General features: G+C 41.7%; 3 protein-coding genes across 3 annotated transcripts; 1 reads left to right on the plus strand and 2 right to left on the minus strand.

The window, feature by feature from the left end:
* The first annotated feature begins 36,466 nt into the window (after window positions 1-36,466).
* LOC107786132 (uncharacterized) lies at window positions 36,467-39,272 on the plus strand. Its single transcript, XM_016607570.2, has 4 exons — window positions 36,467-36,905; window positions 37,245-37,303; window positions 38,549-38,666; window positions 38,959-39,272. Exons 1-4 carry the CDS (start codon window positions 36,676-36,678, stop codon window positions 39,035-39,037), a joined length of 486 nt encoding a protein of 161 aa, XP_016463056.1. The 5' UTR covers window positions 36,467-36,675; the 3' UTR covers window positions 39,038-39,272.
* Window positions 39,273-39,874: 602 nt separating this feature from the next.
* On the minus strand, window positions 39,875-41,559 carry LOC107786131 (uncharacterized protein At4g14100). Its single transcript, XM_016607569.2, has 2 exons — window positions 40,928-41,559; window positions 39,875-40,160 (listed from the first exon to the last, which is right to left on the minus strand). Exons 1-2 carry the CDS (start codon window positions 41,412-41,414, stop codon window positions 39,982-39,984), a joined length of 666 nt encoding a protein of 221 aa, XP_016463055.1. The 5' UTR covers window positions 41,415-41,559; the 3' UTR covers window positions 39,875-39,981.
* Window positions 41,560-42,169: 610 nt separating this feature from the next.
* LOC107786130 (succinate dehydrogenase assembly factor 2, mitochondrial-like) lies at window positions 42,170-46,197 on the minus strand. Its single transcript, XM_075256553.1, has 5 exons — window positions 45,966-46,197; window positions 45,791-45,892; window positions 45,568-45,694; window positions 42,620-42,688; window positions 42,170-42,531 (listed from the first exon to the last, which is right to left on the minus strand). Exons 1-5 carry the CDS (start codon window positions 46,070-46,072, stop codon window positions 42,385-42,387), a joined length of 552 nt encoding a protein of 183 aa, XP_075112654.1. The 5' UTR covers window positions 46,073-46,197; the 3' UTR covers window positions 42,170-42,384.
* Between the last annotated feature and the right edge of the window lie 25,892 nt (window positions 46,198-72,089).

A 72,089-nucleotide genomic window follows, 5' to 3' on the forward strand; every position in this document is an offset into this window, starting at 1 on the left:
GTCCAAACGGCGTCGCTCTGTCCCGTCTAAGCTGGGCCGTTGATCTCGAGTGAATCGACGGCCAGCATTACACCCCCAGATCCATTTAACATAACCCGACCCAATAACCGGTTCAGCCCAGCCCCTCACTTAAACCAAACGACCCCGTTTAAATATCAAACAACCCCGTCTCATTTCTCACCATCAAATCCAAGCCGTTGAGATCATTTGATCTAACGGCTCAGATCCAATCCCCTACTCCGTATATAAGCTTTCCCTCACACCCCACGCCCCCTATCCGAACCCCACCCTTCACTCGTCTCCTTCCCCAAGCCTTGAAACCCCCAAACCCTAACGCCGCCCTAGTTTCCTTTTCACCAGAACCCGGCGGCATGAATGTCGGTGACCACCCCCTTCACACCCTTGAAGCATCCAACCACCCTGAACACGAATCCACTAGCCATGTACCTCGAATCACCTCCTATCGTCTCGAATCTGGATTTGAAGATTTGAGACAAAACTCGATCTATACCAAACCTCTCCATCTTCATACCAAACACTCCCCGGACCCTCCTCGTGACCAAACCAAACTTGGTTTGGTCCGAATCTACCCACAACTCCTAAAAAACCAGATCTGAAAATCTGAACCTTAGAACACAAGAGCCTGAGGAACCCGACCTGCTTCATAGAGGGTTTGAGGTCTAATAGACCTTAACCAAGGTGTTCTCGGTTTGAGAACACCCTGGTTAGAGTTCGTTTGGCCTCAAATGGTCAAATTTAATTCGGACTGGGGTCGGCCTGCTTTGAACATTTTTTGTAAGTTTTCCTTTTCTGTTTTTGTGTGGATGATTATGTTAGCATGTTCTGTTGTGTTTGTTCGGTGTTTTCTGATACTTTTCTTAATTTCTTCCGTCTTTGTAAAGACCTTTTATTTGGTCAATTGTTTCCTGTGTATGATTTGAATGTATTCTGTGATATACATGTTCAATTAGATTAGTCGTCAAACGAGCTAATTCATATAGGTTCCCAGTGATTGAACAAAGTTGTCTGAAGTCATTCGGGACTCTATACGTGTTGTTTATATGAACGATTGATTGTTATGTGTTACGATTAATATAGTCGAGTCGATATATGTCGTCAATTAGTTTCAGTCATTAATGGTAACAACTTGATTCATGTTGTTTATTTTTGCTGTGATCGTATTTGAATCCCATTAGGAACTGAATTGTATTGCCTATTGATTTTGTTCAAATTGAATTAAAGAACATCTAGGGGAAGGTTATAATGGCAGTTCAGACTTTGATTTTAAATATGATGCCATGTTTATTTGGTTTAGACCGTGGGCAGCCTGTGTATGGTTAGCTTTAAGGAATTAAAATAATGGGACAGTATGTGCTGTCAGATTATATTCCTGCTGCCCATACTTTGGTTAAATAAACAAGAGATTAGGACACTTTAACAACAAAAAGAGAGAGGGGCTGTCAGGGATTTCATGGGAGTTTTGTTATTTAAAATAAGTGAGTGGAAAAACAACAGGGAGGGGGAATTTTGAGTTGTCAAACAGACTGTAAAGTGTTAAGGTTAGGCTATAAAAGAGGCAGACCTTCCATTAGAAAGAGGAGTTCATTTTTTTGGAGTCTTGAGAGATTCTGTGAGTAAGAAAACTGAAAAAGGAAAAACAGAAATAAATTTCAGAACATTGTGAATGAGTATTGTCTAGAAGAAACTGTGTAAGAGTCCAGTTTGATCAGGTTGTCTTTGTGGTTTTGCTTTTCTGTCGTTTGCCAAGCTTTCTTGTGGTCATTGGATTTCTGTTGCTGTTACATTCAACATTCTGGGCTGTTATTTCCTACTCTGTTTTTCTGGGATTGTTTATTTGTTGCTCGACTCCTTGCTGAGCTTCATCATTGTTGGCTGGTTGTTGTTGCTGTGTTGTTGCTGTGAATCTGCTGTTGCTGTTGTTTGCTGTGTACTACTCAGCTGATCCTTTTCCTTCTTCTTTTGTTCCTCTATACCAGGTACACAACTAATACTGTCCATGTAATTTGAAAGTCGAGCATGAATACAAAAGGGAAGATTTGAAGACATCTATGTCCACATGTAGTTGCTATATAGATGATTATGTAGTGTGTAATGGTTTACAATCTTGTTTGGGTATTGGAGTTGGTCCTTTCATATAGTGAATACAAAAAATGTAGTATGGTTTAATATCATATGTTGGTTAGGTTGACAGACAAAAGGATTGGCAGTATACTAGGCTATGTCTTGGAAATTAGTTGTGTTTTGTAATTAGCATTCTCTTTTAATGCATGTCAAAGAATAAAACTATCCGCCTCAGTTAATTTTCATTCTCTTTTGATAAACTGCCTCGTTATAATTATCAAGCCACACCCTTATAACAATTAGCACAAGTCCGCGCCCCTCAACCTTATGAAGGTCGAGCCCAGGTCAAAATAGACCAAACAGACCCGCCTCAGATAAACAGTGGCCCAGGTCTGGCCCATTCCGCATGAGCTGGATTTGGGTCCATAATGTTCGATCAGTTGTCCGTATGCATGGTCATGTTTCCTTATTCTGTAAAAGCATTTCGGATCCTGCTGTAAATAATCTGCAAGCATGTAAATAATTAAGAGATTTTCTTTTATTTTAGAGACGAACTTAATAGGAAATATAGTCATTATAGGTTTATCCTCTAAAATAAAAATGAGACGAGCCTCGACAAACAAAAATGTAGAAGCTGCGGGGCCCTCTAAATGTATATATTAAATACTTAGATTCCGGAACGGGCCGTTTAGCAAATTTCACGGCCCTTCCCAAAATAATAACACGATAGTCTCTTTAGGTGCGTGTTTAATAATCTACTTTCTTAAAACTTGGGGTGTGCATTTCATGCGAACCAGATCCAGATCCCAAAACATCAAATAAAATATGTTCCAGATTGTGCGTGCATTTCATGTGACGCAGTCCAAAGACATGTTTTAAGCGATGTTCACATCCTTTTGAAATAATAACAATAAAGCGGTAAAAAGTTAAAATTGGCACATTGGTTCATAATGGTATTTAAAATCAGATAAATAAGCCGAATATGACAGTTGAGCGACCGTGCTAGAACCACTGAACTCGGGAATGCCTAACACCTTCTCCCGGGTTAACAGAATTCCTTATCCGGATTTCTGGTGCGCAGACTATAATATGGAGTCATTCTTTTCCTCGATTCGGGATTAAAATTGGTGACTTGGGACACCCTAAATCTCCCAAGTGGCGACTCTGAAATTAATAAACCAATCCCATTTCGATTGTCCTTTAATTGGAAAAACTCCCTTGCACCCTCTCTGGTGCGGAAAAAGGAGGTGTGACAGCTCTGGCGACTCTGCTGGGGATCAAACATGCCCAGAACCACTGGTTCAGGGTTAAGAATTCGAGCTTAGAGTAATTGTAATTATTTGGCTTTATTATCTGATTTTTACATGATGTATGCCTAATGTGCTAAATGATGCTTTTACCGCTTTAATATTATTTGAATTGTGAATATATACAACTGTTACGAAACCCCCTTCTTTCTGAGTCTTCTGAATTTATGGTGTACACGTGCGCGTGACCCACCTTTCTGTTAAAGTCATACCAAATAAGACGGAGTTGGGACAAGTAACTAGGCCGGGCAGACTTTCGTGCTCCCGGTACGTTGCCCCCGCTTCGGCTCAAACTGTCTGTTTGAGTAAGCCAGGTTTAGAACAATCAACCTCAGGTTTTACACTTAGAATAACTCAGCCATGTACCGGATCCCTAGTAGGAACGTTTATTTGCATCACGTGCATTTGACTTAGGGGACTCAACACGGGGGTTGGGTCTGTCTAAGACAGGTGAACCCGAAATAAAAAGACCATCCTGATGCATCCTACTTGCTATATGTGCATTCATTTGCCTCGAACATGCTTGCTGACCGGCTTAAATGAAATCATGGTAAGAGCTGAGGAATAAAATGGTTTTTTTTCTTCATGGTAAGAGCGGAGGAATAAAATGGTTTTTTTTTAAAGTAAAATATAGTTTTCAAATCTTGAAATAAAGGTATTTAATCTTGAAAGGTATTTAATCTTGAAAATAGTTTGAAAAATTCCAAAAAAATAGTTTTAAATCTTGAAAATAGTTTTGACTGAAAATGATTAGAGTATGTTTTCAAAATGAGTCTTGACTTTATTAAATTAAATTTCAGATACAAAATGAGCACCACACAAAACCCCTCATCCGCAAATACAGAAGAGTTTCTATTCCAGCTTCAAAGGTGGTGGTGTGAATTAGGCGAAGATGGTCAAAAGTGGGTCATCAAGCATTTGGGAAATCTCCCGGATATTATGCAAGTTAAACCCCGTGATGATCTGATTGCGGCATTAGTAACTTTTTGGGACCCTGTTCACAATGTCTTTCGTTTCTCTGACTTCGAGCTCACTCCTACATTAGAGGAGGTAGCTGGATATGTTGGTTTTGACGGAAGTTTAAGGAATCAAAGCTTGATATTCACGAAGGCTCCCTCGGTACATCGATTTTTCGGTCTTCTGAACATCAGCAGTCAAATCAGGAAAAGCAATGTCGTCAACGGATGTTGTTCTTTCAACTTTTTGTATTCAAGGTTCGGAAAGTCAGATGGGTTCGAAATTCATGAGAAAGGCCTTACTAACAAACAAGACAAAGACGCATGGCAGGTTCACCGTCGCTTCGCCTTCATGGTGGCTTTTCTAGGAATCATGGTCTTCCCGAACAAAGAACGAACAATCGATATTCGCACCGCAAAAGTTGTGCAAATCCTCACCACCAAGGAAAACCACACCCTTGTCCCCATCATTCTCTCAGACATTTATCGGGCTTTGACTTTATGTAAAGCAGGAGCGAAAGTCTTCGAAGGATGCAAAATTTTGTTGCAAATGTGGCTGATTGAACATCTCCAACAACAGCCCAAGATCATACAGTATGGGCCAAGCAACGATAATTACATCGAGGGTTATGAGGAAAGAGTGAAAAATTATCAGGTTCCAGAAGGGATAGAAGCATGGGTATCTCGGCTAAGGGCTCTAACGGCAAATCAAATTGAATGGACTCTGGGATGGCTACCGATGAGGGAAGTGATACATATGTCAAACTCAAATAGTTATCTGCTACTATTGGGATTGAGAAGCATCCAGCCATACGCGCCATTGAGAGTCCTAAGACAACTAGGAAGATATCAAGTAGTTCCTGATGATGAAGATTTGAGTACGCAAGAAATCGAATTACACCCAGAGGCCACTATTCCTGAGGCGTTACTTCAGCAGGTGTGGAATGGATGTCGATACTTAAAAAGCGATACTCAAGTCCCAGACACTACAAAGGGTGAGATAAATCCTGGATATGCAAGGTGGTTCGAGAAACGGTCTCGCGTGGATGATGTACCAGAACCTGAGCTGAGAAGGCCAACTAAAAGACCCCATATTCAAAACTTTAATGATAAAATCCAAGAGCGGTTGATCTGGGGAGAAAAAGAGAAGGGGTACAAAGCAACTATCCATGCCCTAAAGGAAAATCTAAGGAACCTCAGTCTGGAGAAGGATTTGCAAGCACAAGAAGCTGAAGGCGAGAAGAAGAGTCTAGCCTGTGAGAATGAAAGTCTTCATGCTCGATTTCTGAAAATGAAAAAGGTTTCTGAAACGCCAATGAGGAATTGGAAGGATCAAAAAACCATCGCCAATCTTTTTGAAAGAATGCAAGATTATGATTCCGTTCTTGCTGCAAAAGAAAGGGCGTTGAGCAAAGCAAAAGAAAGGATCCAACAATTAAACGAAGAAGCCAGATCTGATAAGGAACGCCAAGATAGGCAATCCGAGAAAGACAGGGCACAATTCAAGAAGGAAAAAGACCATTGGATACTATTAGAAGACCAACTTCGTGCACAACTAGAAGAGGCAAGAAGGTACAGAGAGCATCAACAAGCAGACACTGATAGAGAAAGAGCGCAGATGAGATTAGAGCAGGCCAGACTCCGAGCTCTATTAGAGTCAGCCCTAGATCGTGAAGGCCGTATCCGAGATATAGCCACCACTCGCCAGCAGCAATTGCAGAATCAAGGCCAACATCTCCAAGATTTCAGGGCACAGATCCACGACCTGGCAGTCTACACCTCTCAAAGTTATGTAAACTGCCAAGGAATGGATTATGAAAGGTTTACAGAGCATGCACCCACCTTTGCCCGTCATCTAGCAGTGGAGTTGGAAAGGATGTATTGAACATTGGGAGGTCATCCGGGTCAAGCCCCGCCTTGAGCAAATGATCTAATAATTTACAACACAAGTGGAAAGTGGGGCACGTTATGAGATGTTAAGAATTGTATCTTTTTATTTCAATTTGAATGTGTGTATTTCAAGACATTGTTTTTACAAAGTTTTCAAATGTAATGTTTGTTCATCTTCTTTTTATAAATGTTAGCCTCATGGTAGAACTACGCCTGGTCTGATTCGCGCGGGGACGTGATACGTAGGCAATCCTCATAAGATTCGGCCGCTTTTAATAAAGAAAGAAAAGAAAATACAAATAAATAAAAAAGGGGCAAATGAGCAAACCGGAATGACGCATGTTGTTCGAAGCAAAGCATGTAGAAACAGTTAACTGCCTAGGAGCATTGCATCCTCTATGTGTTATGATCAAATCTGTTAAACTCTAACGCTAACAAAGTTTGTTGTTGTCTATACCAGACAAGTTAGTTGTTAAAGAACTCTGGAAACACACTCATACCAAACCAGATCCAAAGGACCAGTAGCAACAAGCATGACTACTTCAGAGAATAGTAATGAGGAAGAGAGGCCGATGAGCCAGTTGCTAAAAGAAGCGATGGAAAAGATTGAAAGGATGGGACTAGAGATGAATGCAATGCAGCTAGCCATAGCCAAAACACAAAAGAGCCCTGAAACACTGGGACACATGCCGGAGTACCCTCACTCTGGCCCTTCCACAAGCCGCCCAAATCCCCTTTATCATCAAGAAAGAAGCCCTCATGATTCCCAAGCTCCACCACCCCATCAACCTCTCCCAACACCCAATATTCCCATTTTTGTGGGACCAACATCAGCCCCTTTGCAAAGGACGACCAGTGAGCCATTGTTTCAGGCTCACGATACACAATACTATCCCCCCGAGCCTACGTTTCATGCCCCCGAACCACAGGCTTACAATCCACATTTGGAAGTGCCGACAGAGATTGAGAAGCCGACTAAGGCCCCTGAACAGGATGAAGTATTGAGGAAGTTCAAAAGCCTGGAGCAATCCTTCAGGAACTTGCACGGGCTGGGCAATCAAGTCAGCGTAGCGTACAAAGATCTGTGCCCTTTTCCAGACGTCCAACTCCCGGCTGGGTTCAAGATGCCCAAGTTTGATTTATATGAAGGGCACGGTGATCCCATGGCACATTTGCGGGGATTCTGTAGCAAAATGAGAGGGGCAGGCGGCAAGGATGAGCTGTTGATAGCTTATTTCGGCCAAAGTCTGAGCGGATCTGCACTAGAATGGTATACCAGGCAGGATGCCAGCAGGTGGTACACGCGGGATGATCTGGCGCAGGCTTTTGCAGGTCATTTCGAGTACAACCTCGAGATAGTCCCTGACCGTCTCACATTATTAAGAACTGGGAAGAAACCCGGGGAAAGTTTCCGCGAGTTCGGGTTCCGCTGGAGAGAACAAGCAGCTAGAGTCGATCCTCCCATGAGAGAGAGAGAGATGGTGGACTATTTTTTGCAGACATTGGATCCAACCTACTTTGGTCACTTGGTGACAACGGTTGGAAAATCTTTCAACGAGGTGGTCAAGATAGGGGTCATGATAGAAGAGGGTTTGAGGTCTGACAAGATCTTGAACTATTCGGCACTCAAGGCCACAACCCAGGCTATTCAAAATGGCACGGGAGGTGCGTTGAGAAGAAAGAAAGAAGAGGTTGCCACGATCGAGGCAGGCAGTTGGTCTAGGGCTGGCAGGCCGCACTACAACCCACCCAGACCTCACAGGTCAGAATACCCATACAACCCACCACAAAATTTCTATCCACCTCGAGAACCACATTGTTCCGTACACCAAGCCCAGGCATACACTCAGCCTCCGGTTCGCCCACAATGGCGCGCGTCGGCTCCCTAGAACATATATGCGCCACCACAAAACACCTACCCTCCACCAAGGGCGTATAGAAACCCTTCAGGGGCAGGCTTTCGGGGAAATCCAGATGCTAGGAATGACAGGTTGCGGAAGCAGAGAACTTTCACGGAGCTGGGAGAAACCTACACCGCTTTGTTCCACAAGCTGAGGCAATTGGGTTTGGTTAGTCCTGTCCAGACTCGAGAACCAAATCCCCCACCTCAGAATTTGGATCGATCAACCAGTTGTGAATACTGTTCAGGGATGCTCGGGCATGATACCGAGAAGTGTTGGAAATTAAGGCATGCCATACAGGATCTTATTGACACCAATAAGATCGAGGTCCAGACACCAGAGGCTCCTAACATCAACCAAAACCCACTACCAGCGCACCACGAAACTCACATGATTGAGTTGGTGTGTGAGGGAGAAGAATTGAGAAAACCCTCACAAACAGTGATGATGATCCAAGCCGCCTCGAAAGAAGTCTCAACCAGTGGAGGAACGAGTGTACAGTCGCAGGGAGAAGGCGTCAAGCCGGTAGTGATATTGGGAAAGAGCCTGTCCGCCATAACAAGCAAACCCGAGCCAAGCAAGTTGGTAATATCAGGGATCCCGCCCACACCGGCAGTCGTGTTAAAAGGGGTATGTAGAGAACTGGTGACCATAAAGCCTGTGGTTCAGCTGCCGATGATTGACAGCAGGGCTGTGCCTTGGAAATATGAAAAGGCGGTGGTGATGTACAAAGGAAAACAGGTGGAAGAAGTCAGTTGTGAAGCACAAGGGTTGACTCGATCAGGTCGATGTTTTGCCCCGGTAGAGCTAAGAAGAACCAACCCAGTTGCAACCAAGAAACCTGTGTCCGAAGAAGAGGCTGAAGAGTTCCTGAGGAAGATGAAAGTACAAGACTATTCTGTGGTCGAGCAGCTGAGAAAAACACCGGCCCAAATCTCACTGTTGTCATTACTGATCCATTCTGAGGAGCATCGTCGGGCCCTGATGAAGATATTGAACGAAGCTCATGTACCCAGTGAGATTTCTGTAAACCACCTGGAAACCATTGCCAGCAAGATTTTCGAGGTGAACAGGGTAACATTCTCAGATGATGACCTACCAGTGGAATATACGGAGCATGATAAAGCTCTATACCTAGCTGTCAAATGTGAAGACTCGGTGGTAACTCGAGTATTGGTGGATAACGGCTCAAGCGCCAATATTTGCCCACTATCTACCTTGAACCAGTTAAAGATCGACCACGGAAGGATCCACAAGAACAGTATCTGTGTCCGAGGGTTTGACGGAAACGGAACAGCCACTGTAGGGGATGTTGTACTTGAACTGACCATTGGTCCAGTCCTGTTTACCATGGAATTCCAGGTGTTAGACGCCACAGTATCTTACAACATGCTGTTAGGACGACCATGGATTCATGCAGCAAAAGCAGTGCCCTCCACCCTACATCAGATGGTGAAGTTCGAGTGGGAAAGACAAGAGGTCGTGTTACACGGCGAGGATACAACATGCACCATGGGCGGAACCATTGTACCTTTCATAGAGACCGCTGATGAAAAAGGTCCTTGGGTCTACCAGATTTTTGATACAGGGTCGGCCAACAAAATTCCTGAAGGAGAAATCATCCCGCACCCTAGGGTATCTGCCGCAACAGTCATGATGGTCTCCGAAATGCTAGGTAATGGATTTGTGCCGGGAAAAGGCCTAGGAGTCGAGCTTCAAGGGATTGTCCAACCTGTCTCCATTCCTAAAAATCTGGAAACTTTCGGATTGGGGTTCAAACCAACCGCAGCAGATAGGAAGCAAGCGCGAAAAATGAAGAAGAGGGTCTGGTTTCTGCCCAAACCAGTGCCACACCTCTCAAGGTCTTTTGTTAAAGCAAGTGCCAAGGGGTCACCGGTCCCAAAGATTCTAGGACCTTTGATCGGTATAAATGAAGACCTGAATCAGAGTTTTGAGAGGCTATTCGCGGATGTCAGTATGGTGGAAGCTGGAGAAGGTTCCAGCAGAGCAGAGATACAGTTTGTGGGGCCTGAGGCCAAGACCAACAATTGGACAGTTACTCCTCTTCCTGTCCGAGGGGAGTCTTGGTAGTAGGCTTTGATTTATGTTTTGTGTGTTTTATTTTGTCCGGATTATTCAAGGGTGTAATCCAAATTTTACTTTAGTTTTTGTAAAAGTGTGAACCCTTTTATCCCGCAAGTTTAATAAAGTTCTTTTCTTTTGTCCCATTTTAATTTTGTTTTGTTCTTTTCCTTTCTGAACAATTCTCTTTTTACTGGTTCTAATGACATGGCATGCACAGTAGATCTTTGACCTAGTCTAATAAATCAATCTGAATCCAACTCAATGATGCAAGAGGTCGTTTGTGACGATGAATCTGAATGTGACGAAGGTGAAGCCTTCGAAGAGATAAACCGAGAACTGTGCCAATTTGAAGAGAAACCCAAGCCTAACCTAAATGACACTGAGGCTGTGAATCTAGGAGACGATGATAACGTCCAAGAGACCAAAATTATCATCCACATTGATCCGAATGTCAGGCAAGAATTGGTCAAAACCCTCGTGGAATTCAAAGATGTTTTTGCATGGTCATATGATGATATGCCTGGATTGAGCACCAATTTAGTGGTTCACAAATTGCCCACTGACCCGGCATACCCTCCCGTCAAGCAAAAACTAAGGAAATTTAAAACAGAGATAAGTGTAAAGATCAAAGAAGAAGTGATTAAGCAGTTCCAAGCAAAGGTCATTCGAGTCACTCGATATCCCGAGTGGTTGGCCAATGTGGTACCAGTCCCAAAGAAGGATGGAAAAATCAGGGTGTGCGTCGACTACCGCAACCTCAACAAAGCAAGTCCCAAGGACAATTTTCTATTGCCCAACATCCATATCTTGATCGATAATTGCGCTGGGCGCGAGATCGGATCCTTTGTAGATTGCTATGCGGGTTATCATCAGATCCTAATGGACGAGGAGGATGCAGAAAAGACAGCGTTTATTACGCCATGGGGAACCTACTGCTATCGGGTAATGCCATTCGGGTTAAAGAACGCCGGGGCAACGTACATGCGAGCAATGACTGCTGTGTTTCATGACATGATACACAAAGAAATCGAGGTGTACGTCGATGATGTGATCATCAAATCTTGGCGTCAGGAGGACCATGTAGCAGACCTAAGGAGATTTTTCCAAAGACTCCGGAGGTATGATATCAAGCTTAACCCGGCCAAATGCGCATTCGGGGTTCCATCAGGAAAGCTGCTAGGATTCATTGTCAGTCGACGGGGGATTGAGTTAGACCCATCCAAAATTGAATCCATCCGAGATTTGCCACCGCCAAGGAATAAAACAGAGGTAATGAGTTTGCTGGGTAGACTCAATTACATCAGCAGGTTCATCGCTCAACTCACCGCAACTTGTGAGCCCATATTCCGGCTGCTGAGAAAGGATGCTGCGGTAGGTTGGACGACAGAGTGTCAGGAGGCCTTCGACCAAATCAAAGGGTATCTGTCTAATCCACCCATATTGGTCCCGCCTAAGCCTGGGAAGCCCTTAATTCTTTACCTGACGGTCTTGGAAAATTCATTTGGTTGTGTACTGGGGCAACATGATGACACAGGAAGGAAGGAGCAGGCCATCTACTATCTTAGCAAGAAATTCACAGTGCATGAGGTCAAGTACACTCAACTCGAGAAAACATGTTGCGCCCTAACTTGGGTAGCTCAGAAGTTGAAGCACTACCTGTCTTCATATACTACTTATCTCATATCCCGTTTGGACCCATTGAAATATATCTTTCAGAAACCTATGCCCACGGGAAGGTTGGCAAAATGGCAAATTCTGCTCACAGAGTTTGATATCGTCTATGTGACGAGGACAGCCATGAAAGCCCAGGCGCTGGCCGATCATTTGGCAGAGAACCCCGTTGATGAAAAGTACGAGCCTTTAAGAACATACTTTCCTGACGAGGAGGTAATGCACACAAATGAGATGGAATTAACTGAGGAACCGGGTTGGAAGCTTTTCTTCGATGGAGCTGCAAACGCAAAAGGGGTTGGAATAGGAGCAGTACTTATTTCTGAAACAGGACGCCATTATCCTGTTACGGCTCAACTACGCTTCTATTGCACCAATAATATGGCCGAGTATGAAGCTTGCATTTTGGGTCTGCGCTTAGCTGCTGACATGGATGTCCAAGACGTCTTGGTCTTGGGAGACTCGGACCTCTTGGTACATCAAATTTAGGGTGAATGGGAAACACGAGATCTAAAACTCATACCATACCGACAATGCTTGCATGACCTGAGCAAGCAATTTTGATCGGTGAAGTTCAAACACATCCCGAGAGTTCACAATGAGGTTGCGGATGCCTTGGCCACCTTAGCATCAATGCTGCACCACCCTGACAAAATGTATGTTGATCCTATGCACATCCAGGTCCGTGATCAGCACGCCTACTGCAATGCCGTAGAAGAAGAAGCAGATGGCGAACCCTGGTTTCATGATATCAAGGAATACCTCAGAATGGGGATATATCCAGAACATGCCTCTGGAAACCAAAAAAGAGCCCTTCGGCGTTTGTCGAATGGTTTCTTCCTCAGCGGAGGAGTATTGTACAAAAGAACCCCGGATTTGGGATTGTTGAGATGCATAGATGCCAGTCAAGCAACGACGGTTATGGCAGAGGTACATGCTGGAGTTTGTGGGCCACACATGAGCGGATATGTATTGGCAAGAAAGATCCTTCGAACAGGGTGTTATTGGCTCACCATGGAACACGACTGTATCACTTTCGTGAGGAAATGCCATCAGTGCCAGATACATGGAGATTTGATTCATTCTCCGCCAACAGAGTTACATACGATGTCAGCACCCTGGCCGTTTGTGGCATGGGGCATGGAAGTCATTGGGCCCATCGAGCCGGCAGCATCCAACGGTCATAGGTTCATTCTAGTGACCATTGATTACTTCACCAAATGGGTTGAGGCTAAAACCTTCAAATCAGTAACCAAGAAGGCAGTGGTGGACTTTGTTCATTCCCATATCATCTGCAGATTTGGGATCCCAAAAGTGATCATCACGGATAACGGTGCGAATCTTAATAGCAGCTTGATGAGAGAGGTATGCCAACAATTCAAGATTACACACCGCAATTCCACCCCATATCGTCCCAAGGCGAATGGAGCAGTCGAAGCAGCCAATAAGAATATCAAGAAGATACTGTGAAAAATGGTGGAAGGGTCCAGACAATGGCACGAGAGATTACCCTTTGCTTTGTTGGGATACCGCACTACCGTCCGAACTTCCATAGGCACAACTCCTTATTTTATGGTGTATGGAACTGAGGCCGTAATACCAGCGGAAGTCGAAATTCCGTCCCTCCGAATTGTCGCTGAAGCCGGGATTAATGATGATGAATGGGTCAAAGCTCGATTGGAACAGTTGAGCTTGATAGATGAGAAAAGATTGGCAGCAGTGTGCCATGGTCAGCTATACCAAAAGAGAATGGCAAGAACATATAATAAGAAGGTGCGCCCCAGGAAGTTTGAAGTAGGGCAGCAGGTATTGAAGAAGATCCTCCCATATCAGGTCGAGGCAAAAGGCAAATTCGCACCAAATTGGCAAGGGCCGTATATCGTGACCAAAGTATTGTCCAACGGTGCTTTGTGTTTGACAGATGTCGAAGGTAGATGCGTCGACATGGCTATCAATTCAGATGCAGTCAAGAGATATTATGCGTAATTTCTTTAATTATGGCAATTGTTGGTGTATTTGTTTGTATTTGGCATTTATTGGATAATGGGATGACGGAGGCAATTCTTTCTTCTATCCAAACACTGTTTAACCCTTGCTTCCCCCTTTGAGCCTTAAGTTATTCTTTCATACCCCTCTTTTGGAATCACTAATGGAAAAGACATGAAAAAAAAAGAGAAGAAAAGAAAAAGAAAAATGAAAAGAAGGAAAAAGAAAAAAGGAAGATAAAATCATAAGGAAATACAAAACCATGGGAACTACGTTTGACCTGATTCCTCGAAGAGGATACGTAGGCGCCTCACGGCTCGGTCATAGTGTGAATCATAGTAAATATAGGATGCATAATGTACATAGTGTGCACAATATGGCACAATGTGCGTAACGCACATAGCTCAACATAAGTGTAAAGAAATAAAATTCCCCAAGCAAGAAAACTGGGGCAGAGGTTATGTTTTAAGTTCCAACAAAGGTTTGATTCCAAAAGTTGTAGCACATCACCCCTCAAATTATTTTCATTTTTTCTTTAACCCCACACCAAAACCAACATCAACGTCCAAAAGACCTCCCGATCAATGTTCAAGAGATGCCAAGTCCGGCAAATAAGGCCGAGAATAATACACCGATCCCCAGCAAAGAAGAGGATCGTAAGACTGGGAATGAATTGATGGTCAAGGGAATCTCCAGAAAAGAGGGTCGTATCTACAACACCCCGATTCCCCGAAAGAAATAAAATGAGAGAGTCTTATTGGTGAAAACCTTCACAGGCACCATAAGGCGCCTGGAGATGAGAGAAAAGAGAGAGTCTCATTAGTGAAAACCCCTCGAAGGGCACTATGAGGCGACAAGACAGATCAACAAAAGCTACCACATTCGAAATGGACACTCCTTTATCATCCCCAGCAAATCAAACCATCGGGCAAATCGATTGATACAAATAGACTGGGTCGGGAATCGGTGGTGCACGTCATGATCACGGGGACCAGTCATGTCCTCCAGATAAGTTCTTTTGAGTTTCTTCTCCCACCAAAATATTGGTTCAGAAAGATTTTCTCCTTTTTCTATCTTTTATTTCTTTTCCTAAAATGTGTCTTGAAAGGATTTTTCAAAGCTTACTACCAGAAACCGGAGGGGAATTCATCCAATGCAGGATAATACAAACAGTCTTAAAGGCCGATCCCAGGCAATGCAGTGATCGTGCCCGGCAATTTTGGAGGAAGTAAGCTCATAAAGGGAGTGGTTTCGGGAGTTAAAAGCAGACTCCCACAACATATGCTTAAAGAGAAAGCAGAAAAGGGGATTAATTGAAAGCCAATCCCCAGCAGGCTAGAGACCCCCAACAGGCAACTCTGCCCATTAATCAATTATGGGGACATAGAGCAAGAAAAGGGGAAGAGAGAAAAATCGTTCGCCGGAAAGGCACCCTCTACCACCACGATTAAAACTGACTAAATCCTTTTGTCTGCTGCAGGAGAACAAAGGATTGATAATGGCAGCAAGACGCAACGCCAGGGAAACCACCAAAAACCGGGGCAGAAAATTTTCTGCCGATTGTCGAAAATTTTCTCGGAAGAACGGGGAAGCAATTTCAATACATTTAAGTTCTAGGTCGCCCACCAGTATAATGCGGGAATACATTTAAGTTCTAGGTCGCCCACCAGTATAATGCGGGAATACATTTAAGTTCTAGGTCGCCCACCAGTATAATGCGGGAATACTTTTAAGTTCTAGGTCGCCCACCAGTATAATGCGGGAATACATTTAAGTTCTAGGTCGCCCACCAGTATAATGCGGGAATACTTTTAAGTTCTAGGTCGCCCACCAGTATAATGCGGGAATACATTTAAGTTCTAGGTCGCCCACCAGTATAATGCGGGAATACATTTAAGTTCTAGGTCGCCCACCAGTATAATGCGAGAATACATTTAAGTTCTAGGTCGCCCACCAGTATAATGCGGGAATACTTTTAAGTTCTAGGTCGCCCACCAGTATAATGCGGGAATACATTTAAGTTCTAGGTCGCCCACCAGTATAATGCGGGAATACATTTAAGTTCTAGGTCGCCCACCAGTATAATGCGGGAATACATTTAAGTTCTAGGTCGCCCACCAGTATAATGCGGGAATACATTTAAGTTCTAGGTCGCCCACCAGTATAATGCGGGAATACTTTTAAGTTCTAGGTCGCCCACCAGTATAATGCGGGAATACATTTAAGTTCTAGGTCGCCCACCAGTATAATGCGGGAATACATTTAAGTTCTAGGTCGCCCACCAGTATAATGCGGGAATACATTTAAGTTCTAGGTCGCCCACCAGTATAATGCGGGAATACATTTAAGTTCTAGGTCGTCCACCAGTATAATGCGGGAATACATTTAAGTTCTAGGTCGCCCACCAGTATAATGCGGGAATACATTTAAGTTCTAGGTCGCCCACCAGTATAATGCGGGAATACATTTAAGTTCTAGGTCGCCCACCAGTATAATGCGGGAATACATTTAAGTTCTAGGTCGCCCACCAGTATAATGCGGGAATACATTTAAGTTCTAGGTCGCCCACCAGTATAATGCGGGAATACATTTAAGTTCTAGGTCGCCCACCAGTATAATGCGGGAATACATTTATGTTCTAGGTCGCCCACCAGTATAATGCGGGAATACATTTAAGTTCTAGGTCGCCCACCAGTATAATGCGGGAATACATTTAAGTTCTAGGTCGCCCACCAGTATAATGCGGGAATACATTTAAGTTCTAGGTCGCCCACCAGATAATGCGGGAATACTTTTAAGTTCTAGGTCGCCCACCAGTATAATGCGGGAATACATTTAAGTTCTAGGTCGCCCACCAGTATAATGCGGGAATACTTTTAAGTTCTAGGTCGCCCACCAGTATAATGCGGGAATACTTTTAAGTTCTAGGTCGCCCACCAGTATAATGCGGGAATACTTTTAAGTTCTAGGTCGCCCACCAGTATAATGCGGGAATAAATTTAAGTTCTAGGTCGCCCACCAGTATAATGCGGGAATACTTTTAAGTTCTAGGTCGCCCACCAGTATAATGCGGGAATACTTTTAAGTTCTAGGTCGCCCACCAGTAAAATGCGGGAATACATTTCAGCTTTAGATTTTGGAATCAGTAACCCCACCTGAAGGCGGAAGGTTACAACAGAGATCCCCAAGCAGGAAACAATAAAATCCCCCAGCACCAAGAAGCAGAAGGCTGCAAAGGCAAGCGCGCGATTCAAAAGGAAGAAGGAACGCGTCTCAAAAGAAGCAGTTTGGGAACGTTATAGCATGCCCAACATAACAATTTTGATGAAAAAGCCATACCACCGAAGAAACAATTGAAAGGCTTGAAGAAGAGAGCATGTTCCCAGCAGATCAAGCGAAGTGATGAAAACTGGCATTCAGAAAAGGCGAAGGACCAGTATCATCCCCCAAGTTCACAAAATAAAGGCATCAGAGGAAAGCATTAGCCGATAAGAAAGCAAGGCAACAAGAACAAGTTGAAGATAGATGAGACTTCATGATCCATTAGTCTAGCTTAACTTCTTGTTTTTTCCTTTTAGAGCAATGTAACAGGGAGATCGGTTGAGCGGTAGTATCCTGCAGCAGCATGCAACAACGCACAACAACAGCGAGCACTACAGTCACACGGTAGTCCCAGCTACCAAAGTTTCCCGAACTACATTGACCTGATTCCTGTTCAGCCCAGGATATGTAGGAAACCTCTGAAGCAAAGGTTCGGTCAAATCTTTTTCAAAAAATGCTTCACACGGAGTACTCGGACGAGCAAAAATCGCCCGCTTTATCTTTGCGCGAAAACCCTTCGTGTCTTCGGGCAAAGAGGGGCAGCTGTAAGCACGTGATTTTTGCTTCACAGACAATCGCTCCAAAAGAAAATAAAAATAGTGACAAATGACTTCGCTGTACAATTTTTCGAGTTTTCCGTGACATGTGTTTGTGGGTCTGTCCATTTTGCATTTAATCATTAATCAAACAAAATACAAAAAATATGTATGCATTTCTAGGTTGTAATTTAACCATTTTAAATTTTTCTTATATAGGTGTGTGAATAATTGTGTTAAGTATTGATTAATGGGTATTTCAAATTCATTTTTTAATTTAGTTGAATTTTTAAAATTAGAAAACAAAGAAAAAGAGTGCAAATTATTTAGAAAACCGGATTGGGCCTATTTATTTCAGGATTTTAAGGCCCAAACATAGGCTGCCCGGACACGGTCCAAACGGCGTCGTTCTGTCCCGTCTAAGCTGGGCCGTTGATCTCGAGTGAATCGACGGCCAGCATTACACCCCCAGATCCATTTAACATAACCCGACCCAATAACCGGTTCAGCCCAGCCACTCACTTAAACCAAACGACCCCGTCTCATTTCTCACCATCAGATCCAAGCCGTTGAGATCATCTGATCCAACGGCTCAGATCCAATCCCCTACTCCGTATATAAGCTTTCCCTCACACCCCACGCCCCCTATCCGAACCCCACCCTTCACTCGTCTCCTTCCCCAAGCCCTGAAACCCCCAAACCCTAACGCCGCCCTAGTTTCCTTTTCACCAGAACCTGGCGGCATGAATGTCGGTGACCACCCCCTTCACACCCTTGAAGCATCCAACCACCCTGAACACGAATCCACTAGCCATGTACCTCGAATCACCTCCTATCGTCTCGAATCTGGATTTGAAGATTCGAGACAAAACTCGATCTATACCAAACCTCCCCATCTTCATACCAAACACTCCCTGGACCCTCCTCGTGACCAAACCAAACTTGGTTTGGTCCGAATCTACCCACAACTCCTAAAAAACCAGATCTGAAAATCTGAACCTTAGAACACAAGAGCCTGAGGAACCCGACCTGCTTCATAGAGGGTTTGAGGTCTAATAGACCTTAACCAAGGTGTTCTCGGTTTGAGAACACCCTGGTTAGAGTTCGTTTGGCCTCAAATGGTCAAATTTAATTCGGACTGGGGTCGGCCTGCTTTGAACATTTTTTGTAAGTTTTCCTTTTCTGTTTTTGTGTGGATGAGTATGTTAGCATGTTTTGTTGTGTTTGTTCGGTGTTTTCTGATACTTTTCTTAATTTCTTCCGTCTTTGTAAAGACCTTTTATTTGGTCAATTGTTTCCTGTGTATGATTTGAATGTATTCTGTGATATACATGTTCAATTAGATTAGTCGTCAAACGAGTTAATTCATATAGGTTCCCAGTGATTGAACAAAGTTGTCTGAAGTCATTCGGGACTCTGTACGTGTTGTTTATATGAACGATTGATTGTTATGTGTTACGATTAATATAGTCGAGTCGATATATGTCGTCAATTAGTTTCAGTCATTAATGGTAACAACTTGATTCATGTTGTTTATTTTTGCTGTGATCGTATTTGAATCCCATTAGGAACTGAATTGTATTGCCTATTGATTTTGTTCAAATTGAATTAAAGAACATCTAGGGGAAGGTTATAATGGCAGTTCAGACTTTGATTTTAAATATGATGCCATGTTTATTTGGTTTAGACCGTGGGCAGCCTGTGTATGGTTAGCTTTAAGGAATTAAAATAATGGGACAGCATATGCTGTCAGATTATATTCCTGCTGCCCATACTTTGGTTAAATAAACAAGAGATTAGGACACTTTAACAACAAAAAGAGAGAGGGGCTGTCAGGGATTTCATGGGAGTTTTGTTATTTAAAATAAGTGAGTGGAAAAACAACAGGGAGGGGGAATTTTGAGTTGTCAAACAGACTGTAAAGTGTTAAGGTTAGGCTATAAAAGAGGCAGACCTTCCATTAGAAAGAGGAGTTCATTTTTTTGGAGTCTTGAGAGATTCTGTGAGTAAGAAAACTGAAAAAGGAAAAACAGAAATAAATTTCAGAACATTGTGAATGAGTATTGTCTAGAAGAAACTGTGTAAGAGTCCAGTTTGATCAGGTTGTCTTTGTGGTTTTGCTTTTCTGTCGTTTGCCAAGCTTTCTTGTGGTCATTGGATTTCTGTTGCTGTTACATTCAACATTCTGGGCTGTTATTTCCTACTCTGTTTTTCTGGGATTGTTTATTTGTTGCTCGACTCCTTGCTGAGCTTCATCATTGTTGGCTGGTTGTTGTTGCTGTGTTGTTGCTGTGAATCTGCTGTTGCTGTTGTTTGTTGTGTACTACTCAGCTGATCCTTTTCCTTCTTCTTTTGTTCCTCTATACCAGGTACACAACTAATACTGTCCATGTAATTTGAAAGTCGAGCATGAATACAAAAGGGAAGATTTGAAGACATCTATGTCCACATGTAGTTGCTATATAGAAGATCATGTAGTGTGTAATGGTTTACAATCTTGTTTGGGTATTGGAGTTGGTCCTTTCATATAGTGAATACAAAAAATGTAGTATGGTTTAATATCATATGTTGGTTAGGTTGACAGACAAAAGGATTGGCAGTATACTAGGCTATGTCTTGGAAATTAGTTGTGTTTTGTAATTAGCATTCTCTTTTAATGCATGTCAAAGAATAAAACTATCCGCCTCAGTTAATTTTCATTCTCTTTTGATAAACTGCCTCGTTATAATTATCAAGTCACACCCTTATAACAATTAGCACAAGTCCGCGCCCCTCAACCTTATGAAGGTCGAGCCCAGGTCAAAATAGACCAAACAGACCCGCCTCGGATAAACAGTGGCCCAGGTCTGGCCCATTCCGCATGAGCTGGATTTGGGCCCATAATGTTCGATCAGCTGTCCGTATGCATGGTCATGTTTCCTTATTCTGTAAAAGCATTTCGGATCCTGCTGTAAATAATCTGCAAGCATGTAAATAATTAAGAGATTTTCTTTTATTTTAGAGACGAACTTAATAGGAAATATAGTCATTATAGGTTTATCCTTTAAAATAAAAATGAGACGAGCCTCGACAAACAAAAATGTAGAAGCTGCGGGGCCCTCTAAATGTATATATTAAATACTTAGATTCCGGGACGGGCCGTTTAGCAAATTTCACGGCCCTTCCCAAAATAATAACACGATAGTCTCTTTAGGTGCGTGTTTAATAATCTACTTTCTTAAAACTTGGGGTGTGCATTTCAAGCGACCCAGATCCAAATCCCAAAACATCAAATAAAATATGTTCCAGATTGTGGGTGCATTTCATGTGACGCAGTCCAAAGACATGTTTTAAGCAATGTTCACATCCTTTTGAAATAATAACAATAAAGCGGTAAAAAGTTAAAATTGGCACATTGGTTCATAATGGTATTTAAAATCAGATAAATAAGCCGAATATGACAGTTGAGCGACCGTGCTAGAACCACGGAACTCGGGAATGCCTAACACCTTCTCCCGGGTTAACAGAATTCCTTATCCGGATTTCTGGTGCGCAGACTGTAATATGGAGTCATTCTTTTCCTCGATTCGGGATTAAAATTGGTGACTTGGGACACCCTAAATCTCCCAAGTGGCGACTCTGAAATTAATAAACCAATCCCGTTTCGATTGTCCTTTAATTGGAAAAACTCCCTTGCACCCTCTCTGGTGCGGAAAAAGGAGGTGTGACAATTACCGCAGCTAGTTGGAGCTTACCCTTTGAGCTCATATGTGATGCGAGCGATGTTGCGGTTAGGGCGGTTTTGGGTCAAAGAATGAACAAAATGTTTCATCGGGTGTACTATGCGAGAAAGACAATGAATGATGCTCAAGTGAACTACACGGTGACCGAGAAAGAACTTTTGGCTATTGTGTTCGCAATGGAAAAATTTTGGCCGTATCTCATGGGTGCTGAGGTCATAATCCATACCGACCATACCGCACTCCAGTACTTGATGACGAAGAAGGATTGCAAAGCTAGACTGATGCGATGGGTCTTGTTACTTCAAGAGTTTGATTTAGAGATTGTGGACCGGAAGGGTAGTGAAAACCAAGTGGCGGACCACTTGTCCTGCTTGGAGGAGGAGGGGAGGCCTCGTGATGGACTAGAGATCAATGATTCATTTCCCGACGAACGACTCCTTTCGATGTCGATGAATGGTATTCCATAGTTTGTGGATGTTGCTAATTTCCTTGTGATTGGTATAATCCCGTGTGATCTCTCTTCTAACCAAAGGAAGAAGCTCAAGCGGGATAGTTTGGATATCTATTGGGATGAGCCGTACTTGTTCAATATTTGCACGGATGGTGTGATCCGAAGGTGTGTCCCGGAGGAAGAGTAATTGAGTATCTTGGAGGCTTGTCATTCCTCTCCCTATGGTGGCCATTATGACAGGGTAAGGATGGCTTCCAAAGTTCTTAGTTGTGGGTTTTATTGGCCAACTTTATACAAAGATGCAAGTGAACTTGTGAAAAGGTGTGACGAATGTCAAAGAGCGGGTGGAATTTCGAAGAAAGATGAGATGCCTCTAAATACCATCCTCGAGGTTGATATTTTTGATGTATGGAGCATTGATTTTATGGGCCCGTTTGTTAGCTCGTGTGGGAACACATACATTCTTGGTGGCGGACTATGTTTCAAAGTGGGTTGAAGCCGTGGCTTTGCCCAACAATGAGGCCCGGAGTGTTGTTGAATTTCTCAAGAAGAGCATTTTTACAAGGTTTGGTACTCCTCGTGCAATCATAAGTGGTGGGGGTCTCATTTTTGCAATAGAGCTTTTGACACTTTGCTTGCAAAGTATGGTGTCAATCACAAAGTTTCTACCCCCTATCATCCTCAATCAAGTGGCCAAGTGGAAGTCTCAAACAGGGAAATCAATAGTATATTGTCAAAGTCGGTCAATGCAAATAGGACCGATTGGTCAAAGAAGTTGGATGATGCTCTATGGGCTTATAAGACTGCTTACAAGACTTTGATTGATATGTCTCCGTATCGGTTGGTGTTTGGGAAAGCTTGCCATCTACCGGTTGAGTTAGAGCACAAGGCCATGTGGGCTTTGAGGAAACTAAATCTTGAATGGGATGTTGTAGCCAATCTTCGTGTGCAGCAGCTTAATGAACTTGATGAATTCCGATTCCAAGCCTACTCCAGTTCGTCCTTGTATAAGGACAAGATGAAGTACCTTCATGATAAATATGCTCGTAGCAAGGAGTTCAAAGTGGGTGATTTGGTTTTCTTGTTCAACTCTCGGTTACGTCTGTTTCCGGGAAAACTTAAGTCAAAATGGAGTGGACCTTTTGAAGTGGTGTGTGTGACCCCGTTCGGTGCACTTGATTTAAAGAACAAAAATGGGGAAGTTTTCAGAGTGAATAAGCATAGGGTCAAGCACTACTTGGTAAAAATTAATGACAGCCACGTGGTGGCACTTCTTCATCTCAAATGATTTGATGGTAACCTCTGTCGTGCCGCGACGTTAAATCAGGCGCTTCTTGGGAGGTAACCCATGTGCTCTTCTTCTTATTTTTCTTTGATTTTTATTGTAGTATAGGATTTATTTTTGGATTGACTGGTTGTGAGATGTTACAGGTTTGTGTTGATGCAGTGCAGGACAAAGTGAAAAAAATTGTTAAGTCTCTGAATTTTGCAATGCGGACCGCACTACATTTTGTGCTGCCGCAAGGAACTTAGTGTGGGGGCACAAAAATCAGTGCGGATCGCATTGATGAAGGATGAAACAACCAGCTCTATGAAGTTTGCCACTGCGGTCGCATTACACTTTGTGCGGTCCGCGGTGGACCATTGCGGCCACAATGGTATTTTGTGCGGACGACAGTGGTTGACTTCTCAAACTTGCATAACACTATGTGGTGCGGACTGCATTGCATTTTGTGTGGTCCGCATTGGGTTGGTAAGCTGGTCCCTAGGACCTTTTCTATAAATAGGGCCTGAGGCCCTCCTTTTGCACTTTTCGAACTTTTCACTCTCAGAACTCAAAATTTCACTGTTCATCTTCCTTCTTGCTCATAATTCATCTGCCTAGGCTCGATTGATCTTCAGTACTTCTCACATATGGTATCTTTAATTTCTTTTTAATTGTTTGATTTAGTTATTTTCTTCTAATTTTGGTTTTTCTTGTTTTATCTTCTTGCCTTACCCATATTTCTTTCAGTAATGTAGATTAGGTTAGTTAATTCTTATTTAAAGTTAGATTAGGCAGTTAGTACATTGGGCAAACACTTAGGGACCCTTTATTAGGTGTAAAAGTGGACTTAAAGTTAAAATATCATGAACCCTAAGTCAGTGCTACAACTGGGCACTCAATGTGGACCGCGGTGCCCCTGTGCAGTTTGCAATGGCATTTTGTGCGGACCACATTGAAGAATGTTCTGAAACTTGATCCTTAAGGACCGCGGCCGCATTGCATGTTGTGCGGTCCACGGTGCCTCAATGCGGACCGCATTGCCATTTTATGTTGTCCGCGGTGCATTTATTGAGAGAGTGGGTAGTCTGAACCCTACCTCTGTGCGGAACGTGGTGCCATTTTGTGCGGTCCGCATTGGCCTCTATGTGGCCGCACTGCATTTTGTGCGGTACGCACTCTGCAATATTTGATATTGTCTGCAACATTTTCTTTCCTGCAACTATGAACTTCATTGCTTCTACTGATACTAACAAAGCATGATTGAATTTGTTTGTAGACAATGGTTAAACAAAGAGGCAATAGTGCTAAACAAGCAGGTAGAGAAGAGTCCTCCCGGGGTGGTAAAGGCAAGAACATGATAAGACTGACCCCACAAGCCTGTCAAAACATCAAGAACACAAGGAAAATCATCAAATCTGCAGACAGAGCTATTGATCAGTCGGGGAGTGAGTATGAGCCCTACCGGGATATATCTTCAGACTCCATACTAGAATACATTGAAGACTGGCCGGAGAGAAACAGATTGAGAGATACACATTCACCTCCAGCTTCTCCCACTGCCCAAGCTTCAATGCGAGTTTATTCTGAGTCGTTTGAGGGCTCAGCTGCCGGTAGTGGAAATGAGTACTCCACCTCTCCCACAACTTCATTATCCAGAGAGGATGCGGGGTACCAGAAGAAGGGGAAGAAGTTGTCGGGGGTGAGCCTCAGGTTGGCGGGGTAGAATGAACAAGAAACCCATAGGCATGGAAAGATTGTTTTGTGAGTGAGGTAGCCTACCATAAGTTCAGCGAATGGTGGCCTGTGAGGAAATTAATTCCGGAGCAGATTTTTGTATATAGAGACCTCTTGTCTCGTAACCCCAATGTGAGAAGGCAATTTAGAGAGAGAGTGGGATGGGAGTACTTCTTAAACACATGTGAGTATGCAAACGAGTACCTGGTCAAGGAATTCTACACCAATGTTGCCCACATAAAAAAAGGGTACCAAAGTGACCAAGGTGCGGAATTTGAAAGTACTATTTGATGGGAAAGCAATAAATGATTACTTGGACTTCGATGAAAAGGATGAAATACTGTATCTGGCAAAGATGGAATTAGGTGAGGAGGTCCATCCTTGGTTGGCACAGTATCTGGCAATCCTAGGTACCACCCCCGATTGGTTGAATGCGGGAATGAATATCTTAAAGAAAAGTTTGAATTTCGAGGCTAAGGGGTGGGAAACAATCGTGTGCAGCAGACCGAACCCATTACCTATGACAACTCACTCCCTCTTCACCGGGCAGTACTGGCAGCATCAATTATGGTGGGGTACCTGATTAACGTCGGGAAGGTGATATCTCAGGTGATTATATAGGTAGTCAATGAAGGTGACAAAAACTACCCCTTCCCCAGCTTCTTAATTATGTACTTCAGGGACCTAAAGGTAGAGAAGCGGCCATTTGATATCAAAGTGAAATCAAAGGCCTCGTTCTCATGGTACAGCATGCAGGGTAATGACAACCCTAAAAGCAAGAACTACAAGGTAACAACCACTGTTTTAACTGGCCAGTCTGAAGATCCAGTAGTGGTAGTGGCTCCTACTCAGCCTTCTTCCACCTTAACGGACATACCCCCTAGTCCATCCACTTCAGCAGTTCCAGACATCCCCTCCATCCCGGCCCACCCAGTGACTGCCTACCGTCTGAGCCAGACCCTTCTAAGCATTAACAACTGGATGCAGACAACTTCCTCTAAGTTGTTTGTCCTTACTTCTGCAGTGGCAACTCAGTCGGCACCTCCACCTCCACAGGTAGCACAGTCTATTGAGGACGCCCTCAAGGATATTCTAGACAACCAAAAGAAAATCCTTGACACTCAAAAAGTTCTTACAGACACTATGGATTCTCATGGGAAAACTCTCAAGGAGCTTGCTAGGGAGGCCAAGAAGATGAGGAAGACGCGGGATTCTACGGAGTCTATGAAGGAGTTGAGGGTTGAGGTTGACAGGTTGAAGGCAGATCACCTACCTTTGGATTTATTGCTACATGACCAGGTGCCAGCAGCCCATCCCCAGCCAGTGCAGTCAGAGAGGCCTCCCAAGAAGAAGAAGGTGATTCCCTGTGCAGATGATGCAGTCATACAGTTGCCTGACCCGTAGGGAGATTCCTCCAGCCATCCCCAGGAGTTAGCCCAGGCCTCGGTCCAGGTTCAGGTCCCAGCAGCAGAGCAACAGGTCGTAGGGTGCTAGTCTCAGGTTCCCGAGCTTACAGAGGACCCAGGGACCACTCAAGATCCCATGCAGACAGACAGGCCATAGGGAGTCTCTGTATCCTGTTCCTTTTATTTTTGGTGCTTATTTTGCTTAGTTGACATTGAGGACAATGCCAACTTTCATTTGAGGGGGCAGACCCTACTTTGGTTTGATTTGGATGACTGTATATATTTGGCAGATTTTATGCTTTCTTTATTTTTCATCTTTGGTATGTATATAATTTTAGCACTTTATTACATTTTTCGTATTTTTTTATCATGGATCTGTATATAAAAGTATATTCCATTGTATATATTCATCTCCCTTATTGTATATTCGATTAAATCCCCTCTTGTAAATATTCATTTTACTTTCCACAATTTTTTCTTTCTTAGCTTCTTATTTGTGTTCATAGCTTCTTGTTTTGGATTTTTGCAATAAACCTTTGGTTTACTTAATGCAATAGTTCTTTCCAAAGGTGGAATTTGTGTGAACCGGGTGGCTCTTCCCGATGATGGATGTCATGACTACATTCTTAAGGGTTGGAGTCCGTTTTTCTTTTGCTTTTTAGTATTTAGTGGTAAGGGTGCTTCAAGCAAAGCTTCACTTTAGCCTAACACATTTGCCATTGATCTCATGGTCAAAAACAAATTGTTGTGTTTAGGATGGTAAAAGTCATGACCTTGAGACTCTTGTGTTGACCGATAATCATCAAGCGATTTTTCGGGACTATTGTGTGCTCAAATCTTATCTAAAGTTGTTGTGGGCCCCAAACTCTGTGTCTTTAGCAATCCCATAGCATGTGTGGTAAGAAATTTGCATTGAAAGTCCAAGTCCCGATCCATTGGTCTAGAACTTGCCCTGAATGTTTGTTGAGGCGAAATCCTAAGTGAATTTTGACTTGAGAAATGATTATAGGCTCTCCTTGATCCAAATGATAGCTTGAACACTTCCATAGCCCACCAATGATAAAAATCCCTAGTCACCCCTTTTGAGCCTTAGACCTTTTTCCTTCAAGAACCATAATATAAGCCTTTACCCGTTCTAAAAGATACCATCTCTTCGCACCCGATCTTTTCTTAGCACATGGAAAAAGTATAAGTTTAGGGGGAGAGACGAGGATGGCAACAAAGTGGTAAAAGGGTACAAAATGAAGAAAAGGAAGGGCAATGAAAAAGAAAGAAAAGCAAAAATACAAAAAAGAATATTCAATGTAGAAATGCATAAAAGGGATTCAAGAAAAGAAAAGAATGAAATGTGTGGAAAATTGAGAAAGGAGAAAAGATTTGAAATGAACAAGAAAGAGTGACAGTGTGTCTCTCTAACCTCTTAGAAAGAAGTGAAATGACTTAAAAAATCAAGTGAATGTGTGCCAAAATAAAACAAAAGAAGTGCTTAAGGGAAGATGGAACCTACTTAGACCAAACATTTCCTACCCTGAACTAAAAGCCTTCACTATGTATCCACAAAAGCCCTATATGATCTTGAGTTGAATAAAGCTTACATTAGTAATGACTCACATAAGGGACAAGCATATGATGCTTAGAGCCGGACTTGTGACTTTTCCTTGAGAGAGATGAGTGTGTTTCCATTAACCTCGTTCTGAGTGTCACTATCTTAAAGGTGAGGTTGACTTAGGGAGAGTTGAAGGTGTGTAGTTTGGGTTCCAAGGGATGTCGCCACATACAGGCTAAATGTCGATCCACTTCATCCGCCGGTACGACAAATAAGAAGAAAGTTCAATGCCGCAATTAATGAGGCGCTCGGCGAGGATGTTGATAAATTGCTCGCCAACTGTTCCATCAGAGAATCGAAATACCCCCAATGGATAGCCAATGTGGTCATGGTAAAAAAGAAGAACGGGAAATGGTGAATGTGCGTTGACTTCGCCGATCTAACAAAGCATGATCGAAAGACTCTTTTTTGCTACCTCATATCGACCAACTTATCGATGCAATAACGGGGCACGAACTACTGAGCTTCTTGGACGCCTACTCCGGTTATAATAAATTATTATGGCTGAAGAAGATCAAGAAAAGATCACTTTCATCACTCATCAAGGAACGTACTGCTATAAAGTGATGTCGTTCAGGCTCAAGCACGCAGAGGCCACGTATCAAAGTTTAGTCACCAAAATGTTTAAAGAACAACTCGGTAAGACCATGGAGGTTTACATCGATGACATGCTAGTGAAGTCGACAAATAAAGAGGATCACATCGGTCATCTGAAAGAAGCCTTCGAGATATTAAGGTAGTACATGATGAAACTGAATCCCGAAAAGTGCACCTTCGGCGTAACTTCAGGAAAATTCCTTTACTAGTGTCACAAAGGGGAATCGAGGTCAACCCGGACTAAATTAGGACCATCGATGCAATCCAAAAATACTGACCAACAAAAAGTAGGTACAGAAATTAACGGGGTGAATAACCGCCCTATCAAGGTTTATTTCACGATCCTCGGATAGATGCCACAAATTCTTCAATGTGCTAAGGAAAGACCACGGACTGTAATGGAACGAAGAATGTGTCGACGCCCTAAGAAAACTGAAAACGTATCTATCCTTGCTACCACTACTCTTCAAAGCGGACCTGGCTGAATGTCTACTTGTGTATCTAGAAGTTTCCGAAGTTGCGGTAAGCGCGGTCTTTGTATGTGAAAATAAGGGTATGCAATCTTCGATTTACTATATCAGCAAAACCTTAATCGATGCCTAAACAAGGTACCCTCACCTTGAAAAACTAGCTCTGGCATTGGTCGTAGCTTCATGGAAGCTTAGACCGTACTTTCAATGTCACCCTATAAAGGTGGTGACAACCTTCCCCCTAAGAAGTATCCTACACAAACACGAACTATCAGGTAGACTAGCCAAGTAGGCCATAGAACTAAGCGAGCACGACATAACATACCAACTGCGAACTGCCATTAAGTCGCATGTGCTCGTCGACTTCGTCGCTGATTTCAGCATGGAAATATTGCCCAAGGTAGAATAGGAAGCACTCCGCACTTCCACACATACTGACCTCTGGGTCATCTACATCGACGGTGCCTCTAATGCATTGGGATCGGGATTGGGACTCGTCCTTGAAGTCCCTATAGGAGAAGTAATTCTCTAGTCCATACGATGCCCCAATATGACTAACAACGAGGCCGAGTACGAAGCTGTGATTGTAGGTTTGAAGTTAGCCCTCAAATATGGCACTCGACGACTCGTACTCTATTGTGATTCTCAACTCGTGGTGAACTAAGTCACATGGACTTTCCAAATCAAAGAGCAGAGACTACTAAAATACCAGTCAGAAATCCATAAACTACTGCCAGAATTCAATGAATGCCACCTCGACCAAATACCCAGGGCGCAGAATATGGAAGCAGATGGCCTCGCCAAACTAGCTGCGGCCACCAAAAATATCAACAAGGAAAACGTGGTCACCCTCCTCCATTCCACAATAGACCACATCGAGATACATTCTATAAGCTTAACTTGGGACTGGCGTAACCGCCTCATAGCATATTTGCAGGACGGAACGCTCCCGCAAGATAAAAAAGAAGCCAAAAAACTTCGGGTACAGGCAGCCCGATACAACCTCGTAAATGGTAGTCTCTACAAAAGAACGTTCGGCGGCCCTCTAGCCAAATGTTTTGGGCCAAATCAAACAAGGCGAGTATTGGAAAAAGTACACGAAGGGCACTGTGGTGCCTACACTAGAAACCGTGCCCTCGTCGGATGCCTCATCCGCGCCGGGTACTACCGCCCTACCATGAAAAAAGAAGTCGTGTACTATGTTAGGAGATGTGAACAATGCCAAAAGTATGCCCCAATTATACATCAAATAGGGGAACTCCTTCATTCCCTCACTTCGCCATGGCCATTCATAAAGTGGGGAATGGACATAGTCAGCCCCCTCCTAGCAAGACGAGGTAAGGTGCGCTTCCTTTTGGTTTTAACTGATTACTTTTCTAAGGTGTGCTTCCTTTTGGTTTTAACTGATTACTTTTCTAAATGGGTGGAAACGGGTGCATACACTTAGATACGTGAATAGGAGGTCATCGCATTCATATGGAAAAACATAATATGCCATTTTGGCATCCCTAAAGAAATTAGCTTCGACAACGGACCTCAGTTCGTCGGAAAGAGAACGACTGAGTTTTTCAAAAAGTGGAACATCAAACGAATACTCTCTACACCATATCACCCTCCCACCAATGGTCAAGCTGAATCCTCCAATAAAGTAATACTGAATATATTGAAAAAGAAGCTTGAGGATGCTAAAGGGCTATGGCCTGAACTACTACCGGAAGTATTATGGGCATACCGCACTACGCCAAAAACCAGCACAAAATAAATGCCATATTCACTAGTCTGTGGGACTGATGCAGTTATACCCGTCGAGGTCGAAGAACCCAGTTTGAGATACTCCAACGAGAGCGGGCCGAGCAACGACGAAAGTAGGCTACAAGATCTGGATGAAGTCGAAGAACGGAGAGATATGGCCCATATAAGAATGGTAGCCCAGAAGCAGCAAGTAGAAAGATACTACAACAAGAGAGCCAAGGTACGACCACTTAAAGTCGGAGACTACGTCCTCAAAGATAAAACACAAGTATCGAAAGACCCTAATGAGGGAAAATTGGGAACAAACTGGGACGGACCATACAAAATCATAGCTACAGCAAATAAATGAGCATTCCAGTTAGAAACAATAGGGGAAACTACTCCAAAACAACTGGAATGTTGCTCATCTCAAGTTACTTCCACTTCTAAAAGAAGGCGTCACCTAAGTCGTACTCTTTTTCCCTTACCCGAGTTTTGTCCCAATCGGGTTTTCCTAGGAAGGTTTTTAACGAGGCGGCAAGGGAGACGCCTCAAGGATCGAAGTGCTCTTCATTACCTCGACCCAACGACATGATCTCTAGAGTGAAGTAATGAAGGGACTGGATATAGATAATCGAATCTCCATTGTATGTACAAAGTCGACATGTGATTCTCAAGGGAATTTAATCGAATCTCCATTGTATGTGCAGAGTCGACATGTGATTCTCACGGGAATTTAATCGAATCTCCATTGTATGTGTAGAGTCGATATGTGATTCTCACAGGAATTTAATCGAATTTCCATTGTATGTGCAGAGTCGACATGTGATTCTCATGAGAATTTAATCAAACCTCCATTACATGAACAAATTCGACATGTCTTCCGGCGGGAATACGATCAAATCTCCAACAAGAAATGGCCAAGGCTATCGACGATAATATGAGTTCGATCTCGTTCGAACTACGACGGGATCCTGCTCCAACGACAGATCGAAGCAACATCCCAATGGCCAAGGCCATCGACAAGAATATGAGTTCGACCTCGTTCGAACTACGACGGGATCCTACTTCGATGACAATTCGAAGCAACATCCCAATGGCCAAGGCCATCGATGATAATATGAGTTCGACCTCGTTCGAACTACGACGGGATCTTACTTTGACAACAGTTCGAAGCAACATCCCAATGGACAAGGCCATCGACGAGAATATGAGTTCGACCTCGTTCGAACTACTACATGATCCTACTTCGATGACAGTTCGAAGCAACATCCCAATGGTCAAGGCCATCGACAATAGTATGAGTTCGACCTCGTTCGAACTACGATGAGATCCTACTTCGACGACAGTTCGAAGCAACATACTAATCTCCAAGTCCATCGACGAGAATATGAGTTCGACCACATTCGAACAACGACGTGATCCTACTTCGACGACAGTTTGAAGCAACATCCCAATGGCCAAGGCCATCGACGATAATATGAGTATGACCTTGTTCGAACTACGACGGGATCCTACTTCGATGATAGTTCAAAGTAACATCCCAATGGCCAAGGCCATCGATGAGAATATGAGTTCGACCTCGTTCAAACTACAACGGGATCCTGCTTCGATGACTGTTCGAAGCAACATATCAATGGCCAAGGCCATCGACGAGAATATGAGTTCGACCTCATTCGAACTATGACGAGATCCTACTTCAACAACAGTTCGAAGCAACATCCCAATGGCCAAGTCCATCGACGATAATATGAGTTCGACCTTGCTCGAACTACGATGGGATCCTACTTCGACGACAGTTCGAAGCAACATCCCAATGGCCAAGGCCATCAACTATAACATGGGTTCGATAAATGCAAGAAAGAACAAATCGACAAAATAAATTTTACATTACATCAAAATATTATTTACACTTGCCCAACAAACGAGCTCAAGTATGCCCCCCGCAAAACCCCCAAAACAAAAGCAAGTACAAACTAAGATTACACATCATCCCCGGTGGGTTAAGCATCTTCGTACCACGAATCCGAAGCAAGGCAGTTCGCATCATCAGAGTTGATGTCATTCCCGTCAGGTGTGAGGGGGTCATACCCGCATGCCTCACGAGCTATACGAGCTTCGGTGTTCATAGCCTAAAGCTCCGCCTCAGTAGCCCTTCCCTTGGTATGAAAAGCCTTATACACATCAAGCCAAGCCTCCGCAAGGACCCACAACCCATATAAATGATGGGGCACAGCCGGATCGGCTGAGGCACGAGACGCAGAAGGCTGAGAACATCGACTTGCATCCTCCACCCTCAGCAAGGCCATTTGTCCATTTAACGCAGCCAGTTCCGCCTCCAGTTTTTTGACATGCCCCTCTAGCCCTGCAACCTTACGACCAAAGACCTCCCTCTCTATAGCTAGCTCCGACCTACAAACACGGAGTGCGTTCTCTAAAGATGCGGTTCCAGAAATAGCTACCGCCAACTTATCAGTGCCAACGCTTAGCTCACCCTTAAGCCCCTATACATCTGCTGCCTTCGCATTCAACTCAACAATCAAACCGGCCACCTTTGCCTGCAAGTCGGCATTTTCTGCCATCACCCCCTACTCAAATCAGGTTTGTCGTCCTTCACCTTAAGGGAAGGCTCGAGCTCACTATTGCGAGCAACAGCCTTCATGAGCTCCTCATCCCGCTCCTTTAACTCTTCGATCTTACGCTCCAGTTGGTCCTCCCACTATTTGAGACCCTCACAAAACAACTAAAACTTAAGGCCCTGATGATAAATGTCGGCCATCGCACGATGATTAGCACGATACAACAATAATTTGGACGACATCTTCTTATAAAGGCCCATCCTTTTTCTCTCCCCACACTCTCGCTCAATCTTCACGACGAGTGTTTGACAAAAAGGGGAGAAGTTAGAAACAAAATGTAGAACGACGATCACCACACAAACCCAATGACGAAAAGGGGAGGAAAGGCACCTACATGCAAAGCCATACCGATGACCTGTTGAGACAACTCCACGTCGCTCATCGCCCTAAGTACCTCGTCCTCAGGGGCAACACATAGAGGAGCTAGAACAGACACCACTTGCTCGCAGTTTAGCAACAAGTTGTAGTCCCCCGAAATGATTATGTTATGATCAGACCCTTCCGTTCTGATCTCCACATGAGTATGGCGACCCACGAACTCATTAACTTCCTCTAGGTTGACATCTAAGCCTGAGTCGTCACCTTCAACACGGCGACCTCCAACATTGGACGAGGCACCACCTTCAGCTGAGTGCACCGAGCCGTCTCCTGGGTGAGCTCCTTCTACTCGAGGAGACCTCCCCGACAAGATGACATCAGCCATAAAAGTGGGCACGAGTGCCGTCTACGATGTCCTGCTTCTGTCAGCATCCATGGCCACACCCTTCCCAAGCTCTATCCTTCTCCTTTTTCTCGATAGCGGCTTGTCCCCGTTAGAGGACTCGTCCAAAGGATGTGAAGCCGGTATTGAAGAAGACTCCTCCCTCACGACCACGACTCGAGAGGGACCTTCTAATTGAATAGGTTGAGGATAGCCCTCTCGAACAGACTCACTCAAAACAAATTGTGCGTCTGTGACAACAACGATATGTCGAAATGCAGGGGCTGACGCCCTCTGCCTGGAAGCTTCGCGACCTGTCATCATGAAGGGTTGTATTAATAAACAAGGTCGTACGGCCAATGAAGTGGTAAGGAAAGTATTTACCAAAAGAAACTCTAGGGCTGTAACGCTTCACGAAGGCAGACCAATCACAAGTCTCTGCCGCATGAGGCAACAGACGGGCTACCCAAACCTGATATCCGCAATAGGGCGAGGTGGACGTCCCAGAGCTATGAACAAGAAACAAACAACTTTAAAGTGAATACAAACGAAGGAAGAATAGAGCGAGCGGTGACACTTACGAGTTTCATTCCAACGCTCCGGGAACCTGGCGGAATCAGAAATGACATTTCGATTTTGACATAGAAGTACTTGTGCCAAAACTTGCGACTTGCCCGGTCATCTATTCCGACCATCAGCCCTTTCGTGCCACGAAGCCTCAAATGTACCATGGTACCCCTATGAAAGCTGGGTGTGAATAGGTGCAAAAGGTGGTGGACAGAAACGTTACACTCCGCCAACTCTGCATACTTGGTCAGTAGTAGAAGTACTTTGAGCGTATATGGCGAAAGTTGTGCTGGACAAACTTGGTAGAACCTACAAAATTCTTCCGCTAAGAAGAAGAGAGGAAGAGTATAACCGATCATAAAAGGGTACTCATAGAAAGCGCATTACCCAGGTCTGTGGACATCCACGTAATCTCTCCTCACCGGAACTATTTCTACATTAGCGGGAATGCCATACTTTACACGAAGAGTATCAATATGAACTTGCTCCGTCTCAGAGAATACGAGGTCCGGAGTAGGAGGGGGATCTTTGAGGAAGTCACTCCGGGATAAGGGATGCCTCGGTAGTAACTCCTCCACCGTAGGAAGGCTGTCACCCTCTTCTACCACCGTATCTTCGCCACCAGAAGGGGACACCATGGACGACGGGGTGGCTTCAGGAACCTCTTCAAGAGAACGATGAGACCTCGGCATAATATCGTTCAAAGGAACAACACAAAAGGAAGAAGGAAGAAGAAGCTTTACACGAAGAACGTAAGAAGAAACAAAAGGATATAAGAGCAAATTAGGAAGAGTGAAAGAAGTTATCAAGAGTGAAATGGAAAGTTTTTCGAAAATCAAACCCTTCACCTATTTATAGGGTTGGGTGGCGCCAGAATCGAGGGGGCAGGTCACAAAGCAGCGCAATAATCGAAGCATCAAGCCGTCAATTCCTGCCTCAAAAACATGCATAATGATGACGCACGTGAAGCTCACATCATTTCCCGGTAAAGTGTATCACTCGATGTCTTGCCGAATACGCTGACCATCCCTCATTGGCCACGCCGTAACGTTTTAACGGATCAAATTTCTCCATAAGAACGCGTGAAGTCCGCTCATCGAGGACGCACTCGGTTGCAACCCCGACAAGCAAAGGGACTAACTGTATGGGTCCAAATTTGACCGACCACGACCAGTACAATAATAGTATAAACCCATTAGCGGACATTAGGAATATTCCGTCAAATATTCCTTGTATTTTGTCTTTTACAATTTAGAAGAGTTTCTCTCTTAGTATAAAAGGGGAACAATAACCTTGTAACAGGGGGGGAGATATTGAATGAAAAGAAACTTAACGACCATCTTCTCTTTATCTATTATTCTTTCTAGAGATCAATATATTCAGCTAAGATTTACCAAGAGGCGAATCCAGAGTTTAAATTTTATGGGTTCAATTTTTAAGATTTTTAATATTGAATCCATTATATATTTAAAGTTATGGGTTCAAATCTATTATTTTTGCAATTTTAATGAATTTTTACACATAAATTGCTACTCCCCGTCGAAAGTTATGGGTTCAATTGAACCCGTAATTCTCACACTGCATCCGCCTCTGAATTTACCCCTTATCTTTGATTAATTTGTTCAAAAAAGGTTTTAATATCTTTTGAGTCAAACAGACTCCAGTTTTATTGAGTCTCATCTGATTGTAACAAGTAGTAGCTAGCTAATTTCACTAATTATAAATTATTTGTAATTGTATAAACCAATTTAATATCTAAGGAGAAATTACTAGGGAGAGATCGAAGTATAGAGAAGATAAGAAAAAGTGTCCAAAAAGTGGGTTTGTATGGGGAGCATGACAGCCACGCGTTCCACGGACAACTTGTAGACACTATAGGCATCGAACCTACTACCTCAACGCAAACACAAATTTTACCACTGAAACATCACCCACTTATTTTCAATCTCCTCCACCTCCTCTTCTACTTCTTCTTTCTTTGTTTAATCATTTCATCAAACAGCTCGCAAGCAAAGAAAGTAACAAAATTTAAAGGCCAAATTTATAAGAAATGGCCCTGCAAACACCCACTAGAATTCCCGCTACTCCTTTAGCTCCAAATGGTGGCAACAGTGGCCTTCGGCTGCCACCAAATCGTTTAGCTCTGAAATCTTCATTCTTTTCTCCATCTGTTCATCTATTGCTCCCACCTCCACCGTCGTCTCGTGCTGCTCCTGCTACTGCCCCTAAGTTTTCTATGCGTGTTGCCTCCAAGCAGGCTTATATTTGCCGGGATTGCGGGTAATCTACTAATTAACCCCCTCTGTCTTGTTTCTACTTCTTCTTGAGTTGTTGTTGCCAATAGAGATGAAATTAGGATTTAGAGTTTGAATTCAAAGGCTTAGTCAGAATTTGAAATTTATAGGTTTTGAACTCACCATCGAACTCATAGCGAGTTTAATTAGTGGATTTGTCCGAACCAATAGCTGGCATTGTTGCTCCGCCCCCAAGTGAATTTGATGTTAAAGTAAAAATATTGGGTTCAGTTGAACTCAAAAAACTACTCAGAAGAATCCTGCTTTATGCTTTTCATGGCATAATATTAGTACTAATCTATGTTTTGGGATGAATATGGTGCAGGTACATTTACAATGACCGGACTCCTTTCGAGAAACAACCTGACAAATACTTCTGTCCTGGTAAATACTCTCTTATATCATTGCATCTAACCTTATAGTAACTTCACTGTATAAATCCTGCATCTCCTGCCATTATCGTTCTTTGTGATTGTGCAAAAATACTTAGGAAGCAGTCTCCATGGTAACAATTAGCTAGCAATATCTTGTGGTTTCTTTTCAATTGAAATCAAAGTGAAATCTTATCCTCTTGAATAATTAGCGATACTATAGAAAATACGTTTCTACACTAATGTGGCTTTGTGGCCAACAAAACACTTCAATAAGATAGGAGTAATATTTATCTGGAGTATAGACAACATAATCAACATATCTGGAGGTTCAACATCGGATAAACTAAGAATTAGATAAGTTTAGCTCCGATACCATACAAAGAAGAGGACCTTGGGCCTAGTTATTATTCCTATAACTCAGATCAAATACATTATGAACGGTGTAACTCTTAAAAGAGGAAGAAGGCGAGCTACAAGAAAAATTCTCGCAGCTACCATGGTAGACTTCACTTCAACCCCAAAGGCGGATCTAAGATTTAAGTTTAATGGGTTCAACCTTGAAGGTTTTTAGCATTGAACTCATTGTCTTTTTAAAGTTATGGGTTCAAATTGCTATATATTGCAATATTAATGAATTTTTACATATACATTTATGCTCCGCGTCAAAAGTACTGGGTTCAATTGAACTTGGTGCCGATACATTGCATCCGCCTTTGTTCAACACAAGAGAAGAGAACTCAACTTCAAAAACTAGCTTATGAGGTGAGAATATATAAGGAGACCACCGGACTATAACACTCCGAAGTTTATGTCTTATTAATTACTATAATGAATTGAGTATTCCAAAAAAAAATTATCTAGAGTAGAAGTAGATATGAAAAATAAAGTTGGGGAAATAATCCTTCTTTTAAAAAAATTTGGGAAACAACGTTTTAATAGTTTTAAATTGGAAACACATAAAATGAAAAGTTGAAAAAGACTAAATGAAATACTGAAAGCGGACTAGAAATGGAAAAAGAAAAGAAAAAAGCCAAGTAGGAAGGAATACCTGTTAGCTCAACACTTTGTGACCATTAATCCATTAAACCTTGCCAATTTACTTTTTTCAATCTTCTAGTTCCTCTTACAGGGACTTTCCCTTGTATCTTTTTTCCTTCTTATTTTGTAGAGTGTGACATCTTCTGTATGTATTACAAGTTACAATTATACAATAATAACCGTACCTAATTTGCCTGGGTTTGTTTTGTGATTGCAGTATGTGGAGCTCCTAAAAGAAGATTCAGGCCATATGAACCTAAAGTAACCAAAGATGCTAATTCCACAGAGGTTCGTAAGGCCAGGAAAGAACAGTTAAAAAGAGATGAGGCTATTGGGTGAGTTCTTTTCTTCAAATTTTCACCTCTTCTCTTTTATCTGCCGTGGAGCTACGGTGAAGTTGTCTCTCTATGACCTATAAGTCACGGGTTTAAGCCGTGGAAGCGGCAAATAATGCTTGCATTAGGTTAAATTGTCTATATCATAATCCTCGGGGTGCAACCCTTTCCTGGACCCTGCGTAGCAGGATGCGTTGTGCACCAGGCTGCCCTTCTTTTTTATCAGTTTCCACTTTCTGTTCCTCATTTAAACACAAATCAACATAATCTATGATGATTTTTCGCGTTGTAGGAATGCACTGCCTATTGCCATTGGAGTTGGAGTTGTTGCACTTGCTGCTTTATACTTCTACGTCAACAACAATTCCTAGATTGAATTGGAGCAAAAATGTCATCTGAAAAATATCATCTTCAGATTATCAGAGATCTAGGAGACTGTTAATTTTGTATTGAAGTTATACATACAATTGTTTATTCTATCCATTCATTCTCTAAATTCCACTTTTATAGAGATGGGAATATGTAATTTCTAATTCGTCGACCTACATGCAGAATTCCACTATTAATCGTAAATGTGAAAGGCCAATTCCTCTATTATTTTCACAACATTTTCAATCTCAGCTTCCAACAAACACTTCGATCAATTTCTAACGCATTCTCAAGGCCAGAAATGAATTTCTTTATGTGCAATCGCTGAAAATTTAGAGAGTAAATTATTGTAGACATAATATTAATAAGATAAGATGTATATATGGCGGGAGTATAAAACAAAAACATTAAGAGTCAGTCTTGAATGACTAACGGACTCCTCCGCTTGTTGAGAAGCAAAGTCACTCATTCATTATCTAGTGCATTTATAAATCTTATACGTTTTGTTACGGAGGAAAATACTTTCCTTATCTTTTTCTAGCATTTTGAAGGGTAATAGATTGAAAGACTTATAATACTTACATAAGATGTAAAACATGGTATGAGGACATCTAAATGTCGATTGAACTATATGAGATGGAATATGAAGCTGTGTTATTTGTGAAGGAAAATGATATTTGCCTAGCAATTGGGTAGATTTTAAGATGACCAACATTTTCTTTAGGAAGTAAGATTTATTGGGACATATGTTAAGTGCTTTTTAGCTGATTTGACCAGCTTTTAACCCAATTCAAACACCTCCCCCTATGTCAACAATGGTAGGTCAACTAAAAGTAAGATTGAAGTAAAAGCAAAAAATAAGTATTGCATGAAAAGTTGACCAATTTATGAGGTCTAAGAACAACATCAAGAATGAATTATTTGATACATGAAAATGCAACAAGAATTAGCGCAGCAAAGAAACATCCATAGCTGCTCCCATGAGTCTACCCATTGAAACATCATGACTAACAAAACTATCGATCTCTTGTTCCTTGGCCTCTTTGAAACAGTAAACAGGGGCTTGCCAATTCGGATCCTCCAGCACTTTTCCTACTTCGAAAGTCATTACATGCGCAATCATACCTGCACCAACCCAAATTTAATTTATTATAATACAGTCAACCCTCTATATAATGACATCGTTTGCCGTAAAACTTTTGGCTACTATAGAAAAATGCTATTATACAGAACATATAAGATAGTAGTATAATATGAAAAATCAGTTCCGAAGAAAATTTGACCATTGTAATATAACTATTTTAGAGAAGTTTGACGGTAGTAACTAACACAATTACTTTTTTACATTAATATAAGTACCTAAGTGAAGTTTTAAGACTATTTTTTTGTCACGCTAAAATAATTGAATTTACGTATATAACAGGAAAGTTACTAAATTTCACCTAATATAATGATAAAATCTTCCCATTAAGATGAGCTTACTGATATAGCAAGTACAGTTTTGTGACACGTGTCAAAATTTGGTACTAAAATTTTATTAGTGAAGTTAATATGTGGGTTGGGGTAGTCTGTTAAATATATGTCATAAGTGACCCAACTTATACACGGCAAGGGCAGGACCGAGTCCACTTTTTAACGACGGATGAATGTATACAATTTCGTATAGTTTACTGGCATATCTGGACTTTTTTCCGATTATTTTGACATGGTAAAAGCTATTAACTTTAGTGATAGTATACAATTCAGTGACCAAAACGTGAAATTAACCAGACCATTCGAACACAGTCAGTTCAAATTGTGCTCTATAACCTAATTTCAAAATAATATAGCAATAATTAATAATTGAATAAAAGAATCAAACCAGAAAATGCAACCTTAATTTAAGCATTTACCTGTGAAGAAAGCCCAGTAAACAGGTCTCTTAGTAACAACATCCTCATAATACCAAATGAAATCAACTTTTTCCCACACATTGCAGAGAAACCCATCCATATATCTCTGTCCCAAATAATTTCCGCCTTGTAGCCAATTAGGCCTAAGAATTCCCACTGGAAAATGCATTACCCTACACTCCTTGTTAGCGTCCAATGTGTAGTAATAAGAAGTGCCATTATCCCATTCCAAATCGTAAAGACGCTTTCCCAATTGGTTTTGGATAATGTTGAAGTTCCTACCATTGGGATAATCGTACCACAAATCAACAACCTGAAGGTTCCCTTTGGTGTTATTCATGAAGAGAATCGAGTGGAACTGTTTTGGCCATGGGGTAGGAATTGGGTCGCTGGATTTTGAAGCATTAATTAAAGTGAAGCAAAGAGAAGATGCCGTTAGAAGGAGGAGGAGAGCGGAAATTGCAATGGGTTTGACTGAAATCAACATTTTTTTTGCTCTCTCTTACAGGAAAGGCAGTGATAAAAGAAATTTTCCCTTTTGGTTGCCTTAAACTTTGTTGAGCCCCATATCAAGAAAGAGAAAAGGACAGAAAAAACAAAACAAGTGGAGAGATTTCTGTTGGGTAAGGGAGAGCAATACATAGATAAGGTAGCAATAATAACTAAGGTAAAAAAAGGAAATCACAATTATAATTAGGTAGCCGTTTACTCCATTTCTCTGTGTCTATTTCTACCATAGTTCAAGTTCAAAACAATACTCCATCCGGTCACGATAAGTGACTAATTTGCTTTTGGCACGTCCATTAAAAAAAATACTAAATTTTATACAAAAATACCTAGTATGACTAAACTACCCTTAATTATATATTTAATGTGAGGAGTAAGAAAACTTTTTATGGATACGTACATAAAGGTTATTTTGTAAAAACAAAATTGAATATAAATGAACACTTATTTTGAACTAAAATTAAAAAGTAAATTGGTCACTTATCGTGGACCGGAGAGAGTAACGTTTAAGACTTTTTTATAATCCCATCTTTGTCCACATGTGTTTATTAGTTATTCTAAAAAAAATTAAGATAATGAGCACTAAAATAATAGGCAGGCAAAAATGGAATAATCCTAAGGCGTATCCTCCAAATTTTTAAAGATTATTCAGCTCGTGCAATCTTTTCAAAAGCCAACGTCCAAATCACATCGAAAACCATGTCAAAAGAACACAAACGAACATCGGCCCCGAAGAAGAAGAAGAATGCTATCCAATTTCTTTTATTGGAACATAAACAAAAAAGTAATCAAGGATAACACACACAGCATCTATCAGCACATTACTGAGGCCTTATTGCAACAGATATAAGATGCTATATTTATTCATACACATGCATAGAAATTAATCAAGTTCCTTTACAAAACTATAGATTAGATGTTCTTTGACACCTCCCAGCAGAAAAAGGGATCTACTGATTTCCAGCAATAGGCGCATCTCGACCTCTCTTGATATCATCCCATCCTCTAACCCAAGGTTTTCCTGGAACAGCCCGAGTCTCAGGAGAAGCATGTTTGTCAAGGTTGTTCATAACCTTTTCACGCACAGCAGAAAACACCTACAGCCCAAGTACCAATCAGATTAAATAAACTTCCAAACAAAACCAATCAGATAATGCAGCAATTCTATATTGGTTCAGGACTCACTGGATTAGTGCTTATTGCATCTGGGGGTTGCTCCTGACCAGTCAACCACTTCCACAAATCTGGATTCTCCTACAGGCATAAATAGAATAAACTGAATAAGACAGCTCAAGTTCATCAGCACAAAGGAGAAATTTGCTTGCTACAATCATTCTACTGTATCTAAACATGTTAGCTGTGTTTTTTTTTTGTGGGGTGGGGTGGGGGTGGGGGGTGGGAGGGGAGGGGGGGAAGCGGAGGAGGTTTGGGAGATGTTAGTTCATGGCAAAGGATCAGACGACCATATTTGACAGAATCACAGAGAGAAAACAATGTGAACATTGCAAACAGTTAATTTGAGCATCTATACTTTCTGATGATCGCTAACTCGAGTCAATGTGGTGCATATATTCTATGCTCCCTGAATAACATACAGGAAACCAGCAGAACTTCACAGCACTGCTCACACTATTTGATCTTTGAGTTGTAGACCCACTACTAACTCAATGTGGTCCCCATCCAACCTTCCAACTTCTTCCTATATGCTTTTTTCCCTTCCTCCCCTTCGTACGCCCTAATTTTACACTCCATAACTTTTTGTTTTCCCTTTTCCTAGCATATTTGCGAGTTCTCCGGGCGAGGCAATCTGAATTTTGGGAGGGCGGTCTGAGTATGAACACAAAAGAGGGGAATACTCATATGGTGCCTTATTTTCCTTCGTAAGTAATAATAATTAAAAATATTAAGCCCAATACTGACATAGCACTAAAAGTACCCGAATATTGGGCTCATAGCATTGAATGTCATTTAGATGAGTTATCATGAATCAGTTCAGATCAAATTAAACATTGGTCTCTAGGTCTGGCATAAAACATCAACTCCCAGTACTGAAAATATTCATATATATGAAGTACATGGCATAATAATTTATACAGGGCAGAGCTGGCTGTCAAATTAAAGCACCAAGAAGCAAGACACCCAATGTTAGCCCAAGGCATTAGCTCAATAGTCAAGGATTTAAAGGCCCTCGCATAACCATGCTCCTCTTAATCCCCGAAGCCAAGTTTACCACTACCCCCCCCCCCTCCCCCTCCCAACTCAAAAAGAAAAATGAAAAAGGAGGAGTAGGTACCCATAGGAACAAAAGTAGATGCACAACCTGAAAAATCGCCTACACTACACTTCATGAAACTACTGAACATATGCTATAACAGCTAGTCAAAGAAAAGATGGGAACTACACAAATGCTAGTCAATGTATATCCCTCAAGCACAGTAAAAATCATGACCCTGCGACCTGGACAATTGTAACCACCAATGCCAGCATAGAGCAGCTGCAGTTGGTATTGGATATTACCAGTATCCTCTACTAGATTGTTTCAGATTCCTCAGTGCTTTGCTTATGAATTAAATCACTAGTCAGCTGTCTCTCAGTGCTTTCATGAAATTATCTTGCATATTGTAAGTTTCCGCGAAGACCTTTCTGTAACAAATGCTCAGATAATCATAGACCTCACTGTGCTTATCAATCATCCTATTTTCCCCATATAAGATAAAACCGTAAAAGAAGTGGAGACGGAAAAAAAAAGTTCGAGGCAGAAGTTGAGATTTGTGTTAACAAGTTGCTGGGGGTCAACATGGGATTTTTCTTCTAATAAATAACATACGGGGGCTGGAAAAGGGAAAGGGGTACAATAACAATTGAACCCACACTTATTGAGGGTAAACTTCCAGTAGTACCACTAGGCTATAATTGGTTAACATGTGGTTTATTCTTTGAGTTCAAATTGAGCAGCGTCAGATTGATGCTATTGAGGATCTAGGCGGATGACTTTTCATGCCTTTTTTCTCTTTTTGTTGGTATTAAGCTGACAATCCTATCATCTTAGTGGAACTTGGGGGTTAATGTTCATTGGAAGATGTCATGTAAATGTAATGGGCTAGGAATCGTTGGCAAAATAATATTGTATTTCAAAAGATTTAGTAGAATTGTCATTCATGTACAAAGAAAATTTTACAAATGTCTTAGCATGGGTAAGTCTCTTTGCATCTAATGTGCTCATTCATTTATATATTTAAATAAGTGGCAAGATCCTTTGAAGAAGTGGCGAACAAGGCTAACCATGTTGCTAACAAGAACAAGAATGCACGCACACAATCATGGCTATAAATAGCCATCATTACCTCAGCACTGGATACCAAGAAAATTAGCCTTGATCATAAGCTGTCATTACAAGCCTCTTAGCTACTATAATTCTGTCGTCCAATTTCTATCATTGTTCCCTTTTCTATAGATTCCTAATTGTTTCCTTTGTTGTTCCTAACTTGCTAGTTTATTATTTAAATTTTGCTATTCCTATTCCCACTAACAAGAGAAAGGCTTGTTCAATCTTGCGAAACTTTCACACGGCTGAAAAAGATTCTTAGGACAGTGAAGGCTAATTTTCTTGATGTCTATTGATGAAGTAATAATGGCTATTTACAACCATGATAGCCTCCATTCTTGTGCTTGTTAGCAACGTGACTAACCTTGTTTACCACTTATTTAGAGGTTTTTGCCACTTATTCAAAGTCCACATTTAGATGTGAAGACACTTGTCCTCTACAAGATTCCTATTTTTCTCTCTTTATTGTTCCAAACTTGTAGGTTTATTAATTAATTTTGTTGTTCATGCTCCCTCTAACAATAAGAGGTAGGATTATTAAATCTTGGAAACTTTCACACTACTGGAATAGATTTTTAGGACACAGACTTAAGCAATTTCGTGTATCTGTTTTTTTTTATTTTCCCTAGATCATTCACCTTGGATACTTGAAACATACTAAAACCCCAAAAGAAAAAGAAAAACAACATAACAAGATCCTATTAAGAGCTACAGCAGCAAAAGCATGATCCCTACTTATTGGCATACAAAAAGGAGAAGTCCAAAGGAAATAAAAAAAAGGATTATAATGAAAAACAAAGAAAATTACCAGGTCAAGGACATGAACAAGGGAACTAATTCCATTTTCGTCCATGGATTGTATATGTTCCTCCACCCATTTGCCCAGAACAAGGTCCAGCTCCAAATACCCTCTTTGTTTACTACGGTAAATAAGCCTACATCCACACAAGATAAAACCACCAACAACATATTATGAACCTGCCGAAGGAAATTATAACCCACCAAACCAAATAGTAAGAACTTAAAGTCACCTGTTAAATAAACGTCTTCTGCTCTCTTCGTTGGAGAGATCGATATTTGGCGATGAAGCCTCGTTGGAAGAAAGGAAACGCGAAAATGTTCCAGCCAAAGGCCTAAACAAACAAATATAATTAATTTTTTTATAGATAACAGGTAAAGAGGGTAAGAATGTTAGAATTTTCAAACCTGTAAAGATTATGAAATGGGAGCGTGGAGGGTGCAACAGATGTCCCATTAGATGAATTGAGGATCCGAGGAATGGTGAAGAGAAGTGCCCTTCTTAAATTCGCCATTCTTTTACTCCTACAACTACAGTTGTTTTGAGAATCAAAACTCAAATCAGACTTTGGTTGAGGAGAAGATGTTATTTGGTTTGGAATTTAAGCTGAAAGGCGGTCTTGTCTAACTAATATGGTGCGTGGCCTTTCGGCTTCCACTTAAAACCGCATATGAACACTCAACTTGGGCCGGACGCTTTGTTCGGTAATCGCTATAAAGGCCCGGCTCGGTTCGTTTTAGAAAGAGTTGACTAGGCTCAATTTCGCTCAAAGTCCGGTTTGATCAGTGCTAGGCTCAATTCAGGTTTGGCTCGACTTCCCTTAAACTCTATTAAATAAGTAGAAGATTTAGTATCTAACTAAATAAGATAATTTCATTAAATAAACTACTTTTGTCGTAATGACAATTACTATGATAAAATTTATTATTGCGTCCTTCTTCGTGAGAGATAATTTAATCAAATTTTAACTTAATCTGATTTACAGTGACATGTTATAGTTTTAAATTAAGAATTCAAATTATGAATGAAGTTCAATTTAGGACAATTTGTTTTGTCTTTAAAATTCTCAATTTTATGTTTTAAACTTAATTTAATTGCGTTCCAATTTAGTTTCTAATTTAAACTAATAATTCATCCAATAGTATTTGAATTCAACTATAAACTTATATTATGAGTTATTTTTTTAAAAAAATAGTTATATTATTGTGAATTCAATTTTTCCAAAAGTGTATCAACATGTTTACTCTCAAATCAGATAACAATTGAATTTATACGCGGTTTTAAGGATACGTGATGTAACTTGATACAAATTAAGAAAACAGATTAATATTGAAATTAATGATAAGAAAATAAATGCAAACCACGCAATTGAACAGCCTTAGCCTTTGAGTTCGATCACCCTCGAGCCAAGAAATGCCTCAACTGAAGTTAGAACAGAATAACAAGACGATAAGAACTAGAAATAAGAGTGTATTGCTCTTTGGTGCATATTACCATGTGTTTTACAAATGATCAAACCTCCCTTTATATAGTAGGGGAGTCCTACTCTTAATACAATTCTATAAAGGATAACCAATCTCATGATTTGCTAATTAATCGGCCTCTCCTTAATACGTGCCGAGATTTCCACCGTGATTTTCAACCGATCCCGGATATTTTGGCCTTCCGTTATTTGGCTCGACAAAGTTCCCTCGATCTTGTTTGGTCCTGGAATCACGAGCTTAACGATTTAACTTCGTGCCTTGGTTCGATATAACCCGGCTTCGAGTTCTGACCTATCACATTTCAGCCTCGGCTAGTCATACAATGGATGACCCCGATTTTGACCGTATATAGATAGTCCCCTCGTTTTTCGGAGAGAAGATGACGAGAAACAATATGAACTTCCAAGCCTTGCTTCGATAAATCAAGACGTAAGCGACAAAAGGTAACTGAAACGTCCTATCGGTCCAGTCTCCAAGGCATTAAATGTATGTCAGTTGTTGGTCGGCCACTACGGGTTTTGAACCGCCGTTTGCAAACTATAAATACTTCATCTTTCCATTCTTTAGAACCTTTACATTCAAACATTTGTTCTTGTGTTTTTAAGAAAAATTTTATCACCTTCTTCCTCTGGTTTTCTGGTTCAAGTTTTGAAACTTCTTCCTTTGCAGTTTTCTGAAAATTTTCATAAACTATCTGCCAATTACACCCTCTTTTTCATCAGCACCATCTTTTCACCCTTACTCAAAAGCAATAGCAAAGACTTATAAATCGGTTCCTCAAAAGGAAACTCCCTCTTCCTCGAGGCTGTTTGAAGAAGAAAAGGTTCCGTCTACTGTTGTCGAAGAGACAATACCGGAGCCTGCTTTAACTACATTTGTTCCTTTGAGTTTCCCAATTGGTGCTAACTTCAAAGTTGAGAAAACCTCTTCCGTACCGGGTCGGTGCGAGCCGGTCTTGAGGTATATATGTTTGATCACTGATAATCTCCTCTCCAAGGTCAAGGAAGACTACAATTGGGCCAGTAAGCACGTGGTGGTGCCTACGCCCGAGGAATCAATTACTGCCCATGTGGAGGATTTTCTAAGTGTTTACACTTATACCTTCACGTCGGGCCCTCTAGACCCAGTTATCATAGCCTTTTGTAAAAGGTATGAAGTGACGCTCGGGCAGATCCATCCTTTATTTTGGAGGATTGTAATTCTGCTTCATTTCTTTGTGAGCAAGCTTGACAAGTGCCCCTTCACCATCAACCATCTTATGTGTCTGTACAGTTCCCGACTCTACCGAAGAGGATTGATAAAGATTCCCCATCAGGCTACTAAGGCCCCATTTTTTAGCATAGATGAAGACCTAGACCGGAGATGGTTGGGTTGGGCGTTCGAATGAAGACCTCGGATCTAATCCCGGCCAAGGAAATGCCATTCCCCGAGAAATGGAACATGAAACGTAAGTATGACTTTACTTTTAAGATTTTTCTCATTACCTTTCCTTTCCTCTCACCTAATCAATATGTTGTGGTGCAGTTGTCGCTCGGATTCCGGATGTAGTTCCTCGACTCAAGAAGTGGGTCGAGGGTATCGTATCATAGAAGCTCTGCTCCGAGTGCGCATGGCGCGAACTTTCAAATGGCCGGTAGGAGGCCCGTTCTCACGGTAAAATTCTTTCCTAGAACTGACATCACTTGCGTTTCTTTCCAAGCTTACTCATCTCTTTTTATTTGTAGGCCTCGGGAAGGATGTTGCGATGAGGTCCCCATCCGCAGATGAATTCGTCCTCCCTCAATCTCCTGCTCTGATGTAGGATAAAGAGAAAAAGAGAAAATGTGCTCCGAGTTTCCCAAATTCGGAGAAGCAGAAACATAAAAAGAGGTAGGCATGCAAACCTAAGGAAAGTACCAGCATTCTTGCAGTGGACTAAATTTGTCGACTGAAGGATGCGTCCGAAGAAGAAGAAGAACATTCCGAGCTAGTGGCTCGGGTGCGAATCCATACTGCATTGCCTCAAGCTGGGGAGGCTGCCGAGAAGGCATTGGCTGGGGTCTCTAAACCGAAAAGGGGTGAGGCTGCTTTGCCCCAAGCTAGACGGATCGAGAGGGAGACCGGTCCTGATGCTTCTCGAGCAGAGGAACGTGCCCCGAAAGATGTGTTTGGGGCAATTGACCTTACCGGGTCTCCTATGTTCTCCGATTCCATGATCAGCGAGGCCAATACGCTAAAAGAACATTCACACGAGGGGCCTCAGAGGGCGGCATATATCAATCATTACTTCGAAGGTTTAGAATCTACCACTTTGGAGGATGTCACCGGGTTTTGTGACTTATCGGTGCCAAAGAAAGCACCATCTTCTGATGCTAGCGGGTCTTCTTCGAGTCCGAAATTAGTGGATCGGTTCCTAGCTCCAAGTGTTGATCCTGACTAAAAGAGGTTAATAATTATCTCTATCCTGGAGGATGCTCGGGTTCTCTCCGCCCCCTGGGTTTGCTAGCTATGTTTGGTGCTTGGTGACCGTAGAGGACCAGGCCAAGATGGACGTGGTGGAAGCGCCATGCCTATTCAATGAAGCTCAACAGACATTGAATCGAGTAACTTCGAGTGCCTCTTTACTATGTACTTTAGATTTTAAGTTGCGAACGATCGTAACACTCTCCTTTATGCGTATAGGCCTCAGTACTTCATAATGAAACTTTCCTTTGATATCGGGAGGAGTTAACCCAACACAAGGTCAAGGTTCGGGAGCTTACTGAGAAGAGGGATACCTACAAGCTTCTTAGTAAGAAACTCAAGGCCGAGGTGGAAGCAGCTCGGAAGGAGCATGCTGAGTGGGTCGAGCAGGTAAATCGAGTACTTGTAGATAGTGACGACAATTTGGACACAGTGGCTAACGACCCCAACATGCAGGTCCAAAAGAGGCTCGAACATATTGGGAAGCTCCAGGCGCAGGTGGACACGATAAAAGCTGAGGTCGAGGAGTGGAAGAAAAATATGTACCTTTTAGCCTCGAAAAAGGAGGATGTCCAAGCACAACTGGCGTCGGCCGAGGCCCAGCTCCGAGCTGCAGAGGGAAAGACCTCAACCCAGGACACAACAATCGAAGAGATCCAGTCTCAGCTGAGCTCGACGGTCTCGAGCCAAGAAAACCTGGCCAAGGAACTTGAAACGCTAGGTTAGAGATTGCTGAGGTCAAGGCCGAAGCTGATAAGAAGGTGGCCCAGCATAAGGTCGATGCCGAGGCAGCAAAGGATCAAGCGAAATATTTGGTGGAGCACATGAAGTGGCAAGCCCGAAGGGAGGCCCTCGAAGAAGTTCAAGCTCAGGGCTTCGACCTGATGGCTGAGATCGAGAATGCCAAGATATCCGAGGTAGAGGTCAGGAATCTGGCTTATCCCGAGGAGGAGGATTCCGATGGTTTTGAAGACTCGGATGAGCTCGATGGTGGTGAAGAACCCGAGGGTGAAGATGCTTCCCTTGATGAGGACCAGGCCCCTTAGATCTTTAATTGTTTTTATTTCTTGTTTTTTGCTATTTTGTTGAGGCCGTTCAGCCCTTGTAAAAATATTTTCGGGCTGTTTGGCCCTTATAAAAAGAATTTCATCTTGAATATATAAGGCTTTCTTTCCCTTTTTTTGGCTTTCGAGTTTTTCTCATTTGTATTCACAAAGATAAAAAATGCCTTAGCATGAAAGAATCACGAAATAATCAGTTTATGTTCGAAGGTTCAAACAAACTTTGCCTTTACATTAATCTGTTTCAAGGCATTTTGGGGGTTCGATATTACCTAAAACTTCCTCCCAAAATAAGTAGCTAAGATTGTAGTTTGTCGAGGGTAACCTTTAGAACCAGTTATGAAAATTTTTCTAAAGGTCTAGTTCTTATTACTTATCTCGAACGTCTCCGATTCGTGTTAATATGGTTGTCGCCTTTTAGTTTCGAAGTCACCCAGTGGACTTGATTTCCCGAGTTATCCGGACTTGCTTAAGATAATAGTCCATGAGTGGAGATGGTCGTGGCCTTTAAAATTTGGGGGTTGCCTAATAGGTCTTATGCCCCCGATGTCTAATAGCTTGAACCGTTCGAGTTTGTTTTCAGACGATAGTCCCCGAGTGAGAAAGTGATTGTTCGATCTCAGGTTAAGGTGACCCTTGGGTTCGTTACCTTTTAGGGGATCAGAAGTAGGAGAAATTCCTACGAAATGTAAGTAAGAAAAATGATTGTAAGGAAAATACTTCTCTTTATTCTTGTGTAAAACAGTTATACGTGCGTACATGCTTTACGCTAGGGCTCGAGCACGGGCATAGTTCGTTTGACCGATTGGCCCTTATAGTAAATCCTACATATCAAGAACCTTCCATCACGAAGTAATTTATTTGCTAAAGTCGATATCCGAGGGTAATGCCCCTAATATTCGAGGTTGATTGTAGAGGAACCTCGGATACTGTTAATGCTAGCTTTTGCACCAATTTGTTATCGGTCCTTGATTCTAAGTTAGCACAATCCATTGTTGTCTCGTTAAAAACCTTGCCAAAAAAATCATTTGGGACAAAACCGGTTCAAGGGAAAAAGAGTGCAACGCGTGCTTTCAGACCTAAAAACTTCGTGTTGCTTCTTGCCGATCACCTACAAGTGTTAGTCCGAAATAAAAGAAAATGAATGAGGTCATACTTTAGCAGTAATATCGTTTTAGGTGAGTTACATTCCAATTTCTCGGTAGTTGTTCCCCGTTCACCGTTACGAGCTTATAGGATCCTTTCTCGGTGACCTCGAGAATCTGGTACGGTCCTTCCCAGTTCAGACCCAACTTCCCTTCATTCGGGTTCGGAGTGTTTAGTGTGACATTCCTTAGTACTAAGTTCCCAATATTGAAGTATCGAAGGTTGGCCCTTCGATTATAATACCTCGTGATCTGTTGCTTTTGAGCAGCCAATCGAATAAGGGCGGTTTCACACCTTTCATCCAATAGCTCCAGGATCGTATTCATGGACTCTCATTTGATTCCTTTGTTGCATATCAAAATCTGATACTTAGCTCCCCTACTTCGACTGGTATTAAAGTTTTGGTGCCATAATCCAATGAGAAAGGAGTAGCCCCGGACTTCGAGGTCGTGCGATATTCCCAAAGGACTTCGGGCAGGATCTCCTTCCATTTTCCTTTGGTATCGGTTAACCTTTTCTTAAGGCTTTGGATTATGGCTTTGTTAGTCGATTCAGCTTGCCCGTTCCCACTAGGCTGATAAGGTGTCGATAAGATTCTTTTGATCTTATGATCTTCGAGAAACTCGATCACTTTGCTGCCGATAAATTATTTCCCGTTGTCACATACAATTTCGGATGGCATCCCAAACCGACATATAACGTGATCCCAAATGAAGTTGATGACTTTCTTCCCCTGACCTTCTCGTACGCCTGGGCTTCAACCCACTTAGAAAAATAGTCAGTTATAAATAAGATAAATTAAGCCTTACCTGGTGCCCATGGAAGAGGGCCGACGATATCCATTCCCCAATTCATGAATGGCAACGGTGACAAGACTGAATGCAGCAGTTCCCCAGGTTGGTGAATCATCAGAGCATGTCTTTGGCATTTGTCACATTTTTGTACGAACTCCTTCACATCTTTTTCCATGTCGATCCAGTAATACCCGACTTTGATTACCTTTCAAACTAATGATCCGGCACCTGAATGGTTTCTGCAGGTGCCCTTATTGACTTCCCTTAGAATATACTCGATATCTCGTGGTCCCAAACATATTCCTAGCGGACCATCGAACCTTCTTCTAAACAAGGTTCCATCCTCGAACAAGCTGAATCGGGCTGACTTTGTGCGCAGGGTCCTCGATTCTTTTGGATCTGAGGGTAGTTTCCCGGTCTTCAAATACTCTACGTATTTATTTCTCCAATCCCAAGTTAAGCTTGTGGAGTTTATTTCAGCGTGACCTTCTTCCACTACCGATCTCTAAGTTGTATGACTGCCCCCGAGTTGAGCTCGTCGTCCTTGATCGACGAGCCTAAGTTTGCAAGTGCATCGCCCTCGCTATTTTGATCTCGAGGTACGTGCTGCAAAGTGCACTCTTTGAATAGATGTAATGTTACTTGTAACTTATCTAGGTATCTTTGCATTCGTTCTTCTCTAACTTCAAATGTTCCATTAACTTGGTTCACCGCAAGGAGGGAGTCACACTTAGCTTTGATCACCTCCACCTCCCAAGCTTTTGGCCAGTTCGAGATCTGCAATCATGGCCTCATATTCGGCCTCGTTGTTAGTCAATTTCACAGTTCTAATGGATTGTCTAACTATATTTCCTGTGGGTGGATTCAGTACGATGCCAAGTCTAGACCCCTTTGTATTCGAGGCACCGTCCGTAAAGAGGGTCCATATTCCTGAAGATATCCCCAAGTTTAACAACAACTCTCTTTTGACTTCGGGTATTAAGTCCGGCGTAAAGTCAGCCATAAAATCTGCCAAAATTTGGGACTTAACAGTTGTACGGGGTCGATATTCGATATCGTACCCGCTGATTTCTACGGCCCATTTGGCCAATCATCCCGAGAGTTTGGGTTTATGCATTATATTTCGAAATGGGTAAGTTGTCACCACACATATAGGATGGCACTGAAAATATGGTTTTAGTTTCCTAGAGGCACTCAATAAAGCGAGCACTAATTTTTCTAGGTGCGGATACCTAGTTTCGGCCTCACCTAAGGTCTAGCTAACATAATAAATTGAAAATTGCGTACCTTGTTTTTCCCAAACTAAGACTCCACTTACCATTTTTTCTGATACTGCCAGATACAAGTATAATTGTTCATCTTCCATTGGCATGTGAAGTAGTGGCGGGCTCGATGAATTTCACTTAACTTCTTCCAAGGCCCATTGGCATTCCGGGGTCCATGTGAAGTTGTTTTTCTTCTTCAGTAACTAGAAAAATTGATGGCTCTTATCGGAGGACCTCTAGATGAACCCCTCTAGGTTGGCAATGCGCCCGTTTAGCCTTTGTGCAGCCTTAGCATTGTCCACTACCGCGATATCCTCGATAGCTTTTATCTTGTCGGGGTTGATCTCGATTCCCCGGTTAGATACCATGAACCCAAAAAATTTACCTGATCCGACTCTGAACGCGCATTTTTTAGATTCAGTTTCATGTTGTACTTCTTCAATATATTGAAGGTTTCCTGCAAATGATTTAAATGGTCCCCTGCTCGTAGTGACTTAACTAACATATCTTCAATTTAAACTTCCATGAATTTTCCTATTTGTTCTTCGAACATTTGTTTTACTAGGCGTTGGTATATGGCACCGACATTTTTTAATCCAAATGGCATTACGTTATAGTAGTATGTGCCATACTTAGTGATGAAGGAGGTCTTCTCCTGATCATCCAGGTTCATTCGTATTTGGTTGTACTCGGAGTAGGCATCGAGAAAACTGAGGATCTCGTGGTCGGCCATGGCATCGATCATGCGGTCGATGTTCGGCAAAGGGAAAGAGTCTTTGGGGGCATGCCTTATTTAAATCTTTATAATCCATACATATTCTTAGTTTGTACCATTTTTAGAGACTACTACTACGTTTGCTAACCATTTTGGGTATTTGACCTTCCCGATGGACCCTATTTTAAGGAGTTTAGTTACCTCATCCTTGATGAAATCATGCTTGATCTCGGACTGGGTCTCCTTTTCTGCTTCACCGGATGAAATTTCGGGTCCAGGCTCTACTTGTGAGTAGTGATCTCTGATGGGATCCCTGTCATGTCGATATGGGACCAAGCAAAATAATCCATGTTAGTTATAAGAAATTGAATGATTTTTTTCTTGAGCTCGGGAGTTAACCCCGTGCGCAAGTATACCTTCCGATCGGGCTGGCGTTCGATCAGAATGACCTGTTTCAGCTCTTCGACCATTGATTTGGTAGCATCGCAATCATCAGGGACTATAAAGGATCGAGGAACCCCATAATCATCATCTTCGTCAGTCCCCTGCTTGTCCGGATGGGTCGAGGCCGACATTAGTGATTACTATTTGGTTTCCTATTTTTGCTTTTGAACCTGGCTCCTTTGTCGATGAGAGTGTTAATATCGGAATTACTTCATCTACGGCAAACATCTCCTTTGCGGCGGGTTGCTCCCCGTTATGAGAAAGCACGGGAGAAAATATTATTAATTGATATTCTATGTTACAATGAGCCCTATTTATATGTATACATAACACATAACCTACTCCTATTATATAAGGGACTAGGACTAATTACATATATTCACATAACTATTCTAACACTCCCCCTCAAGCTGGTGCATATAATTCATATGTACCGAGCTTGTTACATATGTAGTTAATACAAGGACCAGTGAGGGACTTGGTGAAAATATTTGCAAGCTGATCATTCGACTTCACAAACTTTGTATTAATATCTCCCAAAAGTATGTTTTCTCTAACAAAGTGACAGTCAATCTCAATGTGTTTAGTTCTCTTATGGAACACTGGATTTGATGCAATATGAAGAGCAACTTGATTATCACTCACAAGTTCCATTTGAGTAATCTCACCAATTTCAACTCCTTGAGCAACTATTTGATCCAAACTAGCTCACATTTCGTCATAGCCATTGCTTGATATTCTGTTCTACACTAGGACGAGCAACCACATTCTGTTTCTTGGTCTTCCAAGAAAACAAATTTCCTCTTACTAAGACACAATATCCAGACGTAGAATGTCTATCAGAAGGTGATCCTGCCTAATCAACATCTGAGTATCCAACGATCTGCTCATGGCCTCGATCCTCAAATAATAAACCTTTGCCTGTAGTTAATTTTATATACCGAAGTATGCGGACAACTGCATCCCAATGACTATCACAGGGAGAATCCATAAACTGACTCACAATACTCATAGGAAAGAAAATGTCAGGTCTAGTCACCGTGAGGTAATTTAATTTACCAACCAACTGCCTATATCTTGAAGGATCGCTATGAGGAACCAACTGCCTATATCTTGAAGGATCGCTATGAGGCTCCCCCTGTCCTGACAAAAGTTTAAAATTCGGTTCCATCAGAGTGTCAATAGGTCTACAACCTATCATTCCTGTCTCCTCAAGAATATCTAAGACATACTTCCGTTGTGAGATCACAATATCTGAGCTAGACTGAGCGACCTCAATACCCAGAAATACTTTAATCTGCCCAGATCCTTAATTTGAAAGTGCTAAAAGAGATATTACTTCAACTTACTAATACCATCCTGATCATTGCCGGTAATAACAATACCGTCAACATAAACGACCAGATAAATATAGAGATTTGAAGTAGGATGCCGATAAAATACAGAGTGATCAGCTTCACTACGAGTCATGCCAAACTCCTGAATAACTGTGCTGAACTTACTAAACCAGGCTTGAGGATACTGATTTAGACCATAGAGGGACCAACACAACTGACATACAAGGCCACTAGGCTCACCCTGAGCAACAAAATCAAGTGGTTGCTCCATATAAACCTCATCCTCAAGGTTACCATGAAGAAAAGCATTCTTAATGTCCAACTAATAGAGAGGCCAATGGTGAACATCAGCCATGGATAAAAAAGGGCGGACTGATGCTATTTTAGCCACGGGAGAGAAAGTATCATTATAATCGAGTCCACATATCTGAGTATACCCTTTGTCAACAAGACGAGCCTTAAGTCGATCAACCTGGCCATCTGGACCAATTTTGACTGCATACACCCAACGATAACCAACAGTCAATTTACCCTAAGGAAGAGGAACAAGCTCCCAAGTACCACACGTATGTAAAGCAGACATCTCGTGAATCATAGCCTGTCGCCATCCTGGATGAGACAGTGCTTCACATGTAGACTTAGGGATGGAAACAGAGGACAAAGATGATACAAATGCACAATAGGATGATGACAAACGATGGTAACTTAAACCGACATAATGGGGATTAGGATTAAGTATGGACTGTATACCTTTTCGTAGTGCAATCGGTTGACTAAGAGGAGACAAGTCCGCAGTATTAGCAAGGTCAGTACAGGATGTGAATCAGCTAGACCTGATGATGTGCGCGAATGACGATGATAAGTCAGGGGTGGTGGAGCTGTAGAAGCTTAAACTGGACTAGGTGGTGGCACTGGAACTATAGTTGGTGGAACTGGAGCTATAGGTGGTGGAGCTGCAACTGGAGCAGAAATTTTCTTTGCTTTTGTCTATTTTGTTGAAATCAGGAGCCCACCTGGAGAACAAGGGAATATAGTTCAAGTTTCAGCAATCAGGAGCCCACCTAGAGAATAAGGGAATACAGTTCAAGTTTCAGCAATCAGGAGCCCACCTGGAGAACAAGGGAATACAGTTCAAGTTTCAGCAATCAGGAGCCCACCTGGAGAACAAGGGAATACAACTCAAGTTTCAGCAATCAGGAGCCCACCTGGAGAACAAGGGAATACATTTCGAGTCTCAGCAATCAGGGGCTACCTGGAGAACAAGGGAATACAATTCAAATTTCAAGTAGTCATGAGCCTGCCTGGAGAACGAAGGGAAGAAGCAATTCAAATTTCAAATAATCAGGAGCCCGCCTGGAGAACAGAGGAAAGGAAACAATAGTCAAAGGAAGACATTTAAAAGGTCAGCAATCAGGTGCCCGCCTGGAGAAGAAGGGAAAGCATTTCAAAGAATACCATTCAAGTGAGCCACAAAGGAACTTATGAGGAAGATACAAGTCAACGAGGCAACATCAGTCACAAGATAGAGTTTGGAAATAAATCTTTGTAAAGCATAGATTATATCTTAGTCTAGCTTCTTCATTTTTGTCATGGTGCAATAAGGAGGTCAGTAGGCAGTATCAGCAGTAGCAACAGCAGTAATAGTAAAACCGCAGGTTCATGGTAGTTCCAGCTACCGAAACTTCCCGAACTACATTGACCTGATTCCTTTATAGCCAAGGATATGTAGGAAACCTTTGAAGCAAAGGTTCGGTCAAATCTTTCAAAAAATGCTTCCCACGGAGTGTTCAAACAGGCAAAAATCGCTCGTATCCGCTCACTTTATCTTTGCACGAAAACTCTTCGTGTTTCCGGACAAAGAGGGATAGCTGTGAACACGCGATTTTTGTCTCATACGAATTACTCCAAAATAATTCCCAAAATTAGGTCTTGGCTTTGATTATGTGTTATTTTAGGAATTATTGTGTGATTTTCCTGATTGTTTGCATGTATATGTGTGCATGTTTAATTTTATTAATGCATCAAGAAAACAAAAAAAATATAGCATTTGCATTTAAGATTTGATTTTTACATTTTTTTAGAATTAATTAATAATTAGGTGTTTTACAAAAATGAAAATTCACAAAAATAACATATTTTTGTATATTGGTCAAATTGTGTGATTTTCTTTTAATTTAAGTGTTTAATTATTTGTGATAGGTGTTATTTAAAGTTAATTAGTATTTTTAAGCTAATTTAGGTCTTCTATAATTTAATTTAGGATTTTTAAGTTTAATTTTTGAAATAAAAAAGAAAAAAAGAAAAGAAAAAGAATTAATGAAAGAGAAGGAAGTCAAATTTGGGCCAGGTTCAATTTAATTCAAGAGGCCCAAATCAAATACACCTGAAACCCCCCCTCCCCCAGTCCGGCCCAAACCCGTCCCAACCCGGTCCGTCACCAAACTAAACCAAACGACGTCGTTTGGACATGCTTTAATCTGGGCCGTTGAATTCATTTGATCGAACGGCCCAAAGCTTTGCCCATTACCCGACCCCGACCCATTTCATCTGAGACCGATCCGGTCTTTAAATAACTCAAACGACATCGTTCCAATTAGTCAGATGATCCAAGCCGTTGATCTCGTTTGATCGAACGGCCTGGATCCAATTTCACCCCAGTATATATTTGTCTAAACAGACCCCACCCCCCTCAGTCACCCTCGTCTCTCTTAAATTCCCTAAGCCCTAGAGGTCCATCGCCCTAATTTCCACCGGTTGTCGCCGGCGGCGCCGACTCCGTTCGCCACCAAACTCACCCCCTAAAACCCCCTTGATCTCCTCTTTCATAATCCATAGTTAGTTTCCTTCGAACACCCTTAAAATTGTTCGAATCTAGATTTAAAGGGACGAACCCTAGCAGTCTCCACCATTCACCACAGCCTTCCGATGGAGGCGCCGGCTCCAATCCTTCCCAAATTAACACCCTGAAGCCCCCTCCCTCTCCTCTTCCTCAATCCACGACTCGTTACACTCGAATTAAACCAGAACATGTCGAATAGTGAATCTAAGTTTTAAACCTAAAACTACAGAGTCAAGATTCGTAGTTACTTTAAGCTAATCTTGACTTTATCTGTGTGTTCTTGATAAGAACACACAGTTAAAGTCAAGATCTGGCTTAAATTTTTTAAAAGATTCGAAGGTTCTCTTCAGTTACTACTGACCGGTGAGTTCTTCTGTCCTATTTTCTATATTTATAGTTTAATTGGTATTATTCTGATGTTCGTCTTTCCTCATCTCTTTTTCTTTTCTCTGGTCGATTTCAATTGAAAACTCGACCAATTTTCTGGCATAAACTATTTTTCTGATGTTGTTTGGTTTGGCTGCTTGATGATTTTTGTTTTTATAGAATTGTTTGTGCAAGTTTGCAAACAATCAGAACTTTCGGTAGTTCTGATCAAATAATTAGAATTTCAGAATATAGTTTGAGAATTGTCTAATAAAAAAGGATATCCACCTAACTTAAGAAGTTTCTAGTGGATAGTAGGGTTAGGATTGCACTAATGGATTAAATAATTGAATGGATAATTGAGTGGACTATTGAGTGGATGATTAAAGAAATGAAAAGTTGAATTGGTAGTGGAAAATGCACTATTGGAATGCCCATTTAAGAGAGCTAAAAATCAGAACAGCGGGGGAGGACATTCTAAGAGAGATATAGGAAGAGAGATACACAGAAATAGATACAGAAAGAGAGTTAAGAGATAGAAATCAAAAAACAAATCAGAAACGATTGCAAAATTTTAGGAAAATACACTGTTTCATTGAATCATTTGGTATTTTCTGAAGTTTTCCTCTAGTATGGAAGCAATTTCTGGTTAGCTGATAATAAAAAGGGTTTAAATCGAGTCTGGTTTGGGGTCTTCTGATTCATTAAGACTGAAATTAGGGTCTGGACTATTGTATCACATCTCTTGGTTTCAAAATTAGTCTGCTGGTTCACTTTCTGGTGTTGAATGCTACTGCTGTTGTTGGTTACTGCTGATACCTCATTTTTCTGCTTCCTTCTTTTATTTCCAGGTACATTTTTATTCTACCCGATGTAAAACCTTCTGTGATATGGAAATCAGGAAGATTTGAAGCATGTTGGCCATTTATTCTCATTAGAAGAGTTTAATTCTGTCTTTATTTCGAGTTTTAGTTTGAACATGTTTACGTTTGAATGTTGGCCAGTGATAGTGCTTCTAGAGGTTGAGTTTGGTTTAAATGGATATGGGATTCGATTTTGGTCGAATATTCTGTAATCTAAAACCAGCACTGTGTAAATGGACCTAGTCATAATGTTTAAATCTGTTTAAAAGTCAGGACAACATGTTTGCTTAGTTAGGTCAGTAATGGAGTTCTGCATATAATTTTGAGTAGCCATTTGCTTAATTAGATATTGAATGATCAAATATCACTAGATATGGTAACTTCTGCGCAGGAGCAGCGTGATTAGGTGAGTAGTTGTGAAATTGAAATTGTTAAATTCCATTGCCTTTTGTTAATCGTTGAAATTGGAGTTTAATATTGCTTTCATAATCAAACCATTATTAGGTTTGATTCGTTTGGCTTTTAAGTTTGAATGGAAATCTGAAGTATGTTGAATTACGATCCTCCATTCCTACTACAATGGATTTGTCGTAATTTCGAAATCTGGTTGGTATATGTTTGTTTAAGTTATTTCGATGGCTATTCTCTTTTAAGGGCTTTAGATATAAACTAGTAATCATTTAAAGCCAGTAATAATCGGCGGATTTGTATTGTTCTCTTGGTGCGTAAGAATTGAATAAATATAATTTGCCTCCTCTGTATTTATTTGGTCATTTGCTAGTATTCATAATTTTGCTACAATATTATGTAGTTTCTATCTTCAGTTGGAAAATAAGCTGTTTGAGAAAAATGTGAATTTCGTTAAATTGAATTCCCATTGCCTTATTAATCGATAGGCTGCTTGGTTAGCGTTTGCTTTGGTTAGGCCGTTTGTTAATCTTAGGATGATACAAAATTGGATTGGGATTAAAACAAATATGATCTGTTGGTTCGAGCCATTTCGTATAGGAATTGGTAAAGCAATTAAGTCATAAAGCTAGCATATTTTTCCCATTTAGCAAAATAATCACTTATGAACATCCTTAGTTCGTTTTGGCTGAGTAAAATAACTCGAGGTATGCCATGTTGAATAAAATCCCAAAACTCATGGCCCTTACTTAATTAATTTTAACTCTTTAGAAATTGAGATTTGCCATTTTTGTTAAATAATCCATGGCCCTCAGATAATTAATACTAACTCTTTTATAATCGGGATGCGCCGTGCCAAATAAAAATGACAAATGCGTGGCCCTCATATAATTATTTCTTTTAAAAATACTTAAAATTTGAGGCGTGCCATTTAGCTAATTTTCAGGGCCCTCGCAAAGTTAATAACGCGTTAGTTGCTTTAGGAACGTTTAATATATTGTCGTGGTTGTGGACACATTTGCGTGACATGATTACAATTCTAAAGACAATTCGGAGTATGTGTTCGCGCAACTTCGAACAAATCTTCTCAATAAAATGGGTGTTCGGAGGTTATTAAATTAAATTAGCTCATATAGTCCGAGGCGCGCCGCCTACCATTTAATCATACAAAAATGACAAATGTTCGTAGTTTGTTTTAAGCACGCGCAACTTCGGCCAAATTCATTCTTATAATAAAAATGTTATTAATTTAATTATGTACACGTACGCGTGACATGATTCCTTACATACAAAAATAAAACGAATATACGTACGCGTGATTCGTTTCAAGACAATTCTATAATTAAGCTAAAAGCGGTTATAAAAGCTAAAAATACACGATAAGTTTAAAACGTGTAATAAGTCAGATAATTAGGCCAAGTATAAATTGTTAAGCAACAGTGCTAGAACCACGAAACTTGGGAATTCCTAACACCTTCTCCCGGGTTAATAGAATTTCTTACCTGGATTTCTGGCTCGCTGACTGTAATACAGAGTCAAACTTTTCCTCGATTCAGGATTAAACCGGTGACTTGGGACACCATAAATCTCCCAAGTGGCGACTCTGAATCTTTAAATAATTAATCCTATTTTTATTGTCCTTTAATTGGAAAAAACTCATTTACACTCCTTCCCGGGGATGTAGGTAAAAAGGGAGGTGTGACAGCTCTGGCGACTCTACTGGGGATCGAACCCAGAATCTCTGGTTCAGGGTTCAAGAATTTGAGCTTAGAATAATTGTTATATTTGGCTTTATTTATTATCTGGTTTATTCACATGTTTGGGCCTAATGTGCTAAATGTTGCTTTTTATCGCTTTGATATTATCTGAACTGTATATTAAACTGTTACAAAACCCTTCTTCTTTCTGAGTCTTCTGAATTTATGGTGCACACGTGCGCGTGACCCACCTTTCTGTTAGAAGTCATACCAAATAGAACGAAGTTGGGCCAAGTAACTAGGTCGGGTAGACTTTCGTGCTCCCGGTATATTGCCCCCACTTCGGCTCAAGCTGTCCACTTGGGTAAGCCAGGTCTAGAACAGTATACCCCAGGTTTTACACTTAGAATAACTCAGCTTCATGCCGGATCCCTAGTAGGAACGTTTGTTTGCATCATGTGCATTTGACTTCGGAGACTCAACACAGGGGTTGGGTCTCTCTAGGACAGGTTCACCCGAAATGAAAAGACCATCCTGATGCATCTTACTTGCTACTTGTGCATTCATTTGTTTCGGATTTGCATGTTGACCAGCTTATAGGAAAAGTTAGAAAAGAAAAATCAATGTGAGAACCGAGAAATAAAATTGGCTGTTTTCGAAAAAAAAAATTCCAAAATAGTTTGAAATTCTGAAAAGGAAAGGAAATGTTGTGTTTCTTTTAAAAATGGTTTTATTATTACGAACTACGTAAGTTTGATTCTCGCCGGGTGTGAGATATGTAGGCAACCCACATCAGGCCCAACTATTTAAAATAAAAAAAAATAAAAAATAAATAAATAATTAAAAATGTGGGTACATAAATGTCATTGTGTTGTCATAAGTAAGGCAATGCCATTCTTGTCCAAAATATGCCGAATGTCCCCAAAAGGGCGCCGGAAGGCTGTTTTTGCAAGAACAGTCGTCTTTGGTCGTTTTTTTTTCAAAAAAAAAAATTGCCGGTTATCAAACACAGCTTTTAAATCTTCTTCATCGAAGTGTTTTTTTTAATGAATGTTTTTTAGAAATATTAATGATTTTTTTCAAAATGAGTCTTGATTATGTTTTTTTAAAACAAATTAGAATCACTCACAGGTATAAAATAAACATCATCCAAAACCCGCCGTTCACAGATGTAGATGAGTTTCTATTTCGGCTTCAGATGTGGTGGCATGAGTTATGAGGAGATGGTCAGAAATGGGTCATTAAGTATTTGGGAGCTCTTACAGATATTATGAAAGTTAAACCTCGCAATGATTTGATTACGACACTAGTAACTTCTTGGGACCCTGTTCACAATGTCTTTCGCTTCTCTGATTTCGAGCTTACTCCCACATTAGAAGAAATAGCTGGATATTCCGGTTTTGATGGAGATTTGAGAAACCGGAATCTTATATTCCCAAAGGCTCCTCAGTACACCGATTCTTTGGTCTTTTGAATATCAGTAATCAAATCAGGAAAAGCAACGTTGTCAAAGGGTGTTGTTCTTTAAATTTCCTATATTCAAGGTTCGGAAAGCCGAATGGATTTGAAATTCATGAAAAGGGCCTTACTAACAAGAGGGGTTGCTCTGATGGTAAGCAACCCCTACTTCCAACTGAGAGGTTGTGAGTTCGAGTCTCCCCAAGAGCAAGGTGGGAAGTTCTTGGAGGGAAGGATGCCGGGGGTTTATTTGGAAACAGTCTCTCTACCCTAGGGTAGGGGTAAGATCTGCGTACACACTACCCTCCCCAGACCCCACTAAGTGGGATTATACTGGGTTGTTGTTGTTGTTGTTGTGGCCTTACTAACAAACAAAACAAGGACACCTGGCAGATTCACCGACGCTTTGCTGTCATGATGGCTTTTCTGGGAATCATGGTCTTCCCAAACAAAGAGCGGATGATTGATATTCGCATAGCCAGAGTCGTACAAGTCCTCACTACCAAAGAACATCACACTCTTGCCCCGATCATTCTCTCAGACATTTATCGGGCATTGACTTTGTGTAAATCCAGGGCAAAATTCTTCGAAGGTTGCAATATTTTGTTGCAAATGTGGTTGACTGAACATCTCCGACATCACCCCAAGTTCATGCAGTATGGTCCAAGCAAGGACAATTTCATCAAGAGTTATGAAGAAATAATAAAAGATTATAAATCTCCAGAAGGGGTGGAAGCCTGGATATCCCATTTAAGATCTTTAATGGCGAGTCAAATTGAGTGGACTTTGGGATGGCTCCCGGTAAGAGAGGTGATACACATGTCAACCTTGAAGAGTTATTTGCTTCTGTTGGGTTTAAGAAGCGTCCAGCCGTATGCACCACAAAGAGTTCTAAGACAGCTAGGGAGATACCAAGTGGTGCCTGATGATGAAGATTTGAGTGAGCAAGTGATTGAACTACACCCCGAAGCCACTCTCCCTAAGGCTTTAATCCAGCAGATTTGGAATGGTTGTCGATACTTGAAAGATGATACCCAAGTTCCAAATCCTGCGAAAGGCGAGATAAATCTGGGTTATGCTAGGTGGTTTGAGAAAAGATCCTGTGTGGATGATGCACCAGAACCTAATCCTAGAAGGCCCATAAAAAGACCGCATGTTCAAGCCTTTGATGACAAAATCCAAGAACGGTTGGCTTGGGGTGAAAAGGAAAAGAGGTACAAAGCAACTATTCATGCTTTAGAAGAAATCCTAAGGAATCTCAATTTGGAGAAAGACTTACAAGCACAGGAAGCAGAAGGTGAAAAGAAGAGTCTGATTAGCGAGAATAAAACTCTCCACGCTCAGTTTCAACAGATGAAGAAAGCCTCTGAAGCGCCAATAACAAGTTGGAAAGAACAGAAAATCATTGTCAATCTGATGGAAAAAATGCAAGATTACGACTCCATCTTGACAAAGACTGAAAAAGCCTTAGACAAAGCTAAGGAAAAAATCTTACAGTTAAATGAGGAGGCCAAATCTAGTAAGGAACGCCAATTAATGAGATTCGAAGAAGAAATGGCTCAATTCAAGAGAGAGAAGGACCATTGGATACATTCAGAAGCTCAACTCCATGCACAGTTGGAAGAAATGAGAAGGTACAATAGAGAACATCAGCACGCAAATATTGATAGGGAGAGAGCACAGGCAAGACTCGATCAGGCCAGACTTCGAGCTCAATTGGAGTCAGTTTTAGATCGCGAAGACCACATAAGAGATATAGCCACCACTCGCCAACAACAATTGCAAAACCAAGACCAAAATCTCCAAGATTTTAGAGCACAAATCCATGATTTGGCCATTTATACTTCTCAAAGTTACGTGAACTGCCAAGGGATGGATTATGAAAGGTTTCTAGAGCATGCACCTACTTTTGCCCGTCATCTTGCAATGGAGTTAGAAAGAATGTACCGTACACTAGGAGGTCAGCCGGGTCAAGCCCCACCATTCGCAGATGTTCCAGTAATTAAAAGCAAAAGATTGTAGAGTGAAGCGTAGTCATAGTTGTTGGAACTTTTTGTATAATAGTCATGTTTTAGTTTGAGTCAGTGTCGAGTCTTTTAAACCATTGTCTTAAACTGTTATCCAAATGTAATATAATTTCTGTCTTTGTATTGTTTTATTTGTTAAAATAAATAAAAGTATTAATAATTGTTTCCGCCAGAACTACGCTCGGTCTGATTCATGCAGGGTCATGATACGTAAGCAATCTTCATAAGATTCGACCACAACCAAAAGAAAATAATAAAATGAAAAAAGGGGAGGGAAGTAAAGATAGGCGTGAGTGACAATAAAAGGAAAGATTAGGAAAAGCTGGGATGACACAAGCAACCGAGCAAATACATGATAGAAAATGATTAATTGCCTAGGTGCATTGCATCCCAACGTGTAATTGCATATGTGTTAAACTCTAAAAACTAACAAGTTTGTTGTTTTTTCCAGAGAATTCAAGCAGCTAGTTTATCTAGAGTATACAGGCACATTATCATTACCAAACCAAATCAAAAGGACCAATACCAGAAATCATGTCTATCCCGGATGTCGACACAAGTGTTGAGGTAGAGGAGTTGGACGTCAGTAAACTGAAAGAGGAGATGCTCAAACTTAAGCATCAGATGGCCGAGATGTATCAGGCCTGGTCTAAAGGACAATCACCCCTAGATTACCCTGCTAACCCTGCTTCCACCCCACCACCGGCTCAGACTCAAGATCATCTTGCCATCGATCTATCCCCGAGCCTTCCCATTTACCAACATTACCGGGGCACCACTTCTCATACACTGCAATCTCCACCCCCTAAACCAATTTCATACCCTCCTCCACTAGTAACTCCTGTGTTCGTAGCACCTCCACCAGCTACACTCCACAAATCTCCTAGCGAGCCTATGTTCCAGGCCCAGGACAACCAGTACTACCCTCCGGAGCCCACTTTCAAAGCTCCAGAAACCCATTCATATACTCCTCGCTTTGACCTCCCGATAGAAGCTGATAAACCAGTCAAAAATACCGAACAGGAGGAGATGTTCAGGAAAGTTAAAAGCTTAGAACAATCATTCAGAGACATGCGGGGGTTGGGAGGGCAAGTCAGCGTGGCCTACAAGGACCTATGTCTGTTCCCAAATGTGCAATTACCGACAGGTTTCTAGATGCCCAAGTTTGATCTATACAACGGGCACGGCGATCCAGTAGCCCACTTGAGGGGTTTTTGCAGCAAGATGATGGGAGCTGGAGGAAAAGATGAATTGTTAATGGCTTACTTCAGTCAGAGTTTGAGTGGATCAGCATTGAAATGGTATACCCGCCAAGACCATGGGAGATGGTACACATGGGATGATCTGGCGCAAGCATTTGCTTGTTATTTCCAATACAATCTTGAGATCATTCCAGATCGACTGTCCTTGACTAAACTTGAGAAGAAGCACAGTGAAAGCTTCAGAGAATATGGTTTCAGATGGAGGGAGCAAGCAGCAAGAGTAGATCCCCTAATGAAGGAAAGTAAGATGGTAGATTACTTCCTACAGGCTTTGGAACCTACTTACTATGGCCATTTGGTCTCAGCTGTGGGAAAGTCATTCAACGAAGTAGTAAAGATGGGGGGCATGGTAGAATAAGGCCTCAAGTCGAATAAAATCATGAGCTATTCAGCTATCAAAGCGACTACTCAGGCTATTCAGGGCGGTATAAGAGGGATTGGGAAGAAGAAAAGAGAGGAAACAGCAATGGTTGATTCAAGAACTTGGTCCGGATCCAGAAGTTCACCTTACCACTATAATCAACCTCGACCCCACCAACAAACTTATCACCACAATCCACCCCAACACTACTATCCCCCTCCAGAACCTCATTTTTCCGTCCACCATGCACAAGTATACAACCAACCTCCTACCCACACTCAATGGTGTGCTCCTGTCATACCAAATACTTATCCACATCCACGAGCCTACCAAAACACTCCTGGACCAAGTTTCAGGCCGAGTCAAGCACTCAAGGGTGAAAGGTTGCAGAAAAAGAAAACCTTTACTCCATTGGGAGAATCCTACACTAGTCTGTTCCACAGGCTAAAACAGCTAGATATGCTAAGGCCGATACAGTCCAAACTGCCAAATCCTCCTCCAAAGAATCTTGACTATACTGTCAGCTGTGAGTATTGTTCTGGTACCCCGGGTCATGATACAAAAAGTGCTGGAACTTGAAAAGTGCAATACAGGAGCTGATTGATACCAATAGAATTGAAGTTCAAACTCCCGAAGCACCCAATATCAACAGGAATCCTATGCCAACCCATCATGAGGCAAATATGATCGAAATAGTGCATGCGGGAGGAGAACCCAAGAAGCCATCATAGACCGTCATGATGATTCGGTCTAGTGGAGTCAAGACAGATGTACAATCAGCAGATGAGACGTTGGTGCTCAAGAAGAGCAAAAAGAGTGTTGAGCCATCTGTGGCAGTTGAGAAGGGGTCTTTAAGCAAAGTTGCAACGAAACAGGAAGGGGTAAAGGTGATTGTACCAGGAGCGGCCAGCAAACCCATCATAATCATGGAAGGAGCCCGCGTAGATCGGGTTATTATCAAGCCAGTAACCAAGTTACCAGTAGTCAACATCAAGGCTATTCCATGGAATTACGAACGGGTAGCGATGATGTACTAAGGGAAGGAAGTCAAGGAAGAAATCTGTGAAGTACAGGGTTTGACTCGCTCGGGAATGTGTTTTACTCCCGAGGAATTAAGAAGAGATTAAAAATAATCTAGCACCAATAAAGAAAGTCGTAACTGAAGAAGAAGCAGAAGAATTCTTGAGGAAGATGAAGCTGCATGACTACTCTATCGTGGAACAATTAAGAAAGACGCCCGCTCAAATTTCCTATTGTCATTATTGATCCATTCGGACGAGCACCGTCAAGCTTTAATGAAGATTTTGAATGAGGCACACGTTCCCGATAAGATCTTCGTGAATCACTTGGAAAAAATAGCCGACAAAATCTTAGAAGCAAATAGAGTCACGTTTTCTGATGATGAATTGCCTGTAGAAGGTACTGAGCACAACAGAGCTTTTTACCTCACATTGAAATGTGAAAACTCTGTGGTGACCTGGGTATTGGTTGACAACGGGTCAAGCGCAAACATCTGTCCTTTCTCCACTCTAAGCAAGTTGAAAATAGAAGATGAAAGGATCCATAAGAATAATATTTGTGTGCGGGGATTCGACGGCGGAGGTAAAGATTCAGTTGGGGACATAGTGCTGGAGCTGACGATAGGGCCAGTCGAGTTCACAATGGAGTTTCAGGTGCTGGATATAGCTGTTTCCTATAACTTGCTATTGGGTCGACCATGGATCAAATTTGAATGGGACCATCAACACTACACCAGGTAGTCAAATTTGAATGGGATAGACAAGAAATAGTTGTGCATGGGGAAGACAGTTTATGTGTTCGCAGGAATGCCATTGTACCAGTCATTGAAATGGAAGATGAACAGGGACCATGGGTCTACCAGGTTTCGGACACGATGTTGGTAGAGAAAGTTCCGGAGGGGAAATACATTCCAAATCCAAAGATAACCGCCGCATCAGTCATGGTAGCCTATGAGATGTTGAAGAATGGTTTTGTACTCGGTAAAGGTTTGGGCTCATCTTTGCAAGACATCATACAGCCGGTGTCTCTTCCCGAAAACTTGGGAATATTTGGTTTGGGATTCAAGCCCACTGTCGCAGACATAAGAAAAGCCAGAATGCTAAAACAGAAGGCTTGGGTCCTTCCAAAGCCAGTCCTACGTCTTTCCAAGTCATTCGTCAAGTCCGGTACCAAAAGTTGACCGGTAACAACAATTCCCAGTTCTATGATTAATCCTGACGAGGAGTTAATTGAAAGATTTGAAAAGTTGTTTGATGGTGTGAACATGGTGGAAAGTGGTGAAGGTCCTAGCAACGCAGAAATTCAATTCGTTGGGTCAGAAACAAAACTTAATAATTGGAAAGCCATTCCTCTCCCCATTCGAAAGGAGTCTTGGTAGTTTAATTTGATTTTCCTTCATTTTGTCTGGATCATTCCAGGGTTGTAATCCAGATTTTTATCTTTCAGTCTGTTTGAAGGGTGCAAACCTTGTTTCGTTCAATAAAATGCAGTTTCCCTTTCGTTATCATTCCTGATAGTTTTTCTTTTGTTTTTCTTTTCTGTACAGTTCTCTTTACGCCGGCTCTAGTAATATGGCATGCATAAGGAATCCTTAGCCCAGTCTTAAAAATCAATATGATTTCGAAATAATAATTCAAGAAGTAGATTGTGATTACGAATCAGAATACGATGAAGATGGGGCCTTTGAAGAGATTAGTAAGGATTTAATTCACTTCGAAGAAAAACCCAAACCCAACCTGAATGATACAGAAACCGTCAATTTAGGAGACACAGATAATATCCGAGAGACTAAAATAAGTGTCCACCTCGAGCCAAAGATCCGGGAAGAGTTAATCAAAGCACTCATCGAAATCAAAGATGTTTTTGCATGGTCATATGATGACATGCCGGGCTTGAGCACTAATTTAGAGGTCCACAAATTGTCCACCGATCCAATGTTTCCTCCCGTCAAGCAAAAGTTGAGGAAATTCAAAACTGATATGAGTGTGAAGATTAAAGAAGAAATCACCAAGCAGTTGGATGCAAAGGTCATTCGGGTCACTCGATATCCTGTTTGGTTGGCTAATGTCATACCTGTGCCAAAGAAGGATGACAAGATCAGAGTATGCGTCGATTATCGCAATCTCAACAAAGCAAGTCCGAAGGATAACTTCCCACTACCCAATATCCACATTTTGATCGATAATTGCGCCAAGCATGAGATAGGATCTTTTGTGGATTGCTATGCCGGGTATCATCAGATTCTGATGGATGAAGAAGATGTAGAAAAGATGTCATTCATCACGCCGTGGGGAACTTATTGCTACCGGGTAATGCCATTTGGTTTGAAGAACGCTGGGGCAACTTACATGAGATCAATGACTACAGTGTTTCATGACATGATACATAAGGATATTGAGGTATACGTGGATGATGTGATCATAAAATCAAAGCATCAGGCCAACCACATTGGGGATTTGAGGAAATATTTCTCAAGACTTCACAGGTACAACCTCAAGCTCAACCCTGCCAAGTGCGCATTTGGTGTTCCATCCGGAAAGCTGTTAGGATTCATAGTCAGCCGGCGAGGCATCAAGTTGGACCCATCAAAGATCACAGCCCTCCAAGAATTGCCACCTCCGAGGAACAAAACTGAAGTGATGAGTCTGTTAGGGAGGTTGAACTACATCAGTAGGTTTATTGCTCAGCTCACGACAACTTGTGAACCTATTTTCAAATTGCTGAAGAAGGATGCTGCGGTCAGGTGGACTGATGAGTGTCAAGAAGCATTTAATAAGATAAAAAGAAACTTGTCAAACCCACCCGTGCTGGTTCCGCCAGAACCAGGAAGACCCTTGATTCTTTACTTGACAGTCTTGGAAAATTCATTTGGTTGTGTACTGGGGCAGCATGACATCACCGGCAGAAAAGAACATGCCATCTATTATCTTAGCAAGAAGTTCACGGCTTATGAGGTTAAGTACACTCAGTTGGAAAGGACATGTTGTGCCCTAACTTGGGTGGCTCAGAAATTGAAACATTATTTGTCATCCTACACTACTTACCTCATTTCACGCTTGGATCCGTTGAAGTATATCTTTCAAAAACCTATGCCGACAGGGAGACTTGCGAAGTGGTAGATATTGCTCACAGAGCCATTTAGCTAAAAACCTGGTCGATGAAGATTACGAGCCATTAAGAACTTATTTTCCCGATGAAGAAGTGATGCATATCGATGAACTAGAGCAAATTGAAAAAATAGGCTGGAAACTCTTCTTTGATGGGGCTGCCAACATGAAGGGAGTCGGGATAGGAGCTGTGCTTATTTCTGAAACAGGGCATCACTATCCTGTTACGGCTCAGCTTCGGTTTTATTGCACCAACAATATGGCTGAGTATGAAGCCTGTATTTTGGGTCTAAGACTAGCTGCAGACATGGATATCCAGGAAGTCTTGGTCTTGGGAGACTTGGATCTTCTGGTACATCAGATTCAAGGAGAATCGGAAATGCAAGATTTGAAACTCATACCGTACCGACAATGTTTGCATGATTTTTGTCAACG

This window comes from Nicotiana tabacum, chromosome 6 (assembly GCF_000715075.1).
Source record: "Nicotiana tabacum cultivar K326 chromosome 6, ASM71507v2, whole genome shotgun sequence".
Taxonomy (NCBI): domain Eukaryota; kingdom Viridiplantae; phylum Streptophyta; class Magnoliopsida; order Solanales; family Solanaceae; genus Nicotiana; species Nicotiana tabacum.

What these genes read in the sequence shown, in the direction of transcription:
- LOC107786132 (XM_016607570.2), top strand. Translation starts at nt 36,676, where the DNA reads ATGGCCCTGCAAACACCCACTAGAATTCCCGCTACTCCTTTAGCTCCA. An exon ending in TATATTTGCCGGGATTGCGG is followed by an intron (nt 36,906 to 37,244) that starts GTAATCTACTAA and finishes AATATGGTGCAG; the next exon opens with GTACATTTACAATGACCGGA. An exon ending in TGACAAATACTTCTGTCCTG is followed by an intron (nt 37,304 to 38,548) that starts GTAAATACTCTC and finishes TTGTGATTGCAG; the next exon opens with TATGTGGAGCTCCTAAAAGA.
- LOC107786131 (XM_016607569.2), bottom strand. Translation starts at nt 41,414, where the DNA reads ATGTTGATTTCAGTCAAACCCATTGCAATTTCCGCTCTCCTCCTCCTT. An exon ending in TTACTGGGCTTTCTTCACAG is followed by an intron (nt 40,161 to 40,927) that starts GTAAATGCTTAA and finishes GGGTTGGTGCAG; the next exon opens with GTATGATTGCGCATGTAATG.
- LOC107786130 (XM_075256553.1), bottom strand. Translation starts at nt 46,072, where the DNA reads ATGGCGAATTTAAGAAGGGCACTTCTCTTCACCATTCCTCGGATCCTC. An exon ending in CCATTTCATAATCTTTACAG is followed by an intron (nt 45,893 to 45,965) that starts GTTTGAAAATTC and finishes TTGTTTGTTTAG; the next exon opens with GCCTTTGGCTGGAACATTTT. An exon ending in AGAAGACGTTTATTTAACAG is followed by an intron (nt 45,695 to 45,790) that starts GTGACTTTAAGT and finishes GTGTGGATGTAG; the next exon opens with GCTTATTTACCGTAGTAAAC.